Source organism: Hakea prostrata, chromosome 7 (assembly GCF_041222555.1).
Source record: "Hakea prostrata isolate BN-2017 chromosome 7, UWA_Hpros_2, whole genome shotgun sequence".
NCBI lineage: Eukaryota > Viridiplantae > Streptophyta > Magnoliopsida > Proteales > Proteaceae > Hakea > Hakea prostrata.
In genome coordinates this window covers 71,731,000-71,803,088 of record NC_142606.1, presented here as the reverse complement: position 1 = coordinate 71,803,088, position 72,089 = coordinate 71,731,000, and the positions used below count along the sequence as shown (strand labels likewise).

General features: G+C 38.0%; 3 protein-coding genes and 1 non-coding gene across 6 annotated transcripts; 1 reads left to right on the top strand and 3 right to left on the bottom strand.

Annotated features, from left to right (window-relative positions):
* Window positions 1-4,994: 4,994 nt before the first annotated feature.
* TRNAE-UUC (transfer RNA glutamic acid (anticodon UUC)) lies at window positions 4,995-5,066 on the bottom strand. The gene has a single exon. It is a non-coding gene; the product is annotated as a tRNA-Glu (tRNA).
* Window positions 5,067-9,875: 4,809 nt separating this feature from the next.
* On the bottom strand, window positions 9,876-13,296 carry LOC149011974 (pollen receptor-like kinase 3). Its single transcript, XM_089164103.1, has 2 exons — window positions 11,428-13,296; window positions 9,876-11,314 (listed from the first exon to the last, which is right to left on the bottom strand). The coding sequence occupies exons 1-2, from the start codon at window positions 12,842-12,844 to the stop codon at window positions 10,566-10,568; spliced, it is 2,166 nt and encodes a 721-aa protein (XP_089020229.1). The 5' UTR covers window positions 12,845-13,296; the 3' UTR covers window positions 9,876-10,565.
* Window positions 13,297-27,884: 14,588 nt separating this feature from the next.
* Window positions 27,885-38,620, bottom strand: LOC149011973 (sm-like protein LSM1B). Its single transcript, XM_089161645.1, has 6 exons — window positions 38,318-38,620; window positions 37,958-38,181; window positions 37,158-37,226; window positions 36,952-37,067; window positions 36,803-36,865; window positions 27,885-28,745 (listed from the first exon to the last, which is right to left on the bottom strand). Exons 2-6 carry the CDS (start codon window positions 38,019-38,021, stop codon window positions 28,668-28,670), a joined length of 390 nt encoding a protein of 129 aa, XP_089017771.1. The 5' UTR covers window positions 38,022-38,181; window positions 38,318-38,620; the 3' UTR covers window positions 27,885-28,667.
* A 5,812-nt stretch (window positions 38,621-44,432) lies between these two features.
* LOC149011972 (cytochrome oxidase assembly protein) lies at window positions 44,433-67,704 on the top strand. Of its 3 annotated transcripts, XM_089161431.1 has the most exons (3): window positions 44,517-44,602; window positions 64,393-64,434; window positions 67,029-67,704. In XM_089161431.1, exon 3 carries the CDS (start codon window positions 67,063-67,065, stop codon window positions 67,249-67,251), a length of 189 nt encoding a protein of 62 aa, XP_089017557.1. In that variant the 5' UTR covers window positions 44,517-44,602; window positions 64,393-64,434; window positions 67,029-67,062; the 3' UTR covers window positions 67,252-67,704. The 3 variants fall into 3 exon arrangements, with proteins under 3 accessions (XP_089017559.1, XP_089017557.1, XP_089017558.1); XM_089161433.1 differs by lacking the exon at window positions 64,393-64,434 and having other exon boundaries at window positions 44,433-44,602; window positions 67,029-67,655; XM_089161432.1 differs by lacking the exons at window positions 44,517-44,602; window positions 64,393-64,434 and adding an exon at window positions 44,637-45,033.
* Window positions 67,705-72,089: the final 4,385 nt, after the last annotated feature.

Here is a 72,089-nt window from a genome sequence, read left to right as displayed (position 1 = left end):
TTGTTTATCTTTTCAATGTCAGACCTTTAGGGTTATTTCTAATTTTGAACCAATGTGTTAAGAGGACTTTTTGGGAAGCGTGAACATATTCTTTGACTTACTTTTCAAACTTGCAAATCAATAGCAAAGTAAAGACGTTCACTTGCACATAACCATTATTATATTCTTAGATGTTATGAACTTGTTTATAATTTCACATGCTGGTGTTTTAGGATTTAGGAATGATGATTATGATTCTGGAATTACAGAATATAAGTCATTCGTTATTGATATTGATGTATGGATTAAAATGTGACATTATGGACTAAATTGGGAATGTGATTGAATTTGTTTACTACTTTGTGGAAAGTGAATGTGTGTATGATTGTGGACTGGGGAATGCCTATTTGGGTGTTCTTGGCTCGGGACACCAGTGGAGGTGGTATAAGACACAATCATCTGATGCCCTCAGCACTTTTCACGATTATTGGATGCCATGACTAGGAAGTTAGTTTGGTTAGATATCTCATCATATCACACCCTATCGGCATGGATATTGATGCTAAGTGACCTGTGGTAGCAATGTGGGGGTGGTGGGAGCTGAAGACCAGTAACCAACCCGTAAAAGGACACAACCACATTATGGGGGTTATTCATTGGTAGGGTTGCATATAATAGACTTGGGCTTATGGGCGCTTAAGACCAGTAGCAAACCTGTGATAGGACATGAGAGCTACCCGTCCATTATATGTGGATAACCAATAGGGTTAAGAGAAGGCATAGTCTGAGTTGATTGGTGCCATAGGATACGTTGACTCTAGTAGGGGAGGATACTGAACCAAGAGTGTGAGATGCATGAGGGGAGGTATTTAAACCTAGGTTGATGTGACGGAGTAGTTGACTAGCATTGGTTTAGATATGACCCTGACACACGCCAATACTCTTACCAATGGTGTGGTGAGAGAGTGCTAACATAAACCTCAACCATGGTGATAGTCCAAAAGGATGCATTGACCCCTTACTCGGGATCTCAAAACCGGCAACCAACTTGTTAGAGATCAGAGTGACGAGACCTACCCAGAGGAGCCTGGTGTTCTACCTTAATGCATGTCTACGTTAGAGTATTATTGCATTCCACTTTATGTCATGTTGCACCATGTGTTGTATTGATTTTAGACTGTGATACTAGTTATTTGTTTGTGGACTACTCACTGAGTTCTTTTGAGCTCACCCTTAGAGGAATTTGTTGTTTTAGATGACTATGCAGGTGAAGAAGAAATCCCAAGCTCCGATGTTGAGATATTTTCCATTTATTATATAGTTGAGGAGGCAATAGGAACTAATAGTGGCTCGTGCTACCTTCCCAATACTAGTATGGAGCACTATTATGGCTCCAATCAACAATGATAGCAGACGCCTTATTCACCAATGGGACTACGAGTTGGATATTGATCATAAGTTGCAGGTGTACAAACAATTGGAGAAGAAGGCGAAACATTAGAAGACTTAGGACTTTTGGTTACACTTTAGTTGAATACATTAGAAGACTTATGACTTTTGATTACAGTTTAGTTGATTACACCTTCAAGTAGTTATAGGATACCTCCTTTCCATTCCAGACTCGCTCAGGAGCATCTCCATTCAGAGGGGTTAATGTAGATAAGTTGATTAGGTGAACAATGGTGCGCATTGCTTCCCCTCAGTAACTCTATGTCAACTTTGCATGTGAAAGCATACATCTTATCCTTTCAATAATGGTGCGGGTCATCCTTTTAGCTACATCATACTGTTGTAGGGTCTTTGGAATTGTTTGTTCATGGCGAATTCCATGCTCCTTACAATACTCTTCAAGAGCTCCATTGTATTCACCCTTGTTATCAGTACAGACACATTTAAGAATTCTACTTGTTTCTCTTTCATTAGAGGCATGAAAAGATTTAAATACATCAAAAACTTGATCCTTAATTTTTAATGCATATGCCCATAATTTTCTAGATGCAACATCTATGAAAGTTAAAAAATACAAAGCTCCCACAAGAGTTTTTACTTTCATAGGAACACATACATCCAAATGCACTAATTCTAAAATTTTTCCTTTTTCTTACAAAAAATTTTTTCTTTTTCTTTGGAATGGGGTTCTATTAAAGGTAACACAATGTTGTCTTCCCTTTAAACAATGAACACATCATTTTAGGTGCGTACCTTTAATGTTTGACAGAAGATTCTCTTTTGTGAGAATTTACATACCTTTCTCACTGAGGTGACCAAGTGTATGATGCCACAATTATGTAGTGGACTCTTCCTTTATTATTTTTTCTTTTTCATATTTACTTTTTACCATTGACCATTGTCAAAATAGTTAGGGATCCCTCTTGCTTTCTGCGGATTAGATTTGGCGTGACCCTCCTTGAACATTGTTTTTGACTTCCTCGTTTTTTTTGTTGTGTTTTTTTGACCATTGTTTTCCTCTTGGGGTGGGGGGGGAGGGCGCCCCCCCCCCCCCTCCCTGGGAACCCAATTGGCATATGACAAAATATTTGCACTTACCTCTGCTTTTCATATTTGCACTTGTGTTTAATTCCATTGACCATTGTCAAAATAGTTAGGGGTCCTCTCCTTGGGTTGAGGTGCCACCCTCTTCCTCGACAGTTGGCTGTGACTCCATTTGACCGTTGCCTTGATAATTAGATTTGAAGTAAGGACCGATGATTTGACACATACCTCACTTCCTTGAAAACCAATTGGCATATGACATTTGTCTTGATGCACACATTACCTTTTTCCCACGATTTTTAAATGTCATTGTTGCCCATTTATTGTACCACAATCACCTGATTCAAAAGTGGTAAATAATTCCTTATAAGGGTTTAATGGAAGGATGCACCTAAATCAATGACCCAATCCGAGTCATAGCATGTAGAAGTGAGGCAAAACTCGTAATCAGTTGAGATGATGATAATATCTCCATTTGAGCTAATGGTAGTGGTTTCCTGGTCTTCTTTATCCTCACTCTAGTTCTTCATTCGTGCCTTAAGCTTTCTACAATTCTTTTCATATGCCCTACTTTTTTACAGTAGTAACATGTGATTCTGCTTATTGACTTGGATCTTCCTCATGATTTCTCACAAAGATGAAGTGGTCTAGTTTTACCTCTCCCTCGTTTCTTAGTGACAAGGGCTTCACTGTGAGATGAGATAGAAGATTTTCTCCTTGTCTCTTCATTCAGTAGGCTTCTAGCTACTATATCCATTATAAGCTTCCCTTTAAGAGCCAAGTTACTGAGGGATACAACTAAGGTTTCCCAAATTTCTAGCAACGAACTAAGCAATAACAAAATTTGCAACTTATTATCAAGTGTCATTTTCATACAACTGAGATGGTTAACAATATTTTGTACCTTATTTTAATGTTCTACCATAAATCTCCCTTTATATTTGATATTTACAAGTCTCTTGATAAGGAATGCCTTGTTACAGGCGAACTTTCTCTCATACAGACCTTCTAGCTTTTTACATAGTGAATGCGTCGAACTTTCTATGGAAATATAATGATGAACAAAATCATTTAACCATTGACGAATAAAGCCAACAACCTTCCGATATAGGACATTCCATTCTACTTCAGACATCTGTTCTGCTTTTGATGATGCACATTCTATGGGAGCATACAAATTTTTGTAATATAGAAAATCTTTCATTTTGGATTTCCATATCATCCAGTTGCTCCCATTCAAGTTGATCATCCGTCCTTCAGCGCTTGCCTCTATTGACATCTTTTACGAACAGTCACGCATACCTTGCTCTGATACCACTTGCTGGAAAAAATACCGATAGACGACTCACTATTTTCCACATGTGTAAAAGATCGACGGAGAAAAATAAATGCAGCAAGGGTATTCGTGAATAGTGTCTATGAATAGTGCTTGTGTGGGGCCCACATGAATAGTACCTATGCGGGATTCATGTGAAAGATAACTAGGGATGTCAACGGTGCGGTTTGGGGCGGTTTCGAGTTGGGCTTAATGGTTTCAAGCTCAAAAACACCCAGCCCAAACACGGCCCATTAGCAAAATAATGGTTTTGGGCCTGTTTCGGTTTGGTGTGGTTTGGGTTCGGGCTAACTAACGGTTTTGGCTAACGGTCTATACTAGGGTTGACTAACGGTTTAGGCTAACAATTTATGATATGCAAGAAAAAGAACAAAAGGAAATAATTGAGTTTCCTGCAAGAAGAGCCAAAATTCTATGGAAAACAAATTTGTTATTGATTAATTCCCATTAAAAAATGAAAAGTCATTCTATATTATAGAAATTTCACTCACCTTATAGAAATTCAGAACTCAGATAGTAAATAGTAACATAGAAATTGCAAATTCATTCCTCAAGCTCTGCCGGATAGTCCTGAAACAAATCTTCAAAGTAAAAGACCTTTTAAATTCTAACTTGCGCTATGATTGATTGTCTTGAAAGTGGGTTCTTGTTTTGTGAGAATGTTGATTTTTTCTCGCTTCTATGAAATCCATCTCTTTTTTGAATTAGTATTTAACTTGATATGCAAAGAAATACCTCTAGATTAGATAAATATTTACTTAATTTAAACAAACTTGATACATTCAATTGGGCATTCATGCTTAATCCTTTTAATTGTCCTTTACAATTAGTAGAATGCTATTTGATCTTTGAATTGATGCTCAATTTTTCGATAATCTATACCAACTACCTAGTGGTAGTATGATGATTCAAACAATATTTAATAAAAAATTATAAAACAGGTCATAAAACTATTTATAATGGGTTGTAGTTTGGATTTGGGTTAGTGCGGGACTCTTATCAAGCAATGGACCATCCATTCCAAACACAATCCATTAAGGTATACAAATTGACACCCCTAGCCAAGTCATTCTCAACTAGAAGGGAATTTTATCAGGCAATGGACCATCCATTCCCACCCCACTTGTCCATCAGTCACATCCAATTAAAATTAAAACAAAATTATGTCTTATATATAAGACCTCAATTCCATTGCCGGGAATTGAACCCGGGTCTCCTGGGTGAAAGCCAGATATCCTAACCACTGGACGACAATGGATTAATTGATGTTGAATGAAAAATGTTAAAAGATTTCACTTTAAAATTTTCAAACTCATCATGTTTCAATCCAGCTTTGATACATGTTAGTTTGTAAAAAAATGGGTCTTCATCAATATTAAAATCTACTACGGTTAAAGAGAAGTAGGGATGTCAACAGTGCGGTTTCGGGCTCAAAAACACCTAGCCCAAACATGGCCCGTTACCAAAATAACGATTTTGGGCCGATTTCAGTTTGATGCGGTTTGGGTTCAAGCTAATGGTCTATACTTGGGTTGACTAACAGTTTGGGCTAACAATTTATGGCATGCAAGAAAAAGAAAAAATAGAAATAGTTGAACATCTTGCAACAAGAGCCAAAATTCTATGGAAAGCAAAATTGTTATGATCAATTCCCATTAAAAAATGAGAAGTCATTCAACATTGTAGAAATTCCACCCACCTTATAGAAATCAAGAACTCAAATAGTAAGTAGTAACCGATAAACTGCAAGCTCATTTCTCAGGCTCCACTGGATAGTCCTCCTGAAACAAGTCTTCAAGCTATAAACTCTTTTAAATTTCAACTTGTGCTATGATTGATTGTCTTGAAATTGGGTTCTTGTTTGTGAGAATGTTGATTTTTTTTCCCCTCTGTGAAACTCGTTTTTTTTTTTTTTTTTTTTTTTGAGTTGGTATTTAGCTTGATATGCAAAGAAATACCCCTGGATTGGATAAATATTTACTTAATTTAGACAAACTTGGTACATTCAATTGGGCATTCGTACTTAATCCTTTTAATTGTCCTTTTCAAGTAGTAGAAGACTATTTGATATTTAAATTCATATTCAATTTTTTTGATGGTCTATACAAATTACCTAGTGGTAATATGATGATTCAAACAATATTGAATGTAAAACCATAAAACGGGTTGCGGTTTGGGCTCGGGTTGGTGCGAGCTCTATTACCCTAAGCCCAAACACAGCCCATTAAAGTTCGGTCAGGGCCGATTAGAGCTATAATGTGCCGGTGTGGTTTGGTTTTAACAGTTCAGGCTACAAATTGACACCCCTAAAGATAACAAAATAAATGATCACAAAAGGAACACAGATACAACAATATATGTGGTTCAGTTTTGCCTACATCTACTGGCGTAATTAGACTTTTCACTATGAAAGGGTAGAAAGATACAACACTTGTACAATGCTTGGATTTATAACCAAACCCAACCCTGTATCCAAAACTGGGTGCCCCTGTACACCCTCTCTCAACTCACTCTCAACCTTTGAAGAATTTCAAACCTCCTACTCCAACACAAAAAACACCTCACCATGTCCTTGATGAGTGCTCTCGCTCCCTTGTTTATTCCTCAGGCAAACCCCCCCCCCCCCATCTATTTATAGATGGGTAGGGAGGCAACTAAGAGAGAAAAACAATCTCCCATTAATTGTTTGTCTTTTTGTCAACTAATAAGGAGATAAGGAGAGAAGAAAACTCTCTCTTTTATCTTTTATATCTCCCCTTTTTGTCAACAAATGAGGTTGAGAGAGAGAGAGGCACCAAATTTGTTAGTCAAATCGGTGTGTACTCTTATGAGGAGGACCCCACAACAGTATTGAGGAAGTTTTCAATTCTTGGTATTTGCCTCTTGCCAATACACTCATACCAAGCCTACAAGTTGAAGTGTGGGGACTTGATACGTTTTCGCTCATTGTGATGGTATATGTAGATTATGTATATGAGCTTGTTAGTTGCTCTTTTTTTTCTTTTCTTTTTTAAATACGAAAAGAAAGAAAATAATATTACTTCAAGTAGTAATTACAAAGACTATTAGTATCTAGTACATTTACTCCCTTCTTGTATTCTACGGAAGATTCAAAGGCTAAATAGATGAACCATTGTTGGAGTGTGGTATGGCTAAACCTGCTAAGATTAATATTTTTAATACAAAAAGTTAGGTGTAACAAAAGCAGGACATAAGCTATCGGGTAACTTTTGTATTGCAGTGGCAAAAGTAGATCAATTATTTCTTCCTCATTGCACCAAATCTCAGATAATTGAATATTGAAGACTTGGGCTTGGTCTATTCCGTCTTGTAATCCCAACAAGATCGCCTCAGTGAAATCTCATTTCCCCATTCTTCCCGTGTTGACATATTTTAGTTGTCCATCCCAAAAAAATCCCACACTTCATCCGGTGTTGCTCAAACTGAGTTAAGTACCCCTGCACACATCAAATTTGGTATTTGACTCAAGTTAGTAATACTTTCACAAACACAGATATAGGGTTTAAAAATCCTTACTTGTGTCAAGTTGTTGTTGTAATTACAACATTATTTCTAAGGTGTTATTGGGATTGACTAATACCTTAGCTTTGATGACCCTGTCTAATGCATGTATAACAGTTTGGTCAAATTCTTCTGTTTGGTTTCGGATGTTTATATTCTAACCTTGTGTTTCCATGTTGTTCTCTTTGTTTCCCTTTACTTTTCTATGAATGAAGTCACAAAAAAAATAAAAAATAAAAAATTGTCAGTACATTATAGATTTGGTCATACTAATGAAGGGTAAGGAATCCAACTATTTAAAAAGTTGGAGATGAAGCCTCATTCCATCATAACATATGTTTTTTTATTTTGGTAAGTCAGAACATACGTTTTGGATATAGGAATATATCCTATTTTGAAGTTGCATTATCCTTTTTTTCTTTTTGGTGCTTAAAGGCTCATTACTCTTCTACCCAAAAAAAAAAAAAATCTTTTTACAAGACATTCCCTTTCCATTTGGGAAATAAGTGCTCTTCAACTATTATTATTTGGCCAAATCTTAACTCTATGTGGACCCAGATGATGAAGAGCACTTATTTCCCAAATGTAGATTTCATGAATGCAAAGTTAGGCCAAAATCCTTCATGGGCTTGAGGAGGTCTTATTGTTAGAAGGGAAGTATTGAAAGAAGGTTTGTGCTGGAAGATAGGAATTGGAGAAAAGATTGATATATGGAATGAGAACTGGATCCCCTCTTTGACGAAATCTAAAGTGAAAACCAAAAGGCAAGACCTTCTAATGGTGAAGTTAAATGGGTTGCTGAACATATTGACCAATGAAAGGAAATGGAAGACTGAGCTTGTACAAACCTTTTACTGGAGGAGGATACAAAAGAAATACTCAAAATTAACCTAAGTCTTTTTCCTCAACAGGATGTACAATGTTAGACTGCAACAAAGAATGGTGTGTTCACAGTAAAATCTGCTTATGGGGTGCTATCCAGGCTAAAACAAGAAGAGGTGCAAACCAAACCTGCTACCTCAAATTCATACAGCTCCTCTACAATTAAAAGAGGAGGTGTGGAATGAGATATGAATCTATAAAAAATATAGAAAATGCTAATTATTGACTATTTGTGGGCCTATATATTTTTCCATTACAATAAAGTAAAATAAAATAAAAATCATAACTAATCTCAATCGTAAATCAAAATTGGATTATTTATTTCTCAGAATATTATTGGAGTCCGTCCATAATTGCATCTATAGCTCATATACTCTAATACTTAAGAATTTGAATAGACCTCTTGACGTGTAAAGCTGCTGCATGTTTCATACCTAAACCTTCAAATATTTGCTCAAGTCTTGAAAAATCTTCAAATCTTCAAAAATAACATAAAATCGAAGTAGATACACTCTAAGTGTGTAAAATGTATGCTTTATGCCCTAAGATTTCATACATAAATATGTTCATCAACCCTACTTGTAAGAGATGCAAAAAAGCTTAACAAACAACAAATCATATATTCCTTACATGCCCTTTTGCACGAATGATTTGGATCGCTTCTCCTCTTTCCTTCGTGGTTCCCCCAGGTGAGGATATGAAGATCTCAAAATGGATAGAATCCTGGTCAAAGATTAGGACAGTCAATGAGGAAGGAATGAAGTTAGCAGCAAGCTTAGTGGCTTTCATCATGTGTTAGACTTGTTCGAGAAGCTCTTAAGGAATACGACCAAAACCAGAGAGGGTGGTGACCACTTCTGTTGGAAGAGATCTCATTCACGATGGAGACATCCAGAATCTGGTTGGATGAAAGTGAACACAGATGCTGCTTGGAACTTGGAAGAAAGATGGTGCGTGTGGGCTGGGCTTAATGATTAAGAAACTCAAGAGGGGAATGCAAACTAGCAATCTCTAAACCGGCCATGAAATGGATTGATATGGGCTCTTGGTTAATGCTATGATTATGTTAATTTTGAAATATATTGTCAGAGATGGTGAATGCTATTTCATATGACCCACAAGGCCCTTTGGGGAAAGTAACAGTTGTGCTGATTTTCTAGTCCAGCAGACCCTACTTCTTGAGAGGGAGGAAGTTTGGAAATTTTGCTTGGTCCTGTGCATTTAATGCGTATGACCGTCAAGTCGGCTGTCAGATCGGAATTTCAGTCAAAATTTCAATCTCAATTTTTGAAATTCAATGGCCTAGATTCAATTTTGACCGAGATTTTGGATCTAATAGTCCAAAATCTCGACTTGACAGTCATGCTCATTCAATGCGCATGAGCCAAGCAATTTCGGTAGTTTGGTCCATATCGTATCCTTGGGTCCTTGGCCTTTTGGCCGTAGATTCATCGTGTAACTCTCCTTTTATTTCTCAATGAAGATTTTTCCTACCAAAAAAAAAAAAAACTGATAATATTGATGAGTAAAATAAAAAAAAAAACTGAATGGGTATGACCATTGAGTTTCCTTACTATTACAAAGCTTGAATTTTTTCCTACCAAAAAAAAAAAAAAAAAAACTGATAATATTGATGAGTAAAAGAAGAAAAAGCTGAATGGGTATGACCATTGAGTTTCCTTACTATTACAGAAGCTTGAATATTACATATGACCTGTACATGCAAGAACTCGTGAATGCAACTTACAGAGAAACTTTCTTTTAAAGAGAAAGAACAAAGAAACAAGAAACAAGAAACAAGAAACGAAAAAAAGGGATAAGAAAGATGGAAAGGAAGAGAACCCAAAATGTCATGCTACAGGAGAATCCCACAAGCAAAAGGCTACACAATTAAGAATATATATACCACCAAACCCTCCAATCACAAGCTCAAGTCTCTCTGTTAAACTTACCCTAGTAATCTAATTTTCTGCCTAAACACAGAGATGCTCAAACCAAACACTTGCCTCTTTCCTTCAATTTCTGGTTATAAGTTTCCTTAGCCATGTTCAGTTTTTCCTCCTGAGGTAGGGGTGAAACCAACTCCTGATGTGTTACAAGTTACTTGGTTCATCAACAATTGATGAAAATCCATCCATGCTCACTAACCCTCCTTCCCAAGTTATCATCAACCATCAAATCCCAAAGGCACAAAAAGGAATCTGCCCCCATGAACTAAAGGTTTTTCTGGAGGGGGTCAGTTTCACAAATATTACAGAGCAATATAAAGAAATGATTAGATTTTTTTTTTCTGAGTCTATTTGTTTTACAATCAGATTTTTGTCGATGTCTCATTATACGAAAGCAATGAGAGTTATGAAATGGCAAACGCGAAGCTATCACCATTGCCACGCCCTGATCGATTTCCAAAATCCTGCCCAGACCGCCTTGTTGAGAGCTCCTGCACATTCATGGCGTGGGATGTCTGGTCTGCATATCCATCTCTCAAAGATGGAGCCATCTGAATCACTCTATCACCTCCATCCTGGGATCCTTCCACTTGTATCTCTTCTATCCTCTTAATGGCTTCTTTCATGTCTGGTCGTTGCTCAGGACTCTGCTCTGTGCAGGCCGCACCAATGTGGAGCAGCCGCTCCATCTCCCCAAGAGAGCTCCTTGAGCCTGCAATCTCAGGATCAAATAATTCGGCTTCTCTCTTCTCCAACATTGCTGTTTGGACCCATTGCACGACATCCGTGCCACCTTTGCCGTGGCTCAGATACTGAGAGGGGAATTTGCCTGTGAGTATCTCAAGGATTACGATTCCAAGGGAGTAGACATCACATTTGGTGGACACAATGTGATATTGTAAAGACTCTGGTGCCTTGTACGCAAACATGGCATGGGCGGCTTGCGTCGCATTCACCAGAGAGCAATAGCCATAATCTGCAAGCAATGGCTGATAATCTGGGCCAAGCAACACATTACTTGATTTCAGATTGCCATGTGGGAGTTCCAATGAACTCAGTTGAGAATGGAGATAACCCATCCCCTTCGCAATGCCTTGCACAATCTTTAGACGGGCTGGCCAATCAAGCTCCGCATGACAAGGTCCACGATCACCTGGTTTATATGAGGAAAGAGAGAGAGAGAGAGAGAGAGAAAGGGAATTTTCAGTAGGACATTTCTACGAACACATAGATTACGTAATCTTATAGCTCAAAAAGGTACATTACCGTGCAATAGATATAACAAGCTTCCTTTGGGAATGTATTCGTATACCAAAAGCTTCTCATCTTTACGATAATGGTAAGCCAATGGCGTCAAGATGTTAGGATGTCTCAATCTCCCAAGCCGCTTAATCTCTGAATCAAAAGCATCTTTCCCAAGTTTGTTAATCTCTCTCATTCTCTTCACCACCACAGCCACTCCGTTGGCCATGACTGCCTTATACGAAGATCCCAATCCGCCATTTCCCAAGACCTCGGCCGCTGCCTTCATCAAGTCAGAGAGCCCAAAAGTACCCCTGTCATTGTTCACCAACACCAAGTCTCCAACCCCATTTCCGCTCTTTCCGTGTTGTGATCCTCTTCTGCTAGAAACAGAAGACTTACGTGTAGATCCCATACCTCCTTTACGGCTGACACTGCTCGACGAGACATGTAAATCCCCGCCTTCATCTAGATTCTCCCTACCCAATACATCGAATTCCTCGTCTTTTCGTTTTCCTACCGCTAAGGCTGCTATCACCAGCAAAACGACCACAGCAGCCAATGTGCCTACGGCGACAGCCACGTTGTGCTTGGATGATGACGCCGTCGCCGTCGCCGTCGTCGCCGTCGCCGCCGCCGCCGCCGACTTTGGTGACGACGTTTCTGGCGCCGAGGCTGTCTCTGTTTGGGTCTTACACGGTTTACCCACTTGTGTCCCACAGAGATCAAAGTTCCCTGCAAAAGAGCTCTTATCGAATTTCTCTAAGGATGTGGGGATTTCCCCTTCTAATTTATTGTTGGAGACGTTGAAGGATTTCAGACTCGTTTGTTCGAGAATCGGGATTTTGCCTGAGAATTTATTTTCCTCGAGATGAATCTCAATGGGACGGGGAAGAGAGTCCAGGGATGATGGAATGTCACCCGTGAATGCATTCTTAGAAAGCCAAATCTTCTTTAATGAAGCCATGTTGGAGAAGAAATCAGATGGAATCTCACCAGAAAACTTGTTTTCAGACAAGTAAATAGCCTTAAGAGCACCGAGGCGATTAAACTCCGGAATAGGGCCAGTGAATTCATTACCCACGAAACTGAGACTTCGAAGCCCAGGAATGTGGACAAGAGCATCGACGTCGATCTTACCGGAGAGACCCATTCGGCCAAGGCGAAGACCAGTGACGACGCCCTTGAGGCAGACGACGCCGGTCCAAGGAGTAGCAGTTTCTCCACAGGGTGTGGAATCAGGCGACCAAGATTCGAGGGCGTCGGCAGCGATGAAGGATTTCTTGAGGTTGACGAGCGCAGTGGTTTCAGAGACGGAGCAAACCACCATGGATGGGCAGCAACCGGCGGCGAAGATGATGATGAAGATGAAGAACAACGCAGAATGGTGATAGTGGTGGTAGTGGTGGTGGTGGTGGAGAAGAAGAGAAACAGCGGCCATGGCTCAGCCGGAAATCCAACACCTCCGGGAATGAACGGACCGCTGTCCGGAATGATTGGAAAAATTGGAACTCTCCTCCCTGAGAGGGATTTTTGTTTTCATATCCTCGGGATTTCACCTTGTCGTGTTTGATTTCTTTATTTTCCTTCGTTTTCGTCATGGCGTGCGGTTTGTTGTGGTTTGTGATGAAGGAGTTGGCGAATGGTGCACAGTCTAATAATAGGGTTTGCAGATATGGAGAGACAGGGAGGTAAAACACTAGAGAGACACACAGACAAACAACGGTTCATCTCCACCCATTGACCATGTCAACCAACGATTTCTTCGCTCTGGCGATCGATCGACTGCCAAAATTAGGACTGCCAGATCCTCCCTCTCCCACCAGAATTGAAAATTCATTTCCGACCCAAACTACCCTTTCTCCAAGGTGACCCTCACGACCTCACCTCACCTCACCTACCTCCTTCCTTTGTGGACGACTCATGTCCTGCTTGCGTGCTTAAGACTGTATTAGTGGTCCAAGAGTAACGCGTCAAATGCGTATTAAAACCGTGTAACTGTACCGAACCGTGCCATCTAAAATTACAGCATTTAAAATTAGATACCATACGTATCGAAACAGAATTTTGAAATTCAGTACCGGTTTCAGGTACTCATGTCCGTCGGTGAGTATCAAAACCGTACCAAATTGGTATTGTACCATATTAAGGGATATAAATGTAATTTTATAATTAAAACATTTTATCTTTATCCTATTCCTAATTCCATGTTTTTGACTTTCTGTCTTTCCTTTCGTCATTCACTTTTCTTCTTTTTTAAACAGGGTCAGGGATGGAAACTGAGCATAAGTTCGATAACCAATCAGAAGAACATGGCCAATAACTCAAGCCCTGAAACCGAGTAGCCCTTCCGTGCTAGAATCATTCACTTCTCTTCTTAGATTTACTTATTTTGTCTCTATTAATATCAGATTCTACCAATTGTTTGATCGCAATTTTATTAGGATCTTAATGAACTAATAACAAAAGTAGCAAGGGTTCGTTTGTATCAAAATTATACCGCACTAGATACTATGTTTAAACCGTTTTTTTTACCAATTTAATACAGAGACCATACTGAACCGTTTTTACAAATACCGAAACTATACCGTACGGTGTAAATTCAATATTGTATGATTATGATTTTTCGGTATTCAAAGTTGATAACGTACCAATTGACACTCGTAAAGAGGAGACCGGAGAGTGGGGAGAATGTAATGCAGAAATGTCATTAATGCCTTTTTCAATTGATTATGATAAATATAATAAATTCAGAGAGAGATTATTGACAGATAAGCAAGGCAAAGTGCTGTGCACGGCTGAGAGGGGAAATACTGAAATAGGAGATGCCGGCTTAGAGACACCATTAAATCATTAATATAAAGCTAATTACCTTAATCTTTATTTTATTTTTATTTTTTTTAATATCCAACCTCTCTCCCCTTCTTTCTTGGTTTTTTCTTCTATCGAGCATTTCTCTCTTGGGTTGTTGAGAAAATCCCTCCTCTTCTTGCTTTCTTTTCTCGCTCAAGGTACTAATGTGCTTCTTGAAAGATTTTGACCAAGGAACTTATTAAATTCCAGGGAGGTTTAAGGTGATCTTTTCCTTCCAGTTTAGTTTCTCTTTCCAAACCCAAAAGTTATTGCCACCAAAATTTGATTAGCGTACGTCTTTTACCTGTGATTGTGATTTTCTCATCTGTTGATTGATGAATGCTGGTACTTTTGAAGTTCGAATTATTTGGTTATCCAGATCTTACTTGTGTACTTGAAGCTAATGCATTATGATCTCTTTCAATTAACAGTGTTGACATGGGGTTAAAGAAAGAAACCATCAGTTCCGTCTCAAAAATGGTGGGAAAAGAAGATTGCCATGATAACTTTGTATTGAAATGAAAAAAGCTTCATACCCTGGGAGACTTCATTCAGAATTCAGGAAAGGAAACATATTTGATTCCCCATGAAGGTTCTCTAGCTACTACTTTGAATTTGTTTAATTATCCACTTAATGGTAAAATGGTGTTGATAATAGATGTTGCCAGAGAGAGTTTTATTTGCTGCTTGGCAATTTTCCTATGTATCAGTGAGTAATCAATTAAATATGACTTCTTATTTCATTCTTTATCCCCCAGAAAGAAGAAATTGAAACTAAATTAAACTTTTATGATACTTTATATTCTCAATGATCTGTGCTGTATAAATGTCTAAATTCTGTAACATTTTCAGTAACTGACATGAGTCTCGGCATCCTCCTGCTCCAGCAAAGATTGAAACAGTGTAAACCTTATTTTGTACAACCTAAACTTGAGCTAATGGTGCCCTGAGCTCTTCTTTTGGTGGCCTACTAGGGGCGAGTTGGATTCCTATCCATTATCCTTCTATTTTACAAGATGTCCTTTCTTACCACATTCCTGTTGTTCATTTCTATCTGCCCTTGAAGTAGCTCTCATGATCTAACTTGTATGAAGCCAGATGATTCTTTATACTTCTGACATATTGGTTAAAAAGGAAGGCAATTTCAGGGCAATGTTAGTTTTCATATTGGAATCTTTGGACTTATTGCAGATGTTTTCAGTTAGAAACCAACATCGTTGACCCATTTTTGTTTGTTGTTTCATTTAAATATCTTTGCGTTCTTTAGTGTCAATACACTGTCAAGTTCATATTGTTATCATGTTTAATGTGTTTTAAGGATCAGTTCTTGATAAACATTACGTCAAATTTTACTATGAGTTCTTATGAGTTTTGAAGATCTTACAGGATGGTAAAATTTCATTGTCATACCTCAAAGTTTTCAAGTCCTGGTGAAGAGAAAGATTTTAGTAAATGAACCTAGTGTTTAAGTTGTGACTTCAACTAGGTACTTGGAGAATTCATGATCTTACAAGATGGTTAATTTTCAATGTCAGAACTCAGGATTTCCAGGTCCTGATGAGAGATTGATATAATTGGATGAACTGAGTAATGCGATACCATAATACGAGACATCTGGACAAAAATATGTGATTGCTCATTTCTTACTGTTATTTGGATTTACTATATTATGCAGATGGAGGAGGTAAGAAAATTCACTCAATAGGATCTCTTTTTTTTGGCCAACACTCAATAGGATCTTAAGGGTTCAGTCTCGACTTGAACTAGATAGAGTTCACCTGATTTTATTTTTCTTGGAATAGCCCTGATTGATGATTTTGATACTTTGAGACCTTGTTATTATTCTCGTTTGCTTTCTCGTCTGAGAGTCTTTAGCTCAAACTAGTACAGCACTTGGGGATTACCCAAGATATGGTAGTTCATATCTGCCAAGACTCATTAACCCAATTTTGTCTGTTCTTCCATTTTAATATATTTTCATCTTTAGTTTCAATACACTTTCAGGTTTGTATTGTTATTATGTTTAGTATGTTAACAGTCAATTCTCAATAACCATTACATCAGATTTTACAATGAGTTCTCTTGAGTTTTGAAGATCTTACAGATTGGTAAAATTTCAGTGTCATACCAGTTCTCAAGTTCTGGTGAAGAGAAAGCTTTTAGTGAATGAAATGAGTACTTAGGTTGTGACTTCAACAAGGTACTTTGAAGATTCAAGATCTTATGAGATGGTTAATATTCAAAGTCTTACTCCAGATTTCCAGGTCCTGATGATGAGATTGATCTTATTGGGTGAACTGAGTACCTATAGTGATGTGATACCATGATGTAAGATATCTGGACAGAAATATGTGATTGCTCATCTCTTATTGTTGTTTGGATTGTCTGACTATTTTATGCAGATGGAGGAGATAAGAGTATTCACTCAATAGTGTCTTATGGATTCACAAGTCTCGCGCGACTTGAACTAGAGTTCACCTGGTTGTATTTCTCTTGGAATGGCCTTGATTGATGATTTTGGCACCTTGAAACCTTGTTATTATTCTCATTTGCTTTCTTGTGCAAGAGTCTTTAGCTCAAATTGGTAGAGCACTTGGGGATCACTCAAGATATGGTAGTTCAAATCTGCCAAGACTTGTTACTTTCTCAGTTTTAGTGGTCTGAATGCCAATGACACTGCAATTATATATGTAGCTTTGAGAAGCATTTAGTGATTTATGTAATTGTTTTCCTGCAATAAAAGACCAAGTATCATAGGATCCAACTTTTTTAGCAAAAAACTTGGAAGGGAAAAGGGTCATGGCATTGGAACAGTGCAGATTACATTCTTCCTAGCCTCAAAAGCATGGTTCAATATGTAATAGGTAATGAAAATTCAACATTTTTCTGGTTTGAACCTTGGGGCTCCAATCAAGGAAAACAAGCCCAAACATTTAGGTAACTTACTGTTGATAACAATTGGAATACCTCTTCAGTTCTGCGATTCATTTCCACTATCCTTAGATACTTCATCGCTAACATGTTACTTTCCAATGATGAAGACTGGTGGAGCTGCTCACTTTCTAAAATGGCATATTTCTGCTCACACTTACCTGCTATTTTTTGCAACTTGCTTTACTATCTTAGGAAAATTCTTGATTTGATGTAGTTCTCTTTTAAAAATCCCGATTCATTCGAAGCTTAAGTTAGTCTTCTGTCGAGTTTTACAGGTATATATCCCAGTTAGGGTGACTACTATAAAATGGAGCCCATATTCCCACTCTTCTATGAAATAGTGTTGAAACAGTCTGGTATTCACTTCATTTCTTGTGACTAGACTAAAGCATTATCACTTGTTGCTGTTGAAGACAACTTCAAAACAAAGTGATCCATCAGTTTTTTAAACCGGATCAATGATGGATCCTTGTAAAGGTTTCAGGTTGGTTGAATGACTGAGGTGTTTTTCCACCCCTCCCCACACTTGGATGTGATAATTCTAGCTACAATAATCTATCTTTTGCAAAGCAGAATCTAATTATGTACTTTCTTGTTTGAAAAAATATTATTTTGACTTGTGCAGGGATTTGAACTACTCAGTTCAGGATGGATGAATGCTTTTCTGGAGAATAGGTTGGGTTTAGTGATCCAGAATACCAGTGTCTTGAAAACTATCAACTTTTTGGAGTCTGAAATCTTCGGCATGTCGCAAAGCCTCAAATGATCCTAAAAACAAAGGAAACATGTTAGAGAAGTCTGGTGTTCCGTGTTCCAACACTCACTCCATCAACATCATGCATTATCCATTCCAAGAATTGTGGCCTTGGCTTGCTGCTCCTTTTGATGTCAATTCTAGAAAATCCTGTTGATACTCCTATCCTAATTTGATCACAACATTTGATCCTTGTTTTCTTGATATCCTCATGTGCAATGCATCAGAAACACAAAAATCAATTGTAAGAAAGAATGTTGCACTCAATACTGTTATTGAATTATGTTTATGCCCCTATTATATCTCCTCCTTCCTTTCTTCCCAACTCTGTGAGAACCCTAAACCTGCAACTGCTTCTTGCTTATTCTACCATCTCTTCCACTCTGACCAGAAGTTCTCTAGCCATCTCAGGTTGAATCGATCTACTCCTGCTAACTCTAGAGATATCCCTTCTCCAATGGTTCCTCAAGGTAAATGATGCTGTTGTGGTGAGAAAAATCCAAAGTTGATATCTGATATTCAAAGACATCTGAAGATGTGATTGAATCAGTTGGGGTGTGATTTCATCAGTCGGATTTGAAACAGAGAAACCGTGACTGGAAATAAAATCTTCAGTCTACAAAAGCATATATCCCCTTCAATTCTCAACTTCATTTGGATGTGAAGTCAAACACCAGACAAATGTGATTTAGGATTTTCCATTCAAAGTATAGCAAACCTGAATTGAGTTACACAATGATCCCTGCCAAATATGCAGTGTTAGATAAATGATTTCCACATATGTATATCTTTTCACAGAGTGCTGATCATGACTTATACGTGGCTATGGCGTAGTCAACGTTAGAGGCTAGACATTGAAATCCAAAGAACCATCATCCAACTTCATCACCCACCTGGATTTATTCTTCTCTTTTCCAGAGTAAAATATTCCTACAGGATGTCCTTATAAGAGTTGGATTTGAACCAGAGAGGTTAAGGATTTGAACCAGAGAGGTTAAGTATCCTAGACTGTTGAGGTTGTAGATGATCATGGGCCTAATTGTGTAAATATGTTCATTCACAGTTCTTCAAGTTTAATAGGAAAATCAACCATTTAACTGGGATCTCTTTGTTTTTGTTTTTCAAACAAACCCAGTTTAGAGAATGCAGAAACAGATTTTCTATAATCATCAGTGTTAAACACATATATTGCAAGTGAAAACGTGTCTTGATATAAAGACACTGACTTATATTTATAGATAAACAAAGTGATACATAAGTCATATAAAAGGATAAAACTGTCTTTATACTTTATCCCCAACACCCTCCCGCAAAGTCAATCCAGAATGGAGCTTGAGTTTGGACCGGAGAAACAAGAAGCGAATGACAGGTAAACTCTTTGTGAGAATGTCAGCGAGCTGATCCGTAGTAGGGAGATAACGAATTAACAAATCACCCTTGGCTACTTTGTCATGCACAAAATGAAAATCAATTTCAATGTGCTTTGTACGAGCATGAAACACCGGATTGGCAGAGAGAAAAGTGACCCCTAGTCACGCCACAACGTAGGAGGAGAGGGAAGATGAAAACCCAACTCAGTGAGAAGAGATTGAACCCAAGTGAGTTTGGTAGTGGCGAGAGCGAGAGCCCGATATTCACTTTCGATGCTAGAACGAACAACAATGGATTGCTTACAAGATTGCCATGAGATGAGATTGTCACCAAGATAGAGAAAAAAGCCGTCAGTGGACTTGCGATCATCTAGGCAAGCAGCCCAATTGGCGTCGGAACAGGCAATAAGAGAAGAACTTGAAAATGGGGTCAAATAAAGACCATATAAAATTGTTCCCTTGAGATACCGAAGTAATCGCTTAAGGGCCAACCAATGCTCCTCTGTGGGACATGCCAAAAATTAGCATAGTTTATTAACAGAATAGGAGAGATCAGGTCTTGTCAAGGTAACATACTGAAGGCCACCAACCAAGCTTCTATACAAAGTAGCATCCGAAAGAGGTGGACCAGCTGAATGGGTGAGACATTGTGAAGGAGCAAGAGGCGTTGAAATACGTTTGGCCCCCTGCATTCCAGCCTTCTCAAGTAATAAACTGATATAACGTTGTTGAGATAATAAGAGGCCCGTGGGCTGCCGAATGAGTTCAATACCTAGGAAATAGGTTATTGGGCCTAAGTCTTTGAGAGAAAATTCATGAGAAAGAGCAACCATTAGAGTATCAATTTCTGTTGAAGAAGGCCCAAGGATGAGAATATCATCCATGTAGATGAGAATAAACAATGGACCATGCTGATTGTGGCGAAAAAATAAGGAAGAATCGGTGCGCGAGCCTTGTAAACAAAGTGTTACAAGATAAGAACTGAGGCGTTGGAACCAAGCCCGAGGTGCTTGTTTAAGCCCATATAGTGAACGCTTCAATTTACACACATAATGTGGAAAGTGAGAATCAAGATACCCTTGGGGTTGTTGCATAAACACAGTTTCTTCAAGAGTTCCATGTAAAAATGCGTTATTAACAGCCAATTGGCGAATAGGCCACCCCTTAGAGACAGCCAAAGCTAGCAAGATTCTGATGGTAGTGGGCTTAACAACTGGACTAAAAGTCTCGCCATAATCAAGACCATACTCTTGGGTATAACCCTTGGCCACTAAGCGAGCTTTGTAACACGCTATAGTTCCATCAGAATGGCGTTTGATTCGAAAAAGCCATTTACACCCTATGACATGTCCAGAAGAAGGAGGTGGAGTTAACTCCCAAGATTTGTTAGAAAGGAGTGCATGAAATTCGGTATCCATGGCAATGCGCCACACATGATGTTTGGAGGCCCGAGAGTAGCAAGTGGGTTCTATTTCAAATGGGCCAATAGCAATAAGTGAAGTGGGTAGTGGATGTTTAGTAGCTAAGAGATGAAATGGAACCTTGAGCTTGCGTGTACCATCCTGTAATCGAGTCACCATGGGATGAGTACGAATGGGATGATCAACTGAAGTAGGCCCATTAAAAGACCCATTAGTAATATTTGGGTCAACACTCATAGAACCGTCCGTCAAGGTTGAAGCAATAGAGTCAGAAACTTCAGCAATGGGTAAACTAGAAGGTGGAGCAGTTGTAATATTATCCAAAGGTGAAGAAGGCCCAGCATCATTGTTTATAGAATCTTGTTGATAAGAAGGCCCAACAACATTGTTTATAGAACCTTTGTTAGAAGAATGCCCAGCAGCATTGTTTATAGAACCTTTTTGATAAGAAGGCCCAGCAGAAGCATTTGTATCAGGGCTACTAGAAGACATCACAGTGGACGAACTTGTTGAAGCAATAAAAGGCAAACTACCCAAACCAATTACAGGCAATGTAGAAGCTACCGGAGAGACAGAAGACTGCTATTGCAGATCCTTAAATGGAAAAACCGTTTCATCAAACACAACACTACGAGATATTAGAACATTTTTAGTGGTTGGATTATAACATTTATATCCATGATGCGAGGGGCTGTAGCCGATAAAAATGCAATCAGCAGAGCGGTATGCCATTTTATGATGATTGAAGGGTCGAAGAAATGGAAAACACCTACAACCAAAAGCCTTCAAAAAAGCATAATCCGAATGGCGATAATTAACACGATAAAATGGAGAATCCATTCCAAGAGCAACCGTAGGTAAGCGATCGATCAAATAGAGGGCAGTAGAAAATGCACCACACCAAAAACTAAAAGGAACACCAGAGTGAGCCAACAGAGAAAGCCCAACCTCTACAATTTGTCGGTGTTTACATTCAACCTTGCCGTTCTGTTAAGATGTATGAGGACAAGAAAGGCGATGTCCTATGCCACACTGTCGTAAAAATTTTGAAAAGCCCCGAAACTCCCCTCCCCAATCAGACTAAAAGAATTTTATTGAGGTAGAAAATTGATTCTCTACAAAAGCTTTAAAAAGTTGAAAAGCAGTTAAAGTATCAGATGTATGGGCAAGTGTATACATCCATGTATATCGTGTGAAATCATCAACAAAGACAACATAGTACCAATGACCTTCATTACTAACAACATGTGATGGTCCCCAGAGATCACTAAATACCAGTTGCAGAGGAGCCGTAGAGCGGGCAGTGCACTGTTGAAAAGGAAGACAGTGGGACTTGCCAAATTGACATGGGGAGCAAACCATTGTAGAAGAGCGACCAACAGTTCGTAATTGAAACTAAAAAAGTAAATGTCGAACAACACCATCAAAAGAGTGTCCCAGTCGAATGTGCCAAAGATCAGGAGAAGCCTTCACAGCTGAATAAGCAGCAACAGACATCGGCAGAGAAAGTCTATACAAACCATCCTTAAGAGGGCCAGTGAGCAGGGTATGCCCCGAGGACCGATCCTTGATGTAGAACACCCGATCATGAAATTCAAAATACACAGGATTGTCAGCCGTAAATTTACCTATTGAAAGTAAATTACGTTGTGCAATGAGAACATGAAGAACATCATTGAGCAGAAAAGAAGAATCCTAAGATTGCATAACAGAGTGTCCAAGATGGTGAATGGGCAAACCTATGCCATCACCAATACGAACACAATCGAAGCCTTGATATTCAGTAGAGGTATGAAGATGACGAACATCAGGAGTGATATGATGAGAGGCACCAGAGTCTGGAATCCAAACTAGTGGAGGAGAAGAAGAATCGATAGAATGCGCAAAATTCATTTGAGGTGATGCAGAGTAAGGGTGTTGATAGCAAGTTTTGGCCTGATGGCCTGGCCTATCACATAACTGACAATAGATCAAACGATTAGACCCTCTAAAACTATTCCAACCACCAGAATGAAAATTGCCACGGCCCCGACCAAGGAACCACGCGTATAACCTTGACGAGGACCAGAGAAGCCAGAGCGTTGAATAGAACCAGCAGAATCAGATCCAAGAGAAGTGGAAGCCACTTGAGCAGTAATGTTTGTCAAATCTTGAAGTATATTAGCAGCACGAATTTCTTCACACAGAAGCAAACCATGAAGATCAACAAGAGTAACAAGCCGCTCACGAGCGGTGACAGAGGTCACAAAAGTTTGAAAATCAAATCCCAAGCCATCAAGAATAAAGAGAACCAAGTCAAGGTCTGAAACAGGATGATTTGCCATGGCAAGAGCATCAAAGATCTTCTTAACACGAACAAGATAATCTGAAACCGAATCTGAACCTTTCTTGATGCTGTGAAGTTACATACGCAACTGCATAATTCTAGCCTGAGAAGCAAAGGCATAAGTAGTTGCAAGAGCTTGCCAAACCTTTTGAGAAGTAGGTAAACCGGCAACTTGAGAATGAACAGCTTTAGTAAGGGAAGAATAGATCCAAGAGAGCAGAGTCTGATCATAACGTTGCCAAACAAGAAACTCAGGATTCGGTGTCGATGTCACAGAGCCAGAGACCCCCAAGAATGGGGACGGACATGGAAAAGAACCATCAAGAAATCGCATCAGGTCAAAACTCTTGAGTGAAGGAGTAAATTGAGATCTCCATACTAAGTAGTTAGATGAGGAAAGCTTTATCGAAAGAAAATGATGAACATTTGAAAAATTCAGAGACGGAAGAACATCAATAGATCGAGAAGGAGAAGTGGCTTCAGATCCAGAAGCCATGGGAAACAGAGAGAGAAAATGAAAGAACAAACGATCGCACAGCAAACGAGCAAAGATCGCAGATCAAAGAAACAGCAGTGTTCTTGAGTAAACAACGATCGCAGATCAAAGAAGAAGCAGCGTTCTTGAGTAAAGATTGCAGAACAGATCGAACCAAAAATCTAATTGATGGATTGGAAGATCGCAGCAAGGAATCAAACAAAAATTACACCAATAACAGTCTGGAAATTAAGAAACAAGGAACGGTTGCAAAGTTGGAGTGCAGAACAGATCGAACCATTGGCAAGTGATACCATGTTAAACACATATATTGCAAGTGAAAATGTGTCTTGATATAAAGACACTGGCTTATATTTATAGATAAATAGAGTGATACATAAGTCATATAAAAGGATAAAACCGTCTTTATACTTTATCCCTAACAATCAGAAGCCTCAAAAACCTGTTAATCCTTAAGAACTCAATAGAGAATCGGTTAGGTTATTACCAAGCCGGGAAGGATGACCGAGTAACTTCAAAATTGGAAGGTTGGAAAATGAAGTTATTTTCTCATGCAAGAAAGGATGTGCTATTGAGATCTGCTGCCTTTGCTTTACCAAAATATGGGGGTACTCACTTCAAAATCCCTTTAGGGCCTGTTTGGTTACATGAGTCTGGAGATTTCAAATATCTAGAGATTTTAAATCTATAGATTTCAAATCTATGGAGTTATAATTTATAAAATTAGATGTTTGGTTGTGGAATGAAATCTGTGGATTTATCCTAAAAAACTATTTAATCAACGTGATTTTTGTGAATGTGCAAATTTATAGCTTTTTTGAAATCTCTGGATTTCACCCCTTACCCATAAATCTACAGATTCACGTTTTTAGTGTAAAAAGGTGAATCTCTAGATTTCATAAATCTAGAGATTTTTACAACCAAACGGGTATAATTCTTAGATTCATGAATTCAAAGATTTGAAATCTCTAGATTCATATAACCAAACAGGCCCTAAATTAATCCATGATGGTATGAAGAAGGATTCAACAAACTTTTATTGGGGACATATTGGTGATAAGGCGAAGACGAATTGGATTTCATGGGAGAGACTATCTACACCAAAGGAGATGGAATTTCATGGGTACCCTCTGTATCCAATTTTAAAGTGCACTTCCCAAGACCACCATGTTGCGAGCTAGAATGGGTAACTAATCTAATTAATCAAGTAGAGAGAATTTGGAGAGAAGATTTACTACAAGCCTTCTTTCACCCATCAGATCATGCAGAGGCTATTTGAAAAACAAAGTTATCACTGTTTTCTAGAGAGGATCAACAGGTTTGGGAGCTTCACATGACGGTAAATTCAGTGTTAAATCAGCTTATAATGCCAAAATCCATGCAAAGGAGTACTCTGAACAAAACCAAGGATCCTAATCTATTCGGTCAAGGTGGAGATCTATCTCTAAAGAGGTATGGAGGTCTCTATTTGGAAATGTCAATCAGATTAAACACTTTTTTTGAAGTGCTAGTGCAGAAGGGGTATTACAGGCGAAGCTTTAGCTAAGAGGCATGCATGTCCCCACTGATCTAACTGTCAACGTTGTGCCTGCCAAGAGGAGGATATTAGCCATATTTTACTTTGACTACAACCATGGGAGGAGAGCAATTTGGTTTGCTAGCCCACTTCACTCTGTGCATGTTTCTTTCTCTGTTGGTTAGCCAGGAACGCAACCATTTTCAAGGAGAACCCACCAAACCCAGCCCAGGTGGCTGCAGACGCATGAGGGCTTTTGAGGAATTCTGGGAGGCTGGCTTGCTTCAATCACAAGGCCCATACCATACCTACACCCACTCAAGCATGGAGTCCACCAAATAGAAGTACTTTAAGTTTTTAAGTTAAATTCAGATGCCTCTTTCAAATCCAACAACACTCAAGTAGATCGCTTGATTATTGAGATAAATGTAATCTGGAAAAAACCTTTCTTTTCTTTGTTTGAAAATCGATCACTTTTTTAAGATGGGTGAATAACTTGATCTTTTTCAAGTCCTTCTTTGTTTTTGAGTATAATTTTTTCTACATGGGTGATCTCAACTTTTTTCTTGCTTGCTTTGGAACCGAATTCAGATTACAATTCTACATAGATCTATGATGCTTGGTAGGGGTGTCAAAACCTAACCTGAACCGTTAAAACCGGACCGAACGGACCCGTTATAGCTCAAACCGGCCCGCACCGAAGCTTAATGGGCTGTGTTTGGGCTGAACAACCTCAGCCCGCAATGGTTCGGGCTGGGCCGGGCTAGCCCGTGTGTGGCCCGCTAGCCCAAACCGTTGGCCCGAAATCAGCCCGAACCCGAACCAACCCGTTAAACTCGTTATAAATAAATAAAATAAAATAAATTTAAATATAAAAGACAAGAAAACCCAAGTTTCTATTTGTTTTCTTAATTTTTTACTTTGATATGCAAACAACAAGCCTATCAAAGCCTTCATCATTTGGAAGACGGGCTTAGTAAATATTTAGCAAGTATATTATCATTTGAAAATCTTTTAATGTTTTATTTTGATCCATTTTTACCCGCGTCAAGAAGGGAAAGGAGAATAAGCAAATACATCCCACTAAAATTCATCAAGATGCTAGCTTTCTTTTGTATATTAGTTCTATAATTTTTACTTCTTTGTAGAAAAAAAAAAATTAGTTTTGAACACCCAACACAAGAGATTTGAAGAGAATTTAATGCTTATATGTGTTTACATGCTCTTGATAAATTCCACACATCAACAAGGTACTCAAAACATAGCGCTAGTAAACCCGAACCCAAACCGTTAGTCCAAACCGTTAGTCAACCCGAACCCAAACCGCACCGGCCGAAACCGGCCCGAAACCATTATTTTCTTAATGGGCCGTGTTTGGGCTGAGTGCTTTTCAGCCCGAAACCGTTAGGCCCAACCCGAACCGTTGACACCCCTAATGCTTGGGGACAAGATAGGTAAGCTACCAACAAACTATTTTCTCCCTATCATTAGCTTCTCTCCTTTCTTTTTCATTGCTTTCAATTATTCTTTTGATCTGTTTGTTGCTGTCTGATTAACGGCTAAAAAACTTGAATTGTTCATGAGTTATCTTCAATTAACTTCATAGAATATGAATTTTCTGGTCCTTTTTCCTTGTCACTGATATATTTTCTGAATCTGGCTTTCAATTGATCTCTGCTGGTTTTCTTTGAATAAAATATATCTTATGGTTTAGCAAGGGTTTTCAGAAAGGTAAAATGCTATTAGTTAAATCCCATATCTCATTTTTCAACATGCCAAGTCAACAACAGAGACAGAGACACTGACTTACTCGAAGATAAAAAAGAGGAGGTAGAGAAGTGTCGGCTACAAAAAATAAAGGGAAGAAAAACAATGCTATTAGTTTACTCCCATATCTCATTTTTCAAAATGCCAAGTCAGTAACAGAGACAGAGAGACTGAATTACTCAAATTTAGAGCGAAGTGCATGAGTGAAGGTGCATGGGCTTCTGAAAATTTAGAGCGTATGTAGTAACATTCTTAAAAAATGATTTTGGCAGTCTCCTACTCATTGGGAATGGAAGAACAGGTTAGTGACATTTGTTAAACCGGTCAGAAAAATAGTCTGAAAAACTCATTTTGCAAAACATCAACAAAACGTTTTTACCAAAGAATAGAAATACAAATGATAAAATTGGTCAAGATTGAAATCTTAAAACAAGTTTATCAAACACCAACTTATTCTAATAATGTTCTAGAAATATTTTCAGAACGGATTTATCAAATGTCCATTTCCAAGCAAAGAGAGGTCTTTTAGTAAAATGTTAAAAAATAATTTTCCATAAAAATGACTCTCTTAAACGTCTACTCAAATTCTCCCACTCCCCTCCCCTGATCCTCTTGAACTCGGCTTCTCCATAAACCAGCTGGGAAGGTGAGGTTGAAAATTTACTGAATTCTGTATGGTTTTCCGAACTTGAGGGTTTGTCTTTGTCGGATCAAATTCCTGATAGTTGATGATTTTCAAATTTGCATGAACTCATTATATTCTTATTGAAAATGTGAAACCTATGTTCAACGGCAATGGCAGTTAAACCAATGATTAAACGTGAAACTTATCTCTTTTTATTTTATTAATTTTTGAGGGGGTGGGGAGAGGAAATGTGAAACCTATGGTCAACCTATGATCTTTGGTGTGTTCGGCAAGTATTCTTGGAATAAATTGCGAGTCAAAAAAAAAAAAAAAAAAAACTATTCTGAAGTAAGAGTTCTAAATATAAAATCTATTTCGAGAATAGATACCAAACAAGAAATAACCATACAGACCCTCCTTTCACCGGTTCTTTCATCCTTGTTACAAGTTATGTTATTAAAAATAATGGTTAAATACCAATTCCTAAATCATAGACTTCTGCAGGTGCAGGAAAAAAGGAATAAACTTATCAAATATAGCTGTGTTCCATGCCAATACTAATTAAGCACTACCAGAAACCGTGAGCTAAATCAAGATAGAACCTGCAACCATGCCATTTGCAAGTGAAAACCTACTATTGGATCAAGATTAAGAAATCAATACTTCCCTATGAAAGAAACTCTAAGCTCCTTCTCTTTCTTTTTAGCTTTATTTCTTCTCTTCTCATCCTCTGATACCAACAACATTCGGAGACTGCAGAAATATGTTCAGGGGAAACAATTCCATCATCACATAGAATTGATTCCTCTACTGAAAACCAATTGTTATCTCACCAGCTCACCTCCACCAAAAACCAACCTGACATTTGCAACTAGATCAAATATTGAAAGGTAGCATCTGTCTCATCATCATTCATGTCAACTCCTAAGGAAAAGCATCACATCACTCTCAACATGGAAAACAAATTGATACACGTTCCCAAGTTAATTCAACCTTACAAATTTCCAAAAAGCAAAGGAGACAGTACATATTCCAGAGTAATAAATCATGGTGGGGGATTAACAAAGGGGCAGAACAACCTCTACCCTTGCTTATCTCCCCTGGCAATAACCAACCGCGAAAATATTTGCGGACTCGGTTTTTTTTCAAAGATTACATTCAGTCGCTGGACAAAAATTGTGGACCAAATGTGATGATATTAATCAATCCAAATCGAGGAACTCCATCCTTTTTCTCATGGAACCTTTAAGATCTGTAGCATCCCGTTCTGCTTTCTGTGCCTGCAGAGAGACGACAATGGTGTGTAACAGTGTGTATTTGTTAAAGAAAGCCATAAATATCTGCAAAATTATGGCAATACTTCACATTGATAAAGAGTAAAACACCATATGAAAATGAAACAGTTCTGCACAGAATTTTGAAAGACAACCATATGAAACAGTTCCGCACAGAATTTTGGAAGACAACCATATACAAGTTCAATGCACAAGTTCCTGAGAAAAAAACTAAGGGAAATCAACAAGGAAGTCCTTGCAATTCAATACATCAATGCACATAGAAGATCCTGAGCTTGAATCTCTAGGCTCGAACGATTAAGTCACAACATCCCAAAACCAGAGCTATTGGACACTGCTCATCATATCCTAGGGTTTTTTTGTTTTGGGAAACAAAAGATGAAATTCTAGGGTCTCATTGGTAGGATTATTGCTGCTATTAGAGGCAAAAACTATTGGGTATGGGGATGCGTATTACTGAAAGAGAAAGGGATTTGGCAGTGGGGACAACGAGTTGCAGGTTTGTAGGATCTTGGGGAATTTCAAGGTTCCACAAGGGAGAGAAAAGCGGAAGAAGGGGTAGTGCAATGGGGTAGCGTTTCTTTTTTTCTCTTCCTCTTTTTTTTTTTTTTTTTTTGGGGGGGGGGGGGGCAGTTGAACTCACAGCAAACCAGTAGCACAAACAGCCGCAGGCCTCCCACTGGGAAACCCACAGCTCCCAACAATTCTCCCTCAAACCAAGATTTAATCATTAGTCATCAAAATCTGTTCTGGTACATGCTCGAGGCTTTATTTATAACCAACAGTGAATAACTCAAACTTGGACTCAACTTTGAAACCAGAACTAAAAAGGATTCCTACTTCACTCATGACTCTCTTAGAAAGCAAATCAAATAAGGAAAAAATTCCTAATTAAATAAAAACTGCAGACTTAAAAGACAGACTCCTTACCTTAAGAAGGAATCCAATCTTAAGAGGGGATTCCAACTAGACTTTTCCTAATGGGACTAGGACTCCTGACCCAGTACGACTCCAAGGGTGGCAAAATGACCAAATTGCCCCCCATGTGGTTCGACCTTCCTATAGGGCCGCATGGCCTTGGGCAGCAGTCCCACGGTTTCTTTCGGCTCTTGGGGCTTCCATGGGAGTTGGCCCTTCTGGTGGTATCACCTGGGGGAAGTTACTCATACCTATTCTCTTCCATTACAAAGAATCTTAAGAAAAAGAACAATCATTCGCAGTTGTCACGGCACTGTGGCGACCAAGGCTCTATAGGACAGTTGAAAGTTAAGTGGTAAGGGCACCTGCTAAGGCCATTAAGGCAAGTAAGAGATTTAAGTGTACATCCTCCTTCCCCCCCCCCCCTCTCTTTTTCTATAACAGAAATACACCATACCTGGGGAATTGACCATTTATCTTTTCCCTTTTTATTCTTGAACTATTTTTATTGGATTGAAATAGGGATATTTTATTATCTATAAAAACTATCTTAATGTAAATGACATCAAATATAAAAATAGTTTATTATTTTTTATACTATTTGGCATAAGGAAATGCCAGATTTTGATATGATACAAATTAAACTTGTGCAAGGCACCCTAAAATAACCGGCAATCCCCTAGATGCCCATGCAGTGCTTTGGCAACACCTAGGCAAGCCTTGACAACGATGATCATCCTCCTAATCACAATAGACATAAATCATGACACCAGAAAGAGAACTAACTACATTAAAAAGTACCAGATTGCATCAAACAATTGTCCTTCAAATTCGGAAAGGCATATCTATTTTTCTCTAGAACTTTTTTGCCATATTGGGGCTATGGGAGTCAAACCCTGAAACCCACCTCATACGTAATTAGTTATGAAAATGAAAGAGGATTGAAGTAACACAAAACATGGAGCTTGCATGTTGAGCAGAAGACAAAATATGCTGATGTAGATCACAAGTCCACATACAGCCATAGGAACAAGACTGGCTAGCAGACCTGGCAGCTCCTCTCAGTAGTCACATTCTGCAACCTTTAGTGGGCTGGGTAGTCACATTCCATACACAAAACACACAGGAAAAATACAAAACAGAAAAATTAAATAAACTAGGAGATGAGAGAATGAGAAAGAAGACGACGACCAGAATTAGGAAAGAAAAGAAGTACCACGAGACTTCCATGGCTGTCTGTAGGGTTTACAGAAGAAACTGAGAGTAGAAAGAGAGAACTGATTGAGAGGATTTTAGAGAAAAGACGAATAAAAAACAAAAAAAAGCAGAGAAAACAAAGGAATATATGACAGAGACAAGATGAGAAGAACTAGGAAACAAAAACAAAGAGCAGAGTTGATGAAAAATGTTCCGTGCATTTAGAGAATTACCATACCAGCATGATTGCATTTGGCTGTATATTAGGAGCCACAACACAGTCATCCTTCAATAGGATGTGAAGATATTCATCAAGAATTGTGGGCTATCAGCACGAAAAATAAATCTTGAATATTTGGTTCCGAAGCTGTTAGTAGATGACCTTTTTTTTTAAAATAGAAAGAACATCAGCTTGGTTGATAAGTAAGAAAGAGCTATGAGGATGTAGTTTTGGTATAATATTAGAGGAATATGATATGAAGAAAACAGATCGTCTACCCCCAAGGGCTATGAGAGAAACAGAGAGATGGCAAAGGGCAGTGGGAGGTTCTTATATTTGAGAAGAGTATTTCTAAGAAACAAAGGCAGCAGGTGTCATTCAAGAAAGAGGAACAATCATTCAAGCAAAAGAGGATGGGAGAGAGGAAGTGTCCTAACGCTTGGACAGAAATATAGGGAAGCAACGTGCCTTTTATGATTCAACCTTTCAAAAAATGAAATAATAAATAAATAAAATATTTTAAATTTTTGGGGAGAGAGATAATGTGGTCAAACAAAATAAAGTAAAAAAATTAATTGGGGAGAGCTGAAAAAGGGTGATTTTGAGGAGAGGGAATAGGTTGGAGCATGAAGATTCAACATTTCAAAAGAAGGGTAAAGCATTTTAGCTATAAGACTTACTGTTCACATGAACAGTACCCAAGTTACAGTCTACACAAACAGTGATTTAGAGGAAAATACAGACAGCTGGCATGAAGATTAGCTGCTGCATATTTAATGCAGACCTTAGAAAGGGTCTGCTATGGTGGGTCAACAATGCAGAGATTGAAAGAAGAACATCAGGAGAATGGGAAAGAAACGCACACTCTTGAAACTTCTATTCTCAGCTCATCCCAATAATGACTGGGATACAAGATGCATTTAAAGAAGAAGAAAAAAACACATATCCCAGTTGAAGCATGAATTTCAAAAACAAAGTGCAGCTAAAAGATTTAACTCTAACTTACTCTTCTAATTTAATCATAAATGAGTAACCCCAAAATAAAATACCACATTAACTGATTCCAACCCTTGTTTGACCAAAAACACTTTGATAGGCTCTTGTTGGGTTTGGGATTCCAAAGTCCAGCATGCCAATCCAACCAATTAAATGATTTGATATCAATGTATGTGACCTGGTACAATATTCTACAAAAGCTGGCACTAGTATAGTTTCTATTTTTTCTTTTGAAAGTAAATTTTTATTTCATTGCATTAGAATCTTGGTAGTTTCAAATTTCAGTTTGCTACTATTTTAAGAGATCCTATTTTGATGTATAGGAAGTTTCTATTTTACTTTCTAATTTTGAGACTTCCAGCTTTGTAAAGCTGTTGCCAAACTATAAATAGACCCTTTTCTTGCAATTGGGGATTAGAATGGAGATCCGAGTTTGCAGCCATGTTGCCATTGCTTATAGAGTAATTGATGCTCAACAGGTGAAATAGCTCTGCTGAGAGACCAAGAGCTGTGATAGCTATGGTGAGAGGCCCAGGGCTGAGATAGCCTAGCCCATACCATCGCCCTTCTTCTGTCTATCTATCTCTTTCTTTCTTTGTATGTTATTCTTTCATATGTAAAGAGACACCACATACCACAGCCAGGTGTGCGACCCGGGTCGAACACCGGATTAGTCATGGCAAAGCCTTGGAAACCGGGGTTGGAAAACCAAAAAAAAAAAAAAAAGACACCACACACAAAAAAAAAGAACAAATTTCAATCAAAACTGGAGTTTCGATCCAAGGAAAATGTGAGATTTCCAGGTTTCGACCGAAATTTTGGTCGAAACCAATGACTTCTTTTTTTTAATTTGGACCCTAGGTATCGGGCTTACATGACCTCCATTTCATCTAATTTCTTGCTTCCTCCCTATTGAGGCTCTTTTTGGTATCAATTATCATTCTCAATTATGAGAATTTCTCACTTGCTCACTCTTATTTTCTAATAATTTTTTGTTTTGACATACCAAACTTATTTTTCATTCCATAATCTATTTTTGATAAAATTCACCAAATTATTTTTCATTCTTGACCAATAATGAATTCTTGTACTTATTTCTTTTAAATAGGCATAATAGAGAATGAGAATTGATACCAAAAAGAACCTTAAAGCATAATAAACACAATGGAACTAGTATTTTCCCACAAAATGCATTGAAAATTTATCATTCAAGTATATTAACAAATGACTGGTTCCGACAAGTACAAATTGTATTGCATACAGGCATAGAATCATTAGCATACATTAATTGTTTGATAGAATGGTTACATAAACAACAAGTCAACAAAATAAAATGACCAACTAGATCAAGTGATGGTGTCACATATATTAAGTTGAAGCCCATATATTATATATACATATGTATTTTGAAAAAAAAATACATAATTTAAAAAATAGTTATTAAAATCAGAAGGAAAAAATTGCAAATAATAAAAAAATAAGTTTAACAACATACAATCATAGATCATAGTCCTAGACTAAACATATATTAATTTCAAGGCAATACAAGATAATTAAGGCATAAACAAAACAAAAATAAAAAAGGGGAAAGTTTAGAACTATTGTCTATTGAGTATGATTCATGCTTCACATTTTATTATTGCTAAAGTTTCCTTTGTACCTGTTGTGGCTTAAGAAGTGTTTTGAGACAAAAGAGTTGTGGAAATTATATGAAAATGGGATAGAAACCAACAAAAACCCAGAATAAACAAGTTGGATGTCAAAGCTTGTGAAATTTAGGTCGAAACTTGTGAAATTTCAGTCAAAACCTGTGAAATTTTGGCCGAAACCAAGGTTCAATGTGTCAGCAATGGCCATGTCAGTGGGGGGCAACACGACTCCTCCCAGGGAAATGAAATAAACTCCAAGTCAACAATATGTCGTCGATAAATTGGTGATATATCGTCGACGGTCGATTTTTCGACCGTTGTCAATATATCATTAGAATCGGCAATATAAACAAATGTCGGTCGAAAATTTCAATTCGATTTTTTCATATTTTCTCTCTTCTCTCCAAAGCATCTCTCCTATTTTTTGCATTTTTCACCCTATTTTGCATTGATCTTCAACATCTACGAGTACAGCTTGCTTCGTTATTGCCGAATATCACGTTGTTTCTGTCAATAAAGCGGGATTTTGCACATATTTGCGAGTTTTTTCATCTCACAAGTAACCATTTTTTTCCAACTAATTTTTGACAAAATGCATGCCATAATGTTGTTGGATGGTTATGAAATTAAAGTATGTTGAATACCGTGGGTGTATTATAGGCACTAGAAGATAGTTACTATGAGCGTGGTCTCTCGGGGTCAGAGTCTATTGCAGAGTCCATATTTGGCTCGTGGCAGACAGACCCATCATCTACACAATCATTGGCACCAGTAGCACCATTATCAAGCCTCCAGGACCTTCCTTGGCCCTATTCTCACTTCCCTCACATGGGAGTTCACTTGGAGGCGAAAAATGACCATTATAAAGCTGCAATTCAAGACTATTTGAAGAACTAACAATATCAAATGAGATGGGTTCAATATGTAAATTGGTGGGAGGAGAGGATGATTGCTACCATGGGTTGGAGAGAGCACAGTCAATGGGAGTTGAATCCACCTAGGCACAGTACTTGGAATTGAGAGTTGGAGATTTGACATGATTGGATGACTCTATGAACTTGTATAATGAATTGTAGATTTTAGTATTTCTCTTCACTAGTTGTGTACTTGTGTTCTCTTTGCATGTTTAATATGAGTTTTCCAGAATTCTAGTTTCGCCTGCATACAGTCGGGCATGTGTCAATCAGGAACATTAGTTTAGGTGATGTTTTAGGTCAAAATAACACACCCAATGTGTTTATGGCCTCATATTGAGGCTACATGTCAAAATTCATGCCAAAATGACCCCAAATAACCCTCAAAACTGGGGGTCAATTTTTCACCGACATCGCTCAAAATGTTTTCGAAAATGTCGCCCTATGTTGCCATGTCGATGGTGTCACCAGCCATCGACACGGCAACACAGGGCGTCATTTTGAACCTTGGTCGAAATATCTAAAGTTTCGTTTCGATTTGAAAGAAGGCAGGTATTTCTTAGTCCACACACACAAAAAAGTTCTTGTTTAATTGTATTGATCCTGGTTGCAATCGATCTACCACTAATTTTGTTGGTATGATGTTGACTCTTGCATTATATACAAGGAGGATTAGATGCAGTCACGGAACTTAATCAAGATTCAAAATCTCAATTCGAGGCCAACTTCGACCAACATCAAAACGGAGATGGTACCCAAATCTCAGAAATCTTGGCCAAAACCTAGGAATTTCCAAGTAGTTTCGACACCAGGTTTTGGGGTTCTTAAAAAGGGTTTTTTTTTTTTGTCTAATTTATTAGATACTACCTAATTAAAGCACAAAGAACACAATGGCACAGGTATTTTGCAAGGAAAAAAAAACAATAAGTTATCATTTTCAAGTGTTAGTATGCATGAGAGATTCTGAGAAATACAAACTTTGTAAAACTGAATAGATTGTATTGTACATATTAAATGTTTGATACAAAATTACAAATACAATAACCAAAAAGAAACTCCCAGGCTTCAGTTCCAAGTTGAATGCCTGGGCGGATCCATCCCTTGAGACGCGTTCTCTAAATAAAGTTTCAAAGTACTCCATATCTAGCAACTCCACCATATACTCTATAAGGACCATAACAATGGAGCAAGCAGCAAACAAGGTGAAGGAAGAGAAAGGAGTGATGATTCTTTAGTGAAAAAGAGGTTGAGAGAGGCAAAAAAAGAAAAATGGGGGGGGGAGTCCCTGAAATTTTGACTAGCGGCACCTGCAACTTCTGCAAAATTTCACAGTTTGCAATCAAGATTTGGAACTTTTGAATAGGGTATCGCAGGTTCCATTGGCCCGTAGGATTTCATCTCCGTTTAGGAAAAAAACCAAAATTTCGGCGTCTAAGTTGAAATTTGAACCCATAGACTTAATAGAGCAGCAGCACCACAAATACGGAGCTTGCATGTGAAACAGAAGACCACTAAAAAACAAGGCAGATTCAAGTACCACGTCCATTAACTAATGAGATTTATCAACCTTTTCTTTTTCATCTAAGGAAATGATCTCCATGACCGGTAACTGTTTAATATAATAAATTTATAGGAAGGATATATAAAATTAAGAATAGAACGTAACGCATGTATTGACCAAGTACAACTGTAACCTTTTTTTACCCACTGGATAGATTATTTGCTCCCATATAAATTGAACTTACCTTTGCAAAAGCTGTTTACTTGATCCTTTCACGATAAAGAACAAAAACAAAGGTTTATACAGAAAATATGAAACTTTTGTGAATATATCTACTGATGATGCATTCAAACAGCTCTGAAGTCTGAATATCAGCTAACTCAATAGTTCATCAAACAGATTCAATATTTAGTTTAACATAAAGACAACCCTTGTTTTATCAAATATTATGGGGATTTATGGCATAATGCAGACAAATCTATTTAGGTGCTTTTTCAAGCTAAATATAATTAAATAAGTTGTGATTAATAATAGCCCATCTATTACAGTCAGCAGCCAGCTCTAAATAGCCGGTTATTCATTAAGGCAAATTATCTCCAGTTGTAGACAGAGCAGATGCATATGAGAATATTCACATAAAACCTTACCCTTCTTATTTCTGCAGCTGAAACACGAGCCATATGTGGGGGAAGCTCCTCCCTCTCAAGGTCCTGTCCAAATCACAAAAAAACTTTGAGAAGACAAGCAAATAGTAGTTACTGCAACAACAAATCAATAGTAACTAGATTTACCATACCAGCTCACCAATTAAGACAACATTCTCCCCACGAATTACATAGAGACCTAAGGGAATATCACAGTAAAGATCGCCAACAATCACTCTCTCACATGCACCTTCAAGAACAGCATTGGCTGCATACAATGACGAAATTCATCAGTCAATAAACGAGATAGAAGTAGTGCATGATATTGAAGAAATAAATGAAGCTAACAATATCATACCAAACTGATCGAAAGAGCGAAGTATCCCCAAGAGTTTCCGACCATCTCGGAGCAAAACAAGAAGTTTCTCTGCGAAATAAAATGAGCAGGTGGTAAAATCTGGAATGAATTTTCCCTTTTTAAGTTTATAATTACAGAAGAATGATATTGAACAAAAAGTATTAACACTGACAAGAGAGACCAAGGAGGACTACAGCCTATACACCACCTAAAAGCCACAGTCGGACCTCCATAGCATTTCCATGTAGTTCTTGCTAAGAAACCAAGTGTACAGAGCTATACAAGTTACTCCAATAATCAATAATTCTCTAAACCAACCATATAATGTGGGTTTAGAGACTAGCATCCCAATCTGATCAAACTTTCAATAAATAGCATCAATTTTTATAGACATTCATGATACATGGGTTACAAGTGCACCATTTGAATAGAGTGGTAAGCCATGACAAAACGAGTAAATGACGACCTTAATCCCCTCATATTGATGAATACACACTCAAAATATGGGATCCGTTTCTGGATGACATACTATCACTAACCCTTTCCGACAACTCACTTTTGGTTTTTCAAACTTCTCATACCAAATAATATAAAAAACAATAATTTATAGTTTTTATTTTGGCGTAAAACAGAAAACGAAGGGTAAGTCCAATGAAATCCATCAATCAATCAACAAACTACTCAATACCCCAAATTAAACAAGCTTGAGTAAGCGATCACAAGACTCAAGAATAAGGCAAGAAACAGCATATATCGCCCAAAGACAATAATTTTAACGAGAACAGCCAGAGAGAACTTACTGTCGAGGTAGCTAGCAAGAGATGTGGAAAGGAAGATATCTTCCGCGCCGCCTGCCCAAGACATTAAGCTTCAACTTTTTCCGGTACCTCAAAAATCACCGAAAAATTCTTCAGAAGCGTGAGAAATGGCATTGGCAGCTCGATTCTTCACCGTCTTAATACTCCCAATCGACGAATTTAACAATAAAACGTAAGAGTATAATTTAAGGAGCGAGTACAGAGATCTGCAAACGAATAATAAATCATCCAAAAGACCAAAACCCTAATTTCATCAAAATTGCTCAAGCCAATAGTGCTGGAGATCCAAAAACCATACTTGCTAGGGAAAAAGACCCCAGCATTAATTATGAAGTACTTTACCTGCGAAACGAAGGACTTCGAAGGTTGGAATATTTAGAATAACGCACGAAGATAGAGGCTTGAAAAAAGATAAATTAACTAAGAAACAACGACTGGCATGCAATGAATGAGAGAGGAAGGGAAAGAACGGATGGGGCGGGAAATATCAGAATTCTAGGGCTAGGGTTGGACCTTCTGATCAGCGCCTGCAACTATCTCTCCGGGAATTTTTTCCCTTTTATTTGTCGCTCTCCGAACCTAAACGAAAAACCAAAAGGTCCAAAACAATATGATTGATTTTTCCAATAATGACATGTCATATGGAATCCTTACTCAGAAAATAATAAATTTATAAGTCGTAATTTTAAACAATTAAAACGGGTGAAAAAAACAAAGATGGATCGGATGTTGATCCCTTCGCTAATGGTTCGATGAAAACTCCACCCATTTGGCCAAAAAAAAAATGAAAACTCCACCCGATTTTATTTACAACTAATGTCCATCATATTTTTTTTGGTACAATAATATATACTTTTTTTTTTTTTGTAAAGTAATAATACTTTTTATATACAAGGGATTGGAATGGATTTTTATTTGCAGCAAATGCTGCTACCAGTAGTCAGCGGTCAAGATTTCCCATGTATATAAAATACGATTGAAAATGCAAGGGTTTAGTTGTTAATATAAAATGGGCTAGCGATACCAAAGGGGTACAAAGGACTGCCCACAAGTTAGTCTGTCTAACCTATTAAGTTGCCATTAGTTTAATAGTTTAGCAGACCGGTGAAAGCTTTAGACTCTTTCCATTATGCCAGCTAGTGGTGGATGCTGGTCCATCGCCATTGGTCTATCGGTTAGTGGGAGAAGTCATAGCAGTGGTCATTTCCCTTAATCCGTCAAGTTAGTCCTACATCGCAAATAGTTCATTATGAAAATGCACAATCATAAGCTGACCACACGAGTCGATATTCTGAAGATGGCAAGCAAGATCCAATCTAAAAAATGAGTGCCTTTCCACTTGACGAGCATAAATCAAATGGGATTGCTTCAAGAGATGATGGGGGGGGGGTGCTACAGGTTACCCTCAAACCAGACCTTTCCCCTATTAGTATAAAAATGTGGTTGGGGATGATCCTTTTTATACCACAAAACTGTGCCTAATTAAATTAAACCATCATTAGATTATAAAATTAGAATTTTGAACAATTAAAATCGGTAAAAAAAAACAAAGATGGACCCACGACCTCTCCACTAAGAGGTGAGGTTCTCAACCACTCCACTAATCCTTCATTGACTACAATAATACTTTTTATATACAAGGGATTGGGATGGCGGTCAAGATTTTGCCATGTACACAAAATTCGATCCAATAGTGTCAGTTGAAAATGCAGGGGTTTAGTTGTAGATATTAAAAAAAATTACACTAAAGGATTTTTCAATTTTGCAAATCTACAAAAGGAACCCCCTAATTCTATCAAATCCTAATCATTCATTTCACAAGCCCTGGATCGAGTTGTGTTCGATTATGACATTCTCAAATGCAGGAACAAAATGTAGTTCACACTAATAAATTAATGGAAGAAGAAATCACATCAAAATAGCTAAAATCAAAACTCAAATCAAAGCTCAAAGAAAGACAATGTATCTCATTTACGCCTTGTGGCAGGACATATGGTTTCTAAGACGGGAACCAAAGTTTCCTGAAGAAGTAGCCAAAGACATCCCTTTATACTGGGAGGATCATTGTTTACTCCACTTGCTAATTCTAAAAAGGCGTAGGGGTCCCTATGGAATAGCCATGTCCCGCCTTCCAAAACGACAACCTTGAATTCTCCATTAGCCTACCAATACCCGTGGCGCAATTGCGTGAAACCAGTGATATTACATAGAAACACCATGAAAAGCCGAGAGAGAGAGAGAGAGAAAGATGATATAGATACATGATTTCTCGATTACCAAAAAAAAAAAAAAGATACATGATTTCTCGCCCTCTCCATCTACCCAGATTTGGAATTTGGGGATCGGGTGGAATGAAGGACTGAATTTGTAAATTTGAAAAATGCTAAACATTTAAATGTAAAAACAAACTTATATATTCACCTATATACCCTTGCTTGATTTACCACAACCGTTGGATCTTTTGGGTCAAATCCTAGCCTGCTGCTGCCGCAAATAAAAATCCCCATATATCACCAACAATGAGGTTAATAAGAACAACTCTGAAATGTTTTTACAAACTAGGAAAGAATTTATTGTAGAATTTTCACTTTCTACACTACTAATTTCAGAACTTGTATAGAATTTATAATAGAAATTTCTCTAACAGTTTCTACAATAGAAGTTCTGTCCTTTAAAATGGATGTGTGAGAAACATCAGGAATTCTTGTTCCTTTAAAATGGATGTGCGATATGTGGTTGCGTGTTAGAAAATGAAGACAAATCAAAGCAAATCTGCAACTTTCCCCTCCCTCTCTTTCATTTAATGGCTTAAACCTCTCGAATCAAAGCGGAACTTTAACACAAAGTCTACAACATTTGGTTGCGAACTCAAGCTAGGGTTTGCAAAATGAATGATCAACGTTTGATAGAACTAGGGGTTTCGATTTGTAACTTTTTAAAATATAAGACCCTTCAATTGGCACAGTTCGATCGTATTTTGTATAAGTGGCAAAATCTAGACCGTTGGCTGTTGATAGCAGCGGCTGCCGCAAATAAAAATCCGATTGAGATATCATGTATATCATTAGCAACAGTCTAACCCACAACCTCTTAATAACCTCTTCATTAAGAGGTTGTCATTACCAATCAAGTAACCTTGCAATGGTAGATCATCATTTTTTTTTTCTTGCAAAAACATAAATCAATACTTGAATCAATGATATGCCCAAACCAATTTGGAGAAACAAACTTGTGAAGTTAGAGAGGTCTTCAAACTTCCAAGTCATCCTTGTTTATTAAAGGGTAACATAGGCTTAAGAGGCTCATTAAAAATCTTGACTTGTACCAAGTGAAATTCATAGTCACATACTAAGGATGTGAATTATCTTAGGCAACAGATATTTATCAACTTGGCAAGGTAAATTTGATCTAGGCAACAGATATTTGTCAACTTGGCTAGGTAAATTTTATCTAGGCAACAGATATTTTATGGCAAATATGCACATAGGCTTGTAATGTAATCTCTCCAGGGCTTCCTATCCAATTCTACAATGATATCACCTAAGCTTGCTTCACAATTTTCATCCAGTAGCTTGAGTGTCATTCCAAAACAATCCAGTGTTATGGCAGATCCCTTGTCTTGAAAGACCCTCACCATTACGAATGCGACAAATTGGGCTCCTTCCGATCCTTAGTAGAAATTTGTAATGAAGACTTTGGGCTCTTGCATGAATACATAGACCATTTGTGTACCAAAAAAACAACTTCTTATGTAATCCCCAAATATCAAACTAGAAGTGATACAAAAGGCCCATAATGATCTACCTAGTTGTTCTCTAAGTTTTTGAAATCTAGAGTCAATCAAAACATTTGACAATGAGCCAGCTTGGATCAGCCCCTCATCAGTGAAGGTCTCTTGGTTAATAAAGCCATGGTAGCTAGACAGCCTTTTAGCCTCAGGCAGGGTATGTGCATTGAGGTTGGTCTACGGAAAAAGGATATAATTGATTCAACTCTCTTATTTCATCAATGAGAAATCGATCCTTAAGATAAAGTTTTAGTAATGTTTATCTCACGATACATTTGTTTGAATTCCTGGCTCCAATGGTTTCTTTTTGATGAAGTCAGCTTATAAAGTCATCCGTTGCTGAGGACCAAAAGTAGCTTCAATGAAATCGATCTATTTTGCTGACCGACAAACCAAGTACTTTTTCATTTGCTAGCTTGTGTTTCAGAGGTAACTCTCCTCGAAGGACATACTTGTAGGCAAGGAACGAAGTTTCGGCCAAATTCGCCGGTTCGCCAGCAGGCGAACCTAGCGAACCGACGACCTTTCAGCGAAAGTTCACCAAGAAATGATAATTCTCGTTGGCGGTGGAAGTCCTATAAGGACAGCTGTACAATTGAAAATAAAAATAAAATAAAATAAAAACAATCACATGTGACCTGACATCACAGTGCGTGGAAGAGTGGGAATGTGGGATAATAAATTATAAAAATCAAAACTGCCAAAATCACTTCAAGGTTTCATGAACGGTGAACCTTCGTCGGTTGCAGATGCAGTCATGGAGGTGGAGCGGAGCGGTAGAGGTTTTAGTTCTTTGGAGATGGAGTTGGAGCGGTAGAGGCTTGGTTCGTTGCAGAGGTGGTTTTTAGGCTTCTCTTCTTCCCATAAATTCTCTGTTCCTTCTCCGACGACGACAACAATACCTTTGTGTGAAGCTTACAATAAGAAATAAGAGCAAACGAGTAATGAGGAGAAAACTCACAAACCATCGCCAACACTGTCAATTCTTTGTTCGATTCTCTTGTTTTCTTGCATTTCTTCCCTTCAAATGTAGGGATTTCTTTCAAGAGTGGGTTTTTCAGGCTTGGGTTTGAGATTTTGGGAAATTTCTAGGGTTTATTTCTTCTGTTAATGGGGGCTAGATTCTCTGGTTTTCCATTAGAAAATGACGGACACGATTTTCTTGTGAAGCCTTGTCTCGGCGACATACCGGAGATTGTTGTTTCTTCTCCAAAAGTAGCTAAGAGCAACCCAGGGAGAAACAGAGGGGACCGAGTGTTCAAGAAATCGGCCGGATCTCACCAGTTTGGCGAGAAAATGCAAGATATCGCCAAGAAATCGACGATATCCAGCCAATCTCGTTTCGAACCTATATTTCGGTTCGGTAAGGACCAATATCACCTAAATTCGGCGAGATATCACCGCCGAAATTTCGGCGAATTTAAGTTCCTTGGTTGTAGGCCTTGTAAAACAAACTTGAAAAGTCACGATCACTTGTCTTTTTTTGTTGTACTTTATTGATGTAAAAGAAAACAATGAGGAATCTTACACATAAGGGAGTCAAAGAGCAGGATCCAAGTTAAGAAAGGGGGTGGGGAATGTTGATACACAAGCCAATATTAGGATAATGCTGCAGATTTGGCAAGCTCGTCCACAACAAAGTTCACATCTCGGGGTACATTAGAGAAGGTGCATTCAGTGAGAGATTCAACTAACTTGAGAATATCATTGATTAAGAAGGAGAGAGGTAGAAGATGGGTGACCCACCTAGGGGTTGGGTGGATATCCTAAATGCTTTAAATATAAGGGTATTTTGTTATTGAAAAAAAAATATAAGGGTGGTCATTTTATGTGTCCATTTAATTGAAATGTAACGGTGGGTAATTTGTAATTTTGAGTGTGGGTGCCATATAATTTAAGAAGTAATAGTTGATGATCAATAGTTTTATCTAAGGGTGTCAATTGGTACGGTTTCGGTACGGTATCAACTTTGAATATTGAAAACCAGAACCATATCATACCGAATTTACACGGTACGATTTCAGTATTTACAAAAAAAGTTTGGTAAGGTTTAAGTATTAAATCGGTGCGGAAAAACGATTTAAACAAGGCATCTAATGTAGTCCAATTTTGGTACGAACGAATCCATGTCACTTTTGTTATTAGTTCATTAAGATTCTAATGAAATTGCGATCAAACAATCAATAAGATCTTATATTAATAGAGACAAAGTAAGTAAATCCAATTAATAGAGACAAAGCAAGTAAATTTAAGAAGATGAGTGAAGGATAAAGCAAGTAAATATATTAGTGTTGTAATTGTAAAATTACATTTATATCCCTTAATTTGATAGGGTATCAATTTGGTATAGTTTCGGAACATACTGACGGTATGAGTACCTAAAATCATAATCGTATCAAAGAAATTCGATTTCAGTATGTATTGTACAGGATTTTGAATTGTGCGGTTTTAGACGGCGTGGTTCAATACGTTAAACAATTTCAATATGCAATTGACACATTTACTATTTACCCATTTATTATTATTGAGGATGCCGAGCCATTTGTTCTTTTTATTTTTTATTTTTTGGTTGTAGATTTTTACAGAGGTTTAAAATTTATAAAAATCGAAAACGTTTCGAAGGGACAGAAAACCATTCGAAAATAAATAAATAAAGGAAAACGGTCGAAAGGGACTTTTTTCCTTTCTGAAACGAAGTTTGAACTCATCCGCCGTCGTTGCGAAAGGGATTCCTCTGGTTTGTCTTCTCTCTCTTCGGGACCTAGTCCACCGAAATCAGTTTGTTGCGCGGTTCATTTGTCTCGGCATCTCCTGGTGGTGGGATCGCAAGAAGCATTAAGGTCAGCGAAATAAATCGGTTTTTTCTCATCAGATTCTTTTATGTTTTTATAGTCTTCTTGTTTTCGTCTTTCCCCGAATTTCATCAGATGTATTTTTCTTCCTAATTTAGGGATTTCTTACATATATTTGTGTTTGTTTGAATCAACTGAATTCTCATTCCTAAAAACGATCAATCTTGTTTTGAGAGAGAACAAGCGAAAGTATAAGGCTACCGGCTCTGCTTCTCAATGAAACCTTCTTTTTTGTCCATAACAAATAGCTTTTCTGAATCCATTATTGATCGATCGTTCGACGGTCCTTTTCTGTTCGCTCCAACGGCGATCCTTACCCTGCAATAGGGTTTTACCTCCAATGTTGAGGGTTCTTCCTGCGGTTTTGGACCGCCTCTATCCCCGTCCGTCGTTGATCGGTGGTCATGGGTTGCTTGCAGGTATTTGCTGCTGTTCTTACTTCCCCCGTAATGGTTTAGACCTCCCATCTATTTCGGGGTTTTCCGGTTTTTTCTATCATCCCCATGCTTCCCGCCTCCATACTTTAGCTAAGATCTTCTTCTTTTCTCCGATGGTTTTATTAGAATCTTTCCCATAATCTCACCTCTTTCTTATTTGATTTCATTTTGTCAAAATAGCATCCTCTGTTGCAGGCGGTTTTCACCGTTGTCGGTTTTTTTTTTTTTCAGGTTCCTAACCATCCTACTACTCCTCCATACTTTCAAATTTTTTTTTTCTTGCAAGTTCGTGAAACGGTATTTGATTTCAGTTCCTTAAAAAAAAAACACTACATATTAACCATTGTCAGTTGCAGGTGGCTTAACCGTAGCAAGTTCTTTTGTTTTTTTATTTTCATTTTTTGTTTATTTTTTCCCATCCCCATTTTAGGATTCTTCTATTTGTGAATACTCTGAATCGTTTCAAATGCATTGCACTCTTATATTATTTTGATTGCTGCTTTCCCTTTTCTATTATACTTGTGCTTGAATTCAACATCGTTCCTGATAGTATAATTTTATTCTGACTTTAGCGGATTCCTCTGTGGTTATATCTGGTCAATCATTCTTCTGGTTTCAACAGTTATCACTGCATCTCATGATTTCAGATTTTTTCAAACCTTTTAAAGGGGCAGGCTGTTTAACCGTGGAGGGTTTCTCCTTTCTTCTCTCTTCCTTCCCTTCCCACATTTTGGTTATGTATGTTTATTTTCTGCAATGATTTTGAAATTCACTGCATTTTTTATGTTCTGTTGTAATTTTGTTTTGCTGTTCTCCCACCCCTATATTCTCTGTGATAGTCTTCCCAATCGATTTAGGTAGTATAATTTTATTTTCTGTTTTGTGGATCATCATGTATATATATCTATTCTTTATTTTATATATTTTTTCTCTTATTTCTTTGGGTTGGGAATTATCATGTGTTCATAGCTGGTATACAGGCTTGTTGGAGGTCAATCTACAGGGAGGTTTAAGGAAGTTCTAAGATATTGGGGAATGATGATTTCCCACACTGAATGAGTGAGGCGGGTTGCCTTTAATCAACCCCCAAGATCTCCACGAGGCTATTAGCATGGAATTATCAGGGACTTGGCCCTCCCCTGACTCAACAATATTTACAGAAGCTCTGTAGGAAGATTAGGCCTAGCATGGTTTTTCTACTTGAAACCAAACATCAAACTGCTGGAATTTTTAAAGTATCACGGAAACTTAGGTTTGATAACTATTTTTGTGTGGATGCAATTGGCAATTCAGGTGGAATTGGGATAATGTGGAATGGCAATAATTCTATCACAGTTCTTTCTTCTTCATCTAATATTGTTGATTTGCAAATTGTGGTGGTTTCTTTTGGTGTAGAGTTTCGTCTAACACTCATTTATGGACACCCCTTGGTGGAGCAACGAACAAGAATTTGGGAGGAATTCACCCAATTGGGTCTATCTGTAAGCTCTCCTTGGTTAGTTCTAGGTGATTTTAATGAGATTTTGCATAATGGTGAGAAGTTAGGAGGTAGACCTAAACCTTTGGCCCAAATGGGTAGATTTAGAAATGCTATTGAGTCGTGTAATCTTCTTGAGGTTAAATGCACGGGTCCAAAGTTCTCCGGGTCCAAAGTCCAATAAAAGACAAGGGATTGCTTTGGTCAAAGAATGCCTAGATAGGGCTTTCATCAATATGGACTTTCTTGATTTATTTGGAAGTACCCAAGGTCATAGACATGCTATGGTGGGATCAGATTATATTCCTTTAGAGGTCTCCCTACAGCCAGTAAATAAACGCCCTATGAGATTTCATTATGAGACAAAATGGGAAGATCACTTGGACCTTATTTCTCAAATTTTCATTGGTTGGAACTCCCCCAACTCTGGCTCCCCTGCATATAGATTGCATCAAAGGATTAAGAATTGCACAAATTCTTTAAGGTTATGGAGTAAAGATGCGTTCCATAATGCCTCAAAGGAATTTCTTAGGTTATCCCAATTGATAGAGGAGTGTCAGACCAAACCTGTTTCTAAAAATTCTGCCAAGGAAGAAATTTAGTTGAAAAGAGAACTTGAGAAACAACTATTAGCAGAAGAAAATTTTTGGTGCCAAAGATCTAGAGTCCAATGGTTACAAGAAGGTGATAGAAATACCAAGTTCTTCCATTGCACAAAGGAGGCAGGAAAATTCTATCACAAAAATTAAAGACCACCTAGGTAACTGGTTGTTTGAAGACTCTCAAATCAATTCTGCAATATGGTCACATTTCAATTCCTTTTTCACCACTTCTCACCCTATCCCTCCCCAGGAATTTCTCACTAGCACTCCTGTATGCATTACAGCTTCAGATAACTCCCTTCTTTGCTCACCTTTTTCTCTTAATGAGATTAAAAGAACTTTGTTTCAAATGAAGGGCACCAAGGCTCCTGGATATGATGGGCTCCCTGCTAGATTCTTCCAAAGGCACTGGGATATCATTGAAAATGATCTTACCTTTGCTGTGCAACACTTCTTTCATGGGGGATATATCTTGGCAGGTCTTAATAAAACCATTATTTCCCTAATTCCCAAAAGAAATCACCCTCAGGATGTCTCTCACTTTAGACTCATCAGTTTATGCACTATTCCATATAAAGTCATAGCAAAATGTTTGGCTAATCGATTAAAACCCATTTTGAGGTCCATTATTAGTCAAACTCAAAGTGCCTTTGTTCCAGATTGTGCCATTTCTGATAATATATATCTTGCTCATGAGTACTTACACTTTATGCGCAAATTCAAATATAAATTTGGATATATGGCTCTTAAGCTGGATCTTTGCAAGCCTATGACAAATTAGAGTGGTCATACATTGAACATACTTTGAGACATCTAGGGTTTGATTCTAAATGGGTTCAATGGGTTATGCAGTGCATTACCACTGTTGAATATCAAATCAAAATCAATGGTGCACTGTCTAAACCTATTGTGCCACAAAGAGGGATTAGACAAGGATGTCCTTTAAGCCCATACATTTTTATTCTTGGTCAAGAGACTTTTTCACAACGGCTTAGTTCCAATCTAGGTATCCCTCGACTACCTGGATTTAGGCTTTCCCGTTTTGCTCCAGAAATTAACCACCTCTTTTTTGCTGATGATAGCATGATCTTTTCCCCTGCATCTATTTCTAATGCATCAAAGATTAATGTTTTGTTGCAAGATTATGAACAAGTCTCTGACCTTCACATCAATCCTGAAAAGTCTGCTGTCCTTTTTAGTCCCAAAACCCCTCATGACCTCCGGACTGATACAGTCTCTGCTATTGATATTAAAGAGGTCAATTCTCATGGAACATATTTGAGTCTTTCTTCTTCTATTGGAAAATCTGAAGTGCAGACTTTCTCTTTTATTTTGAAACGTCTAGATTTTAAATTATCTGGGTGGAAGGGGAAATTGCTTTCTTATGCAGGGAAGGAGATTCTAATCAAAGCAGTAGCATTTGCTCTTCCTGTCTATGCTATGTCGTGTTTTCTCATACCCAATGAAATCTGCAAACAAATGAATCAAAGGATTCGCCAATTTTGGTGGAAAAATGACCAAGGAAGGGGCATTCATTGGGTAAAATGGGAAACCCTGTGCAAGGGCAAAAGAGATGGAGGCTTGGGATTCAAGGATGTACACTGTTTTAACAAAGCTCTTCTTGCCAAACAAAGTTGGGGACTCTTAACCAACCCAAACTCTTTATGGGCCCAGGTGATGCATGCAAAATACATTAAAGATATTCCATTTTTTTGAATGTTGTGCCCCAAATAATTGTTCATGGGGTTGGAGAAGTATACTGTTTGGAAGGGATATTCTCCGACAAGGCATTATTAGGCAAGTGAGTAATGGTGCTAATGTGCATATTTTTAAGGACCCATGGCTTCCCTCTTTGCCTTTTCATGGTATTAGTAGTGCACCTTTGGGACATAGTCCAATTTGGGTGCAAGAGCTTATTGATTGGGACACTTGCCATTGGAATTTACCATTACTTCAGTCTCTATTTTCTTCAGGTGAAGTTCAAGCCATTTTACCAATCCCTATATTGTCTCCTGATACTCTAGATTCTTGGATCTGGCACAAAACAAAGGATGGTAAGTTCAATGTGAAGTCTGCTTATTATCAATGGTTTCCAATCTTCCTAGAGTTGGTAATGGCTTTGCTGATTTCCTTGTAAAGGGTGCTTGCAGGTTATCCCTCGATAGATCCTGGTGGGTTATACCACCTTTGTTCATTGTGGATTCTTCTCGATTGTATAGGTCCTATGACCTAAACTCTTTCCTATAATATATTTGTCGCTTGTTTGTTTTGGCCAAAAAAAAAAAGAGCGCTGTTAACTAATTATAGTTATTTGTGGAACATTGTTCGTTTTAGTTTGTGTGCGGGTTAAAGCTTCAAATCATCTAGTATTAAAAAGGCGTATGATAAATGATGCCGTTCGCCCTTTGGGCTAATTGTTCTGTGGATAACAAACAAAGAATTATTTTTTTTCTGTGTTCTGGATCTTCAATTTTGGTGCTAATTAGATTTTGGTGTTTATTTCTGTTGGGATACGATGCATAGAAGAAACAAAAACAAAACACACCCGGTTGGCCAAAACCATCTTACATCCACCAGAAAGAAAGAAAAGAGATTCTGCTTACTTCACACCACTTTCACACTCATGAGAATTGTTTATGAACCCCACTCTTAGGGTATAATTGAATTGTTTAGGGAATAATAGTGGGTGGGTCCCACTATAATTTGCTGCGTCATAGGTGGCGGCAAGATGGTTATGTAGTCTAAGATGACTACTCCTCTATTTTTTTTTTGGCCAAAACAAAAAAGCAGCTATAATATTAAATGAAAGAGTTTAGGTTAAAGGACCTATACAAACGAGAGGAATCCACAATAAACAAATGTGGTATACCCCACCAAGATCTGTCTAGAGATAACCTGCAAGCACCCTTAGCAAGGAAATCAGCAAAGCCATTGCCAATTCTAGGAATATAACTAAAAGAAACCCTAGGAAAGAAAGAACAACGCTTCAAAATATTTACTACTAAACTGAGACACATCCAATCTAAAGATGAGTGGAGACCCTGGAGAGCACTAACAACAGGTAAACAGTCTGAATGAATATGCAAATCAACCGCTCCTAAAGAGGAACCCAGAATAATTCCATCTCTAATTGCTTCAAGTTCAACTAAAGTTGCTGAAGCATTATGACCACATTTGCTTTGAGCCGCTACAAAACCACCATTATAGTCCCACATGATGCACCCTCTACCTCCTTTAAGTGAAGAACTATCCCATGATCCATCAACGAAAATTTGAAAGAGAGCAAGTTCTTCAGAAACGATATGACTCGGCCTTGGATGAGGATCCCCATGAGCCCTTTGAAGATCCATAATGTGAGATTGTATATTTGCACAAAGATAAAAGAAAGTAGTCATTGTATGAATTATGGAGGCATCAATCCCTCTAAAAAGTGTAGCATTCCTAGTATTCCATATACACCAAGTTAATGCACTCCACATCTGATTCACTAGGGTTAAATTGTCACAACCATTGAACTTCATTTTGATAAAATCCATCCAATCAAATAAATTTGTCCCTAAAAAATCAGATGTATTAATACGGAGGGGAGATAATCTCCAACACTCTTTTGCATGATGACAAAAAAACAAGGCATGACATACATTCTCTGAACCATGACCACAAGTTAGACACAGAGGTGTAAGTGAAACATTTCTCATGAAGAGGGAGCTCCCAATTGCAATAGCCTCATATGAGGATCGCCACAAAATTGTTTAATCTTTGGAAGAGTAGGAATCTGCTAAATAATTTTCCAATATCTTGAAGAGGAGGAAGAAGAAGCAACATTACCTTGATCATCAGCCATAGCTAAGCATTGATAATAAGCAGACTTCACAGTGAACTTACCATCCTTTGTTTTGTCCCATATCCAAGAGTCTAGAGTATTAGGAGACAATAAAGGAATTGTTAAAATAGCTTGAGCCTCACATGGAGAAAATAGAGACTGAAGTGAAGGTAATTTCCAATGGCAAGTGTCCCAATCAATAAGCTCTTGCACCCATATTGGACTATGTCCCAAAGGGGCACTACTAATGCCATGGAAAGGCAAAGAGGGAAGCCATGGGTCCTTAAAAATATGCACATTAGCACCATTTCCCACTTGTCTAATAATTCCCTGTTTGAGAATATCCCTCCCAGACATGGACACAACATTTAAAAAATAGAATGTCTTTAATGTATTTTGCATGCATCACCTAGGCCCATTTCCCATTTTATCCAATGAATACCCTTTCCTTGATCATTTTTCCACAAAAATTGTCGGATCCTTTGATTCATTTGTTTGCAAATTTCATCGGGTATGAGAAAACACGATATAGCATAGACAGGAAAAGCAAATGCTACTGCTTTGATTAAAATCTCCTTCCCTACATGAGAAAGCAATTTCCCCTTCCACCCAGATAATTTAGAATTTAGACGCTTCAAAATAAAAGAGAAAGTCTGCACTTTAGATTTTCCAATAGATGAAGGAAGACCCAGATATGTTCCATGAGAATTGACCTCTTTAATATCAATGGCAGAGACTATATTAGTCCGGAGGTCATGAGGGGTTTTGGTGCTAAACAGAACAGCAGACTTTTCAGGATTGATGTGAAGGTCAGAAACTTGTTCATAATCTTGCAACAAAACATTTATCTGTGATGCATTAGAAATAGATGCAGGGGAAAAGATCATGCTATCATCAGCAAAAAAGAGATGGTTAATTTTTGGAGCGAAACGGGAGAGCCTAAAACCCTGTAGTCGAGGGATATCAAGATTGGAACTGAGCCTTTGTGAGAAAGTCTCTTGGCAGAGGATAAAAATGTAAGGGCTTAAAGGACAACCTTGTCTAATCCCTCTTTGTGGCACAATAGGTTTGGACAGGGCACCATTGATTTTGATTTGATATTCAACAGTGGTGATGCATTGCATAACCCATTGGACCCATTTAGAATCAAACCCTAGATGTCTCAAAGTAAGTTCAATGTATGACCACTCTAATTTGTCATAGGCCTTGCAAAGATCCAGCTTAAGAGCCATATATCCAGATTTAGATTTGAATTTGCGCATAAAGTGTAAGTACTCATGAGCAAGATATATATTATCAGATATGGCACGACCTGGAACAAAGGCACTTTGAGTCTGACTAATAATGGACCTCAAAATGGGTTTACATCAATTAACCAAACATTTTGCTATGACTTTATATGGAGTAGTGCATAGACTGATGGGTCTAAAGTGAGAGACATCTTGAGGGTGAGTTCTTTAGGGAATAAAGGAAATAATGGTTTTATTAAGACTGAGCAGCATAAAACCCCTATTAAAAAAGTGTTGCACAACAAGGGTGAGATCATTGCCAATGATATCCCAGTGCCTTTGAAAGAACCTAGCAGGGAGCCCATCATATCCAGGGGCCTTGGTGCCTTTCATTTGAAACAAAGTTCTTTTAATTTCATCAGGAGAAAAAGGTGAGCAAAGAAGAGAGTTATCTGAAGCTGTAATGCATGCAGGAGTGCTACTGAGAAACTCATGGGGAGGGATAGGGTGAGAAGTGTTTAAAAGGGAATTGAAATGAGAACATATTGCAGAATTGATTTGAGAGTCTTCAGACAACCAGTTACCCAGATGGTCTTTAATTTTTGTGATATAATTTTCCTGCCTCCTTTGTGCAGTGGAAGTATGGAAAAACTTGGTATTTCTATCACCTTCTTGTAACCATTGGACTCTAGATCTCTGGCACCAAAATTTTCTTCTGCTAATAATTGTTTCTCAATTTCTCTTTTCAACTCAAATTCTTCCTTAGCAGAGCTTTCAGAAACAGATTTGGTCTGACACTCTTCCAACAATTGGGATAACCTAGAAAATTCCTTTGAGGCATTATGGAAAGTAGCTTTACTCCATGACCTTAAGGATTTTGTGCAATTCTTAATCTTTTGATGCAATCTGTATGCAGGGAAGCCAAAGTTGGGTGAGTTCCAACCAAAGGAAATTTGAGAAGTAAGGTCATGGTGATCTTCCCATTTGGTCTCATAATGGAATCTCATGGGGCGTTTATTTGCTGGGTGTAGGGAGACCTCTAAAGGGGTATGATCCAATCCCACCATAGCATGTCTATGACCTTGGATACTTCCAAATAAATCAAGAAAGTCCATATTGATGAAAGCCCTGTCTAGGCATTCTTTGACCAAATCAGTCCCTTGTCTTTTATTGGACCGGGAGAACTTTGGGCCCGTGCATTTAACCTCAAGAAGATTAAATGCACAAAATTCAATAGCATTTCTAAATCTATCCATTTGGGCAAAGGGTTTCGGTCTACCTCCTAACTTCTCATCATTATGCCAAATCTCATTAAAATCACCCAGAACTAACCAAGGAGAACTTACAGATCAACCCAATTGTGTAAATTCCTCCAAAATTCTTGCTCGTTGCTCCACCAAGGGGTGTCCATAAATGAGTGTCAGGCGAAACTCTACACTAGAAGAGACCACCACAATTAGCAAATCAACAATATTAGAAGAAAAGAAGAGAGAACTGTGACAGAAATATTACTATTCCATAGTATACCAATTCCATATGAATGGCCTATTGCATCCACACAAAAGTAGTTATCAAGCTTAAGTTTCCTTGATACTTTAAAAATTCTAGCATTTTGATGTTTGGTTTCAAGTAGAAAAACTATACTGGGCCCAATCTTCCTATATAGCTTTTGTAAGTATTGTTGAGTTAGGGGAGGGCCAAGACTCTGACAATTCCAAGCTAAAAGCCTCATTTAGGAAGATAATTTGGAACACCCCTGAAGGTCCTTTGTGTAGAGGGATGGTAAACCAAACAGAGGGAATTAAGGTTGAGGGAAAACATTATAAATAGAGGGATGGTAATCCAAATAGAAATACACTAATTTAGAATACTCTTCTATACTCTACGAATTCTCCAAGCTAGTCCTGAACCTCCATCATTGTGGTTCGTCGATTTGAAAGCGTGGAAATAATTTATAGAGTTCACAAGTTGAAAGAAGAGAAAGGGAACACAAAGGGGTACCTTCAGTGTCTAGATCCATTGCAGAACATCACTAAGGTAAAGGGGATTTAGAACTCTTCATTTCATTGATTTAGTTTTACATTGGGATCAGAGCTAGATCAACATATGTCTTGATGCTCTCAAGATGAGCAAGTACTTGTTTCATTGATGCCCAAGAATCATGTAAGGTCCTAATCAAGGCCTGGATCTGTTGCTCATCAGAAATGTCATGTCTAACATCTTTTAATTTTTGAACCATTTCCTTGACAGTTCTGATGTGCTCAGTCATTTTATGCTTGGGGTCCATTCGGGACATCTCAAACTTGATGATCATACCTCGCACCAAAAACACACTTTAATTCGTCCCACATGGACTTGGCTGTAGGGAAAACCTCATATTCCCCTTGTAGGTCATCTTGCATGGCACTTAGCATGAAAAACCGTGCACTTTGGTCTTTCTTAACCCAAACATCATATAGAACCTTATCTTTACGAGACTGGGTAGTCTCTTTTCCCAAGGGAGGATTGGTCGGTACAGTCATTTTCGTGATAAGATGCTCCATGTTATCTTGGTCATTAAGGTAGTACTAGATTTTTCGTTGCCACTTCTCAAAGTTCTCATGATTGAAAAGTTTGTCACCCATGAGAAGGTCAGCGATCACGTTTTTAGAGGCCATCTAGACTACATCCAGAATGCGAAAAAAGGCAGTATATTTTTCACCACTCATTGGAATTTTTTCAAATTAATTATCCTTAAATATACATTGGAGGAATGGGTATCTTTTATCACATAATTGCGCCATACATATGGGTGCGCATGGGTCCCACCAAAGGAACCCAAAGTTTGGTACTTCTAATGACACATCAAGTCAAGACAAGATTGTGATGCGCAGTGTGGTGGCAACCCTATTACATGGCTTCCAAAAAATAATTAAAATTACATCCCTTTAATTATATCTCAAAGAATACTATTACAACACTACTAGGGTATACCACACTTTGCAGTTTGCATCACTCTTAAATACTAACTTTAGTGTACATGCATAAAATGTGTTATTATGGTAACACAAAATAAGATCTCTTCCATGAATAAATAAATTTTTTTATGGTTTATTGTGGAAGAGATTGATTTTGCATCCACCAAATGGAGCGAATGAAAAGTCTAAAATGCCATGGGAGGGTTCCAATGCTAATAAATTTTTGCATAATCATTATAGCAAAGAAAATTAATACAATATGAGTACCTAAAACAGTAAAGTTAATGATCACAAAAATTGCACAAAAGCAAAATTTTATGCAAAACATAGAAAGATGCAATCATAAATAACTCCAGGCTAATAACCTTTTAATTCTAAAACAAAACATGGTGCTAGTAGAACTCCAATGGTTTGAGTTTGTGGTTAACAACCACAAGGTCAAGGGTTCAAACTTCACTCTAGCAACAGTTTATACCTTTTTTTAAAAAAGAATTAAAAAACAAAACTCAAAAGGTAGGCATCACAGAGGCATGATCTTCAACGACTCTTTTCCTCTTATCCATATAAAGAGGAGACTCCTTAAACTAAATAAAAACAACTGAAAAAGAAATTGTTCACCGGGAACGTTCCTTCATGTTGCATTTTTTTTTTAATACTTGTCGAACAACAGTAAGTGATCGCCTTTCCTTCTTTTTCTTTATTTTCTTTAATTAAAACTAATAAAAAATTGCTCAAAACCACATTTGTGAAACGTGATGCCTTCACGTTCACGTGAAGGTCAAAATTTTTTTAAGCGTCGAACACATGGAGGTGACTTTTTTTTTTTTTTTTTAATCTTAAAAGAAAACGTTAAGCACAACGATCATCAAGAACACCCCTTTTTTTCCTTAATCATAAAAAAAACTCTTCTACTAAAGGAAAAGAAAAGAAACTCCTCATCCAATTTCATACCACAGATTGGGTTGATGTCAAACAATTGGTTAATGATTGAATTTGACACTCATTAATGTCAATGGATCCTATCAACTAACACCCATAAAACTAGCTGTTGCCAGCGACCCTAACCACAACCTGGCTCGAATACCAATGTAAAACTAAATCAATGAAATGAAGAGTTTTAGATCCTTTACCTTAGTGATGTTCTGCAAAGGATCTAGACACTGGAGGTGCCTCTTTGTGTTTCCTTTCCCTTCTTTTAGCTTGTGTATCCTATAGGTTATTTCTCATCTTAGTTCCAATTCAATTATACCCTTCGCGAATTGTTTATGCTCTACGAATTCTCCAAGCTAATCCTGAACCTCCATCACTGTGGTTCGCCGATTTGGAAGCGTGGAAATAACCTATAGAGTTCACAAGCTGAAAGAAGGGAAATTGAACGCAAAGAGGCACCTTCAGTGTCTAGATCCATTGCAGAACATCACTAAGGTAAAGGATCTAGAACTCTTCCTTTTATTGAATATTGATTTGATTTTACATTGGTATCCAAGCCAGATAGGGGTTAGGGTCGTTGGTAACGGCTAATTTTATGGGTTTTGGTTGATAGGATCTATTGACATTAATGAGTGTCAGATTCATTCTTTAATCAATTGCTTGACCTCTACCCAATTTATGGTATGAAATTGGATGAGGAATTTCTTTTCTTTTCCTTTAGTAGAAGAGTTTTTTTTTTTATGATTAAAAAAAAGGGGTGTTCTTGATGACCTTTTGTTGGTGTTGGTTAACGTTTTTTAAGATTAAAATTAAGAATTTAAAGAAAAGAAGGTCAACTACTATGTTTGGAAATTATTTTTGTTTTTTTTTTTTTTTGTTTTTTTATTTAGGGGGGGGGGGGGGGGGGGGGGGGGGGGGGGGGAGGGGGGGGGGGGGGGGGGGGTTATTTGGTGGGGGGGGGGGGGGGGGGGGGGTTTTTTTTTTTAATATATTTAATGGGGGGGGGTGGTTTTTTTTTTTTTTTGGGGGGGGGGGGTTTTTGAGGGGGTCACGTGTTTTTAAAAAAATTATTTTTTGACATTCACGTTTCACAAATGTGGTTTTTTGAGCATATTTTTTATGATTTAGTTTTAATAAAAAAAAGAAGGAAAGGCGATCACTTATTGTTGTTCGGTTATTAAAATTTTTTTTCTACAACGTGAAGGAACATTCTTTGTGAGCAGTTTCTTTTTCAGTTTTTTTTTATTTAGTTTGAAGAGTCTCCTCTTTTTGTGGAAGAGAGAGAAAGAGTCGTTGAAGATCGTGCCTCTGTGATGCCTTTTGAGTTTTGTTTTTTAATTCTTTTTTAAAAAAAAGGTATAAACTGTTGCTAGAGTGAAGTTTATACCTTTGACCTTGTGGTTGTTAACCACAAACCCAAATCATTGGAGTTTTACTAGCACCATGTTTTGTTTCTGAATTAAAAAGTTATTAGCTTGGAGTTATTTATGATTGCATCTTTTTATGTTTTGCAAAAATTTTTGTTTTTTATACAATTTTTGTGATCATTAGCTTTACCGCCATGTTTGTTATATTGTTTTAAGATTCTTTGTTATGATGATTATGCAAAAAATTTTAATTATCAATGGAACCCTCCCATGGCGGTTTAGACCTTTAATTCGCTCCATTAGGTGGATGTAGATCAATCTCTTCCAAAATAGACCATAAATTATTTATTTATTTATTCATGGAAGATATCCTGTTTGGTGTTACCATAATTACACATTTTATGTATGTATGTATGCTAGAGTTAGTATTTGAGAGTGATGCAAAGTGTGCTATACCTTAGTAGTGTTGTAGTAGGTTTCTTTGAGATGTAATTAAAGGGATGTAATTTTAATTATTTTTTGGAAGCCATGTAATAGGGTTGCCACCACACTGCGCAACACAATCTTGTCTTGACTTGATGTGTCATTAGAAGTACCAAACTCTGTGTTCCTCTGGTGGGACCCATGCGCACCCGTATGTATGGCGCAATTATGTGATAGGAGATACCCATTTTTCCAATGTATATTTATTGGAATAATTTAAATTAATTATTCTCATTACATATTTGGTGGGGTTTGACATCGAACAATATTAGATGATTGACACCACAGTATGGATTAATGATAATTAATTTGGGAAAATTCCAATGAGAGGTGAAAAATATACTATGTTTTTTCCCCCCACATTTTGGGTATAGTCTATATGGCCTTTAAAAACGTGATCGCTAACTTTCTCATGGGTGAGAAACTTCTCGGTCATGAGAACTTTGAGAAGTGGCAACGGAGAGTCCAGTATTACATTAATGACCAAGATAACATGGAGCATCTTACCACGGAAATGAATGTACCGACCGATCCTCCCTTGGGAAAAGAGACTACCCAGTCTCGTAGAGATAAGGATCTGTATGATGCTTGGGTTAAGAAAGACCGGAGTGCGCGATTTTTTATACCAAGTGCCATGTAAGATGACCTACAAGGGAAATATGAGGTTTTCCCTACGGCTAAGTCCATGTGGGACGAGCTAAAGCGTGCTTTTGGTGGTACATCCACAACTAGACTGCGAGGTATGATCCTCAAGTTTGAGATGTACCGAATGGACTCCAAACATAAAATGACTGAGCACATTAGAACTGTCAAGGAAATGGTTTGCAAATTAAAAGATGCTGGACATGACCTTTTTGATGAGCAACAGATCCAGGCCTTGATTAAGACCTTACTTGATTCCTGGGCACCAATGAAACAAGTACTTGCTCATCTTGAGAGCATTAAGACGTATGCTGATTTAGCTCAACACCTTGAGATGGAAGCGGAGCGCCTAGAGGTGACCTACATAATGGCTCTTGTTGCTCAGGCAAGTACATGTAAGGGCAAATGGCCCAAACATAAAGGATTTAAGAGAGGGAATCAGGAGGGTACTAGGAACTCGGCACCTAGGGAGGGAATGGTCAAATAGAAACGTGGAAAGCGTGTGGTTAAGAAAGACATGTCCAAAATAACGTGTTAAAACTGCCAAAAGAAGGGACACTTTGTTTGTGATTGCATTGAGTCAAAGAAGGTACCAACTTTATCTTTTCCTTGTACCTTTGTGAGTACACATGTTTTGGTTGCCTTAACACAATCAGATTGGATTGTTGATACAGGAGCAACCAAGAACGTCACACGCTAAAGAGGCAGTTTCATAAATTATCGCAAAGTGTCTTTGGGAATGCATATAATCTACATGGGAAATGTCACCAACATTGATGTTCAAAGCATTGGATCAGTCTAACTTAGCTTACGAACGGGCCGCACGTTAATCCTCTATGATGTACTCTATGCACAAGACATAATGCATAATTTAGTTTTGGTTTCAACACTTTTAAGTTTTGGATATTCTTTCAATTTTTCCAACAGTACTTTGGATTTGTTATTTGAAGGGGCCATATGGGGCCGCTACATTCTTGACAATGGATTTTTTAAATTAGATTTGATTCCGGGTATCTCTAATTTTTCTTCTTTAATTGTTGACAGTAATATAGAATTTGTAAAATGTCTTTTTATATTATGTCACATTGGGAAGGACAGGATGTCACGGTTAGCTAGAATCGGCCTTTTAGGGTCACTCGCTAAAGTAGGCCTGCCCATATGTGAACCTTGTCTGGCTGGAAAGGCTCATCGGAAGCTTTTGGAAAGGCACTCAGATCAACTCAACCATTTAGAGGTAGTACACTCTGACATCTGTGGACCCATGAATGTTAAGGCAAGACATGGAGCTTCCTATTTTCTCACTTTTATAGATGATCATTCGCGATATGGTTACATTTATTTGATCGCTCACCGTCATGAAGCATTAGATTACTTTAAACGCTTTGTGATAGAAGTTGAGAATCAATTAGGCAAGAATTTAAAAATTATGCGAACTGACCGTGGATGCGAATATGTATCTGCAACAATTTAAAGAATTATGTAAAGAAAAAGGAATTGTGAGACAATTAACTATTCCTAACACTTCGCAACAAAATGGTGTTGTAGAAAGAATGAATAGAACTCTATTGGGCATGGTTAGGTCCATGATGGTGCAAACAAACCTCCAAATTAGTTTTTGGGTAGATGCACTTCAGACTGCAGCCTATATCCTGAATAGAGTACCATCTCAGTCAATACCATCTACACCCCATGAGCTATGGAAAGGTACAAAGCCTGTTTTAGGACATTTATGACCATGGGGTTGTGCTGGGTATGTTCACACCTCTTCCCATAAGTACGGGAAGTTAAGACCTAGAGCTAAGAAATGCATCTTTGTGATGTATCCTGATAGCTCTAAGGGATATGTTATGTATGGTGAACACCCTAGTGGAGGTATGACTGAGATTGAGTCACAAGATGTCGAATTTCTAGAAGTAGATTACCTTAGTTTATTTGATGCGCATAAAGATCTTGACCTCTATGAGATAGAGGAGGATCACAACATACCAAATCCTCTTGGCGAGGGTGGGGAAAGAACACATTCTTTAGTCGCCAAAGAAGATATTGGTCATAGTGCACCAAGTGGGAGTACGAATGTAGATTTTAAACCTAGTCGGAGTGTACCTAGTGGGGACACACCCATAAACGAATGTGATCTCAATGCATGTAGAAGCACAAGAGGACATATTCCCTGTCGTCAATTCGAGATTGAAGGGGGTGCCTTTTTGTGTGCCTTAGCTGATGAGGAGGAGCTTGCATCCCTAAAGGAAGCGCTATCATCACATGCTAATGACAAATGGTTGGCTGCTATAGAAGATGAGTTGAGTTCTATGGACAAGAACCAGGTTTGGGAGTTAGTTGATCCGTGCAAAGTTTTTTTTGGGTACAAAGGCGCTTTTTATATATAGGGATAAGGATATTACATATACCGCCGGTAGGAGTTGAACCCATGACCTCTCCACTGAGAAGTCAGGTTCCTTACCATCCTACTACTCCTCCATTGGCATGAGCGCAAAGTTTGCCGCCTTAAACGTTCCATATATGGCCTCAAACAAGCGTCCAGACAATGGTATTTTAGATTTCATCATGTTGTAACTTCGAATGGCTTTGATGTGATTGAAGAAGATCATTGCGTATATAAAACGGTCCAAGAAAGGATTCTTAGTTCTCTCTTTATATGTCGATGATATCCTTTTAGCAGTGAATGACATTGACATGATTGTAGCCATTAAAGAGTGTCTTTCCTTCACATTTGAGATGAAGGACATGGGTGAAGCCAACTTTGTGTTAGGCATCAAGATAGTGTGGAATCGCTCAAAGAACTTTCGTGGTTTGTCTCAACAAATTTACTTAGAGAAAGTCCTTGAACGATTCCACATGCAAAATTCTAAGTCCATTGACACACCAATGGACAAAACGTGCAGACTGAGCCTAGATAAATGCCCTAAGAATGAAGAAGAGAAAAACCAAATGTCAAGAGTACCCTATGCTTCTGCGGTTGGTAGTTTGATGTACGCGATGATATGCACGCGCCCAGATATCTGCTATGCTGTTGGGATGGTTAGTTGTTACCAGAGTAACCCAGAACTTACCCATTGGCAGGCAGTAAAAAGGATTTTCCGTTACCTTCGTGGGATGACAAATCTTATGCTCACATATAGTGGTTTTTGAGGTTGAGAGGTTACAGTGATGCTAACTCGGGCAGTGATTAGGACGAGTGAAAGTCTACCTCAGGTTATGTTTTTGTCCTTGGAGGTGGAGCTATTACTTGGAGCAGCAAGAAGCAAACATGCGTTGCTTTGTCCACGATGGAGGTTGAGTATGCTGCATGCTCAGCTGCTGTTCAAGAGGCAGTTTGGCTTAGAAGATTCTTAAGAAGTCTCAGCATATTCTCACATTCAGATGATGTGGTGCTCCTACACACTGATAGTAGAGCAGCTTTGGCTTTTTCTAAAGATGCTAAGTTCCATGGAAAAGCCAAACACAGAGATTCTACCATTTTATCTGAGATATGATTGCAAGGGGAGAAGTTGTCTTAAAGCACATCTCCACATCCAACATGGTGGTTGACCCATTGACTAAGCCTATACCAAGGGATGTGTTTTTGGCACATGTTAGGAGTCTGGGTCTTAGGTGTGGATGATATTTGTTCTTTTATTATTTTTTTAAGACATTTTTTTTTGGACATAATGAAATCATTTTTTACGTGCATATTTGATGCATGTTTATGATAAGTGAGTTAATATATTTTATAAAGATGTCACCAAGCATGGAATTGACCCACTCACATGGGTAATTCACCTTGGCGCTTGTAGATAGCGAGCAAGATGAGCTTAAGGGTTTGTAAGGCTTTAGGGGGCTTTCAAACCAATGTCAGGTGCCTTAATTGGAACTAAGATGAGACCTCAGTGGTCGAACATAGAATCATTACATTTCTGTGTTGCCTGGATTGTAGCCAAATGTGAATCTTTTATAATAGGTCAATGTGTGATTGATTGTAGAAGAATTAGGTTAGGCGCTTTAGGTAGCGACTGAACCAAGATTCGTATGGCGTATTTTTTTTTTGTGACATGCTCATATCAGTGGGAGTTACGCCATAGCATGCATGTTTGTTGCATGTGCTGAAGTAGACCGATGATGAGAGTCATTGAATGGATCCCTGCTTAATCACTGTGTGAGCCATCAGGATCACATTTTGTTGATCCTACTTATACCCTTTACTTTAGACGATGCTACGAAGAGGACACCCAATGATGCTACTTTAGCTTGTTCCTTAGGATCATGGATGATGCGGTCTCGCAAGGCAAGACTGGGAAGCAGTTGGGGATAATCCAAATGGCATGAGGGGCTATGGGAAAACTTTTCATTCTATACCCATCAGTGATGTGACTCATTGCCCGGACGACTTGTCATTTGACAAAGTCATGAGTACATCATATGAGGATAGTTCACATTGCTTACTATAAGGGATCAAGAATGTGGAACTTGGTATAATTGAATTGTTTAGGGTATAAAACCCACATAGACTATTTATAGGAAAATTTAAAACCCTAATCCCCAGACAATTATAATTTTAACCCCTTACAACTAATTATCCCAAAACTTTGATCAATTATAAATGCAACCTAATTGTAATTATATGGACCTGTAGAATACAAGACACCCAAACCCAACAATTTCATTGTTGATGGTAAGAAGTACCAGTAACTTCCCCTTTAGGATTGTCACTTTGTTTTGCTCTTGTTGTGCTGTTATTCAACTTCTGTTGTTTGCAGTTACTCGTAAGAACTGCCAAGTTGAGTTCTCATTTTTACTGTATGTCCTTTATCTATTAAAAGTTAAATTATACTGTTAGTTTCACAAGAGCAAAACAGTGAGAGACACACAGTGAGAGGGCTGAGCTTGAGTTAGACTGTCCCATCTTCTTCATTCCATTTCCTTCTCTGTTTCCTTTTATTTCATTAGTCTGAAATTTCCCACAGATCTGAGAACCGATTGGAGTATTTACTATATTCTTGAAGTTTGAGATCAGATGGTATACTTTTGAAGAAATTTTTGGGGTTTGGTTATGCTGTGCTGTAATGTAGGATCTGCAGGTTGGGGCAAGAGGTCAATCAAGTTGGGTAGTTCAGGAAAAAATAAATCCTGGGTAAATGAACTCTTGCTGAAGCACCATAAGTTTTTTAAGTTTCTTACATGTAGATCAGCTCCCCCTCTCTTCTCTTTATTCTTTATTCTTTTTTTTTGGATGAATATCAGAAGACTCTTCTCTTTATTCTTTTTGTAATTGAAACCTGCTTTGTCTCTTTAATGATGATTGATGGTAAATTAATGGTTGGGTTATGACCCATTGTCCTGCTAGTTGCTCCGGCATCCCTAGGATGGAAATTTTAAGCAATTCTTTGCTAAATGATCTTTGTGGTCATTTGTAACTGGATTTTTATGCAAGGAATGCTCTTCTCGCCCTTATTAGTCTGGAAAGGGTTGAGGTTTTATATTTGGTATTATACTCATTGTTCTTCTGTTTGATAACAAGCGCAATCTTTCTTTATGGTGCAATTCTTACACATCTGTACGGATAAAGTTTGCTTGTAGCAAAATTAGAATTAGGAAGAGATCTCCTTTTCCATCCCTGGTATTTGTGTCCAGTCACTTGGAATTAGGAATTTGATAATCTGCTCATCTTTTTTTTTATCCTCCCATTGATGATAGGGGCAGTCTTTCTTCTGGAGTTCTACTTTGGCAATATCATTTAGGTGGTTGCATTGCCGGTTATAGCTTTACTTTAACATCTACAAATTTCGCTGTTGCCTTCTATGATGTGCAATTTCTTTCCTGTGATTTGACCCCAGGAAATGTTTGGTGCTGGAGGATTCTGTCACCTAACCACCAAGGTGAAGATCTCGGTTCATCCAACATTATGCTGATATTCCATAGATTTCATATTGATTTCGACTACTGTTGTTCAGATTGGGCTTTCAATGACATCCATTCAAGCTCACCATGTCCTTGTGGTCAGGAGTCTGAATCATTGATGTTTTGAGGCCTGAAACTGATGTAGCTTGTTCTTCTATTACAACTCCTTTAGTCCCATCCATTTGTCTTGTACCTCTTCCTATGCCTTCTGTTGGTCCGGTTTTTGCCTTTCATTCTTAGTTCATTCCCCAAGTTTTGTGGCTCCTCCAAGGTATTCTGGTGCCCCTGGTATTCGCCTTCTACTTGTAGAGTGGTTTCTTCATTTTGGATCTTTTTCTATGTTTTCTCTTGCTCTTCATTATGTGAACATGTTTCTTCATTTTGCATTTTTTTCTATGTTTTCTCTTGCTCTTGATTATGTGAACACCAGGATCCCCTGGCCAAGACTACAAGTGGGGCCCCTAGGATGGCTTCAAGAAGCCACCCTAAGCTGGCTGAACCCCTTTTGAGGGGTATTTTGAGCATTTTAGCCTCACTTTATTCCTGAAGTTATTTTTAGAAATTTCCAGAATTTTCGTTGAGTCCAGTTTGTTAATTTGAGTTTTCATTGAGTCCAGTTTGTTAATTTGAGTTGAGTTGGGTTTGTTTGGAGAATTTTATTTTGAGTTAAAAGTTGTAAGTGAGTGAAATTGGTTAGTGGAGATAAGATGAGATTCCTTATCTATTAAGAGTCCAGTCCAAGATGTAATTGGAACCTTCTCTGTTAAGGAGTTCCAAAGTTGAGTCAGAGTCTTTCTTTTTAGGCTATAAATAGCCTCTTCATGCAATATTATTTTTAGATTTGATGAACAAGGATTTTTGATTGTTATTTGCCTGAGTAGGTGGCAGGGTTCCTTTGAGGGGGACCCTACGGTTGTTTAGTTAGTGTTCTCAATTTGTTTCCAGCATTCAAGTCAGTCAGTATTCGAGGTTTGAAGATCAATTCAGCAAAGTCCAGCAAGCTTCTTCAACATCCCAGCAAACCTGAGTGAGTCACAGCCCTTCCCACTTCCACCCTCCCATGCAAGCTCATCCCCCACCTCCCCTGCCCTGCACAACCTTCCCCAATCCCCTGCCCTGCTGCTGCATCAATTTAGTAGCACCCTGTAGGTCCCGCGACTTCCTTAACCTCTTCCCCTAAGCCCCACGACTCCCCCTGCCCCTTCCCCTCCTTCCCTCTAGCACCTGTAGGCCTCCTTCCCCCTCCTCCTTGCCTATGGCTACCTTAGACCCCACCCCCTGTAGCTTCCTTGTCCCTGCCCTATTGGCCTTCTTCTCCCTTTTCCTAGAGTCGCCCCTAACCCTAGGTCCTTGTGTTGTTTGCCCCTTCAAACCTAGTTTACCAAGCCTACAAAGTTTTGCACTTCATCTTCATTGAGATTTCTGCAGAATTTTAAGTTTCTGAAAAACACCCTAAACCTGATAAAATCCGGTTCTGAAGACTAAGTACAGCAGTGTTTTAGAGCATTAAAATAACATCAGACCCCCTGTTTTAGCCTTCTCCATCGCTGGAATTTCCTAGGCAAACCCTCAGGCCTAGGGAAATTACTAAAATGCCCCTAACTGTAGACCTGGTTTATATCACTTGATTTTGTTTCACTGTTAGTCAATCACTTGGAGGTGTCAGTGGTCTTGAGTGCTCCTCAAACTCCCTTGAATACTCTTAAGGTGCTGTGATTAAGGCTCTTTTTGGTATCAATTCTCATTCTCTATTATGCCTATTTTAAAAGAAATAAGTATAAGAATTCATTATTGGTCAAGAATGGAAAGTGATTTGGTGAATTTATCAAAAATAAATTATGGAATGAAAAATAAGAGTTGTGTCAAAATAAAAAATTGTTAGAAAATAATATTGAGCAAGTGAGAAAAGAGGGAAAAAGTATGGTTTTTATAAAAATATGTATATTGACTATTTTACCCTCATCTTAACTATAGAATTTTAAGTAAACTAATGCATAAATGAAGAGAATGAAATTCTCACTATAATCCATAATAGACAGAAAGTCTATTATGGATTTTGGAGGTTTTTCTATTATTTTAAATAAAAATAAAACTGATAATAGAATCCAAACAATTTAAAGTAATGAAAAATTCTCAATGATAATTGATACCAAAAAGAGCCTTAGGCTTTTGGCAATGTTTGGGTCATTATTTGGGATTTTGATTAGACCATTTATAATGAGGAGGAAAGGTATTTATGAGGGTAGGACATTGTTGGGTTTGGAGTTTCAGCGGATAACTGCTATTTTGGGGGTTATGAGTAAAAATAGATACAAAATAACAGGATGAATCCTCTTATAGTAAGTTAAATAGAATGAGGATAACTTCATGACATGGTATTGTGTGAGAGATCCTGGTTGTATGAACAGTGACTGAACATAGGGTACGGTGGCTTCTTATCAACATATAGATGAGCTCTCAAAAAAACCTCTTGAATACTCATTACGAATAAATGATTTTAAGAACCACTTGGTATTGCCCTTACAAGATTATGTTGATGATATAGATAGTTGTGATTTCCTGAATCTTGCAGTTTTAAGGGCAGCGGAAGACTGAACACTTTCAGGATGTCTGGGGTTATGAGGTTTGGAAGCCTTGCACCCAAGATGAAGAACCTGATTATAGGTGGGGGTTTGACAGGGTTTGTCTTTGGGGTTTATTTCTATACTATGAGGGCTGTTGGTGGTACTGATGAGTTGCAGGTGGCTGTTGACAAATTTGAAGCGGAGAAACAAAAGAAAGAAACTGATTCATAAGGGTCCTGATGCCCTTAATCCATTTCCTTTGCATTATGACCTTGGGTTTGTCTTGTTAGATCATGCAGATTCCAAGTGGTTTTGTTTTTCAGTATAAGATGCTAGTACCCTTGATGTTCCCGGTGTGAGTTGTCATCTTGTTATGACTGCAAATAAACCAATACAATTTTCTGATTGTTAATATGTCAGGTGTGTAAGAGTAAGAGTGTGAACTAAATACCTCTCCCTGCATTTGTAGCTAGTTTATTGCAGGATAGCTGATGTATCCTTCGTTCATAATATCCAGCAAAACTGAAAATATATCACATGGCCATGGCACTATCTTTGGTTAATCCATATCATCCAGAGTCCAACTGAGCTGATTTTGTTAATGAAAGACTGCCCTTTTAGTTATTCCTTCACAATCCCCGGCTTCTACTTCCAATGCATGACCATAGTCTTGCCGAGAACTACGGCAGGTGCCCGACCTGCTTCACCCGCAGAGCTTTAGTAGCACTTCTGTCACGATTATTAGTGACTCCACCAGTTAATCCAAAATACGCATTAAATCTCCAGGCGTATTAGTCAGCATGACTTGTTAAACTATGTTTAATCATGTAAATTTCTGCAATCCTAATGGTTTCCAATGTAGATTTTGTTTTGTTCAATATGGAAGCTATGCAGTTTAAACATTGTTGGTTTGCAGATGGTAATATTGAATGTAATAATCCGTATTGTTAACAATACTGAGAGAACATTTAAATTGACTCTGCCTGCGTCCTCCTATAGTATTTGGCAACTAAATTGCAACAGTGACTGCGTTATGATGTCCCTGGTTGAATCGTTAAGTTTGGTGCAAGCTGAAAAGGGTCTCTGTAGCATCATTTCACAACTTGGACAAACATAGATTTGTTTCTATGGTTATTCCATCATCGTCTTGCTATGCTTTTTGCTCTGTTCATTCTGAATCTGAAGTAATCTCTGACACCAGAAAACAAAAATGAAGGAAACCATAGTTCTCTACCTAGCTTTGGGCCTCAGCCACCTTATCTCCCTGGTTGAACTGGGGAAGCCCCAGTTAGCCACCATAATGGTCACCGCTTCTGCGTCACAATCCTTCTCTCCTCGGCCGATTTGTTCCACCTTGCAGCCGTTAATTCCTACATTGACTACTCTGTTTCTCAAACACACCCTTCAATCATCTTCCACCGCTTCCTTGCTCTTCCCCAACCTGAATCTCGTCTCCACATCTTCCAAACTGTTTGTCACAACAATCCAAACCTCCTCCTTAGTCTTCAAACCATTTCCAAATCTTCCTCCATTGCCAATTTCTACCATTCGTGACAACTACATGCCAAGCGCTGCCTCTGGTTTCTCCGTCTTCCTTTACCTTCCAAAGATCCATAACCAGACAGAACAAGGGGCCTCAAGGAACTCGAAATGCAACCAACTAGACGGATTGATCTGAAAACAGAAAAGTTTATGCAAATTGTCTTGCAGAAATAATTCATTCTTGACAAAATCACTCAAACCATTTTTAAATTTTAGTCAAAAATGAATATCTAAATAATGAGAATTGATACCAGAAAGAGCCAAAATCTACCAACAAAACAGAAAACAATCTCCCCCATCTTTTTGCATGCAAAATTGCCCCATTGCTTTCATGGTTCCGATGACTCGTTTTGCATAAAGATTCAACAAGAAAAATCCAGTGAGTCCTCCCAACTATTCAGAATTTTGGTAACCAGATAATTTTCAAGAAGAATCACATGACAAAATTAAAGTAAGCAAACAGTTTAGCACAATTCTACATGTTTACAATCTCAAAAATCATGTTAACAGCAAAACTAGGTTCCTGAAACTAATGCAACAGAACTTGGTGTGATCACTTCAAGTTGCACATACTAGCGATGAAAGGAATTTGGTCCCATGCAGTTCTTCAGTATAGGAACAAATCCTCTTTAAGGCACTAAAAGACAAATAAATTCCCTGTCAAAATACATTTCTCCACGAGGTAGCTCCAAAATATACCTGCAATACAAACTGCCTGGTCATACAACTAACATGCCATAGCATGAACAAAATCTATTGCTCATATTTCACTTCATTCATTAGCGAGAACTTGGGAATTTCCCTAGATTTTAGGGTTGCCCAGGAATTCCAACAAAAGGGATGGGAGTTTGAGGGGTCTTAGGATCTTCTAGAGCTTCAGATAGCCCTACTGTAACTGGAAATCAGTTCTGAACTTCACTGTAGTTTGAATTCCAGATTTTAAATTTGAACTAGAAGTCAAATTTAGGGTTAGGGTAGGATTTGCCCGGGTGGGTTTGGATCTGTCTTTGCTGGTTCTGTAAATTCAGAACTGGGTTTCAAGGGTTTAGAAGGTTTAAGGTCTGGTATATCTAATTTAGGGTTTTCAGAAGCCTGAAATTCTGCAGAATTTTCCAAGGTAGAAGATGAAGTGCAGAAATTTTCTGGGTTAAGGAAGTTGGGCTTATTGGGGGAATATAACTTTGAGGAAGCAGCCTAGGGCTTGGTGCAATCCTAGGTGAAGAGAAAAGGGACCTAGAGGAGCTGGGTAAGATGGTTTACCAAAGGGTGGGGGCTGCTGCTATCACAGGAACAAGGGGAAAAAGGGGGAGGGCTACAGTGGCTAGGGGAAGGGGTAGGGTTTGCTGAAACTGGAAGAGGAAGGGAGAGGGGGTAAGTGCAATGGGGATGGGGTGGGTTTTAGCTCTAAGCAAGGGAAGGAGGGGGCTGGGGTGGGTTTGGAGCAGGGGAGGGGCTTTACTTAGTTGGGAGGTTTTAGGTTGCTAATGAAGCTTGAAGAAGGAGAACTTTTAAAATTGTAGAAACCACTGGCACAATCCAGCCACAGGCCTCCCACCTTGGGACACCCACGACTTCTCTCAAGTCTTCTTCAACTCAAATTTTCATTAAGTCAAAACTGAAAATTACATTGCACTAAGGGTTATCTATAGAGGTCTTGACTTGGGTTGGGATTCCCTAATAGAGAAGTGATAATCATGCATTTATCATTATCTATTTAATTTAATTTTTCACAATTAATTAATTAGAAGAGAGTTAATTGAGTATTTTTATGTCTTTTTTAAGAATAACTTGATTTTGCTTATTACAGATAATATGGAGTAATGTTAACAAATATATTAGATATTGGTGAATTTTAATCAAATTAAAATCATGAGACTCAATCTTGTTGCCCAAGGATCATGAATGCTTAGATTAAATTTAATTCATGCAAAAATGAGCATGAAACTTAGCCAGATTGAAAACAGGAAGATGCCCAAGGAACAAAATTGATGACAAGATCCAAAAATCTTGTAAACAAACCTACCTTGGGTATTTTGGGCATAACTCTCTAGTCTGAATTTGAATTGGGGTGATTCAAGATGTTATGGAAAGATAACGAAAATATATACAACTTTCTAGTTTTGATTTTTCTTATAAACGGCAACGAATAGCCGAATAGGGGTCAAATTAACGGCTAAAGAGGATGAATTCACAGTGTAGGAGTGATAAAAAGGAGTAGACAACCACAGATAGAGGGGAAGAAGGCAAACCATCATCTTGGCTTTCATCTCTTTCTCTCTCTCATTGCACAAGAAGAAGACCACGATCCAATATCCACTCCTATCCTATCAAGGAGTTAAACAACATTATTGGTTTGAAATTGAAGCTTTTGTCAAAGTGTTGTCCGCAATTTGTAGCAGTCCTTACAAGAGTTTCAAATCCATTACTATTTGTTTTGAGTATTTTTTTGTAACGAGTAGCTAGTTCCTTTTTCTTTGGGATGTAGATGAACCATTTCTTATTTCATTAATTTGATAGTTATACGCAGGGTGTGACCTTTTAGTGAAATTTGCCGATGTTTCAACTGATATTCCTCCTTAATTTTGCTCGTTCGCCCCAATGTTCTATTATAGTCTTTTACAGTTTCCTTTCCAATCCAAAACATGCATATAAGTATTTTAAAAGGATTTGATTAGACAACATTGTTTATATATATATATAGAGTCTTTCACAAAGGTGAGTGTGAAATCACATCAAGGTGAAAATATACCTATATGACCAGTTTTTAACGCGACTGGTGGCGTGCTTGAATTTTTACAAGGAGAAGTAAGAATTTACAAATGTTGCTTTTTACAATTCCACCAATGCATGTAATGCAAAAAAGTTATAGAGGGGCCTAGGAGATGGTAGAGGCATGCCATCTCAAATCATTTCTTTATGAAATTAAGAGAATAAAGAGAAAAAACAAGCCATAGATTTAACATCCTTATCTTACTTGGGTTCCCTTTCGAGTTCCTCAAAAGATTAAAGAAATCTAAAGAGTTAAAGAAGGGGTTCTTACCATGAAAAAACTTTGATTTATTGTAGAAGAGAGAGGTTACAATAGAGCACACACATCACAAAGAGAGGGCACCATTCGTAGTTGCTTAGGAATACAAAGATTTCTCCCAAGAACTAGGTGTCCCTTTTGAATACTTGGACCCTTATTTATAGACAATGGATTCTAAATTTTAAAAATCTAGCCTAAATCCTAAAATCTCTAGGATTTTACATTTGTTCCAATACCACACACTAGTACTTATGGTTGGTAAAAGAAAGGACTGTGAAGGACATTTCATATTTTTAGGGGACAATGGTGTCCTTAGTCTTTTGAAATATTTAAAAAGTTGTGTCTTTGAGTTGTCACATCAACTAATTGTAAAGAATCTTTCTTGTGCCATCTTCTACGCATGCTGTTGTGGAGAGCTTGTGATCTATTAAAGACCATAGATTTGAAATTTCTTCTAGAACCTCATCGTGGCATTCCACGCAGTATGATACTATTGTTT

What these genes read in the sequence shown, in the direction of transcription:
- LOC149011974 (XM_089164103.1), bottom strand. Translation starts at nt 12,844, where the DNA reads ATGGCCGCTGTTTCTCTTCTTCTCCACCACCACCACCACTACCACCAC. An exon ending in CTTGTTATATCTATTGCACG is followed by an intron (nt 11,315 to 11,427) that starts GTAATGTACCTT and finishes CATATAAACCAG; the next exon opens with GTGATCGTGGACCTTGTCAT.
- LOC149011973 (XM_089161645.1), bottom strand. Translation starts at nt 38,021, where the DNA reads ATGTCTTGGGCAGGCGGCGCGGAAGATATCTTCCTTTCCACATCTCTT. An exon ending in TCGCTCTTTCGATCAGTTTG is followed by an intron (nt 37,068 to 37,157) that starts GTATGATATTGT and finishes CATTGTATGCAG; the next exon opens with CCAATGCTGTTCTTGAAGGT. An exon ending in CAGCTGCAGAAATAAGAAGG is followed by an intron (nt 28,746 to 36,802) that starts GTAAGGTTTTAT and finishes GTCTCTCTGCAG; the next exon opens with GCACAGAAAGCAGAACGGGA.
- LOC149011972 (XM_089161431.1), top strand. Translation starts at nt 67,063, where the DNA reads ATGTCTGGGGTTATGAGGTTTGGAAGCCTTGCACCCAAGATGAAGAAC.